The 72,089-nt window shown below is 39.0% G+C and overlaps 2 protein-coding genes and 1 pseudogene across 4 annotated transcripts; all 3 read left to right on the top strand.

Moving 5' to 3' along the window:
* Window positions 1-15,910: 15,910 nt before the first annotated feature.
* LOC101957660 (serpin B9) lies at window positions 15,911-30,678 on the top strand. 2 transcript variants are annotated; one of them, XM_078020441.1, is made up of 7 exons: window positions 15,911-16,091; window positions 23,973-24,002; window positions 25,829-25,945; window positions 26,540-26,657; window positions 28,032-28,174; window positions 29,086-29,241; window positions 29,942-30,678. In XM_078020441.1, exons 1-7 carry the CDS (start codon window positions 15,924-15,926, stop codon window positions 30,344-30,346), a joined length of 1,137 nt encoding a protein of 378 aa, XP_077876567.1. In that variant the 5' UTR covers window positions 15,911-15,923; the 3' UTR covers window positions 30,347-30,678. The 2 variants fall into 2 exon arrangements, with proteins under 2 accessions (XP_077876567.1, XP_005335224.1); XM_005335167.3 differs by lacking the exon at window positions 23,973-24,002 and having other exon boundaries at window positions 25,808-25,945.
* On the top strand, window positions 16,273-17,049 carry LOC101959554 (ubiquitin-like protein ATG12 pseudogene; annotated as a pseudogene).
* A 23,665-nt stretch (window positions 30,679-54,343) lies between the features above and the next one.
* LOC101957374 (serpin B9) lies at window positions 54,344-66,368 on the top strand. Of its 2 annotated transcripts, XM_005335166.5 has the most exons (7): window positions 54,353-54,602; window positions 56,619-56,796; window positions 60,829-60,966; window positions 61,582-61,699; window positions 63,047-63,189; window positions 64,312-64,467; window positions 65,045-66,368. In XM_005335166.5, exons 1-7 carry the CDS (start codon window positions 54,457-54,459, stop codon window positions 65,447-65,449), a joined length of 1,284 nt encoding a protein of 427 aa, XP_005335223.3. In that variant the 5' UTR covers window positions 54,353-54,456; the 3' UTR covers window positions 65,450-66,368. The 2 variants fall into 2 exon arrangements, with proteins under 2 accessions (XP_077876566.1, XP_005335223.3); XM_078020440.1 differs by lacking the exon at window positions 60,829-60,966 and having other exon boundaries at window positions 54,344-54,602.
* Window positions 66,369-72,089: the final 5,721 nt, after the last annotated feature.

Genomic DNA, 72,089 nt, shown 5'->3' with positions numbered 1-72,089 from the left:
CTTTAGGACTTATCCTTTAATGCCTAGCAATATTAACTAAAATACACCTAGAACACTGGCTACCTAATTCAGCTAATCTAAGGGGCACAAGTTGCTTTTCTATGTATGCTTTTTCCTTCCCCCACCATCAACTGGTGAATTTTCAACAAACTCTCCAAGACATCAAGTTCAACAATTCCATTCCCCTGAAAGGCACCAATTCCAATGTACTAATAAAAAATACACAAAGGCATTATTTTAACCCTTTACTTTTACCATGTGAAGAAAAGGCTAGCTGTTTCCAACAAGGACTTAAGTTTCCAAGCACACATACAGTAGCATAACAAAGGCTAGACTTTGAAGCAAAAATCTTCTGTTTTTAAAGGCTAGATGTTAAAAGTGTCTTCCAAACAAGAACATTCTGGCCTAGAACCCTTCCCCTTTTCATCTTTAATCAACCCAAGGGTCAGATACATACATCTATAATGCTTCACTTCCTCAATGGTTTTAAGAACAGTCTTTCCTATGGATTTTAACACACAGTGTACTCAATGTGTTTACTTATTCTACTTTTGTAGAGTAATGCTGGTAAACTCTTTAACATCTAGATAGTCTAGATGTAAATTAGGGCTCACTTGTCCTTATATACACAATTTACACAGTAAACAACACCCACAGACGTCAGGAACAATGGTCAATCTTGCTTCACAGAAAATACATTGGTATAGAGCCCTTTGCATTGTCTTATCCTTCTTCACCCTAAAACAGCACAAATATAATATGCAGTGCTCAGAGAAGTGTTTTGATCATTCCATTTCCAAAAGATAATTATCTCTTCATGGCTTTTAAAAATAAGATCTCTACAAAGTGTTTTATTTACAACCTCTACTTTTTTAAAGTTTATTAATATTAACTTTTTTAGTTGTATTCAGAAACAATACTCTTATTTCACTTATTTATTTTTATGTGGTACTGAGGATCGAACCCAGGGTCTTGCACGTGCGAGATAAGTGCTTTATCGCTGAATCACAACCCCAGCCCACTATTTCCACATTTAACATATTTTGTGCACATCTAAACATCTATAAAGATGAGATGTTTCAAATAAGTACTTAAGTTTGTCCACTATGTATATAGTAGTGTTGAATAAATTCTGCACTTGTAACAACGGTTATATGGGAGAATCTCTTCTAAGTAAGATTGTTCTGGCCTAGAATTCTTCATTTCTTCCTCTTCTTTCTCCTTTGTCACATGTGATATATGCACAGGGTGTAACATCACTCAGAGGTGAAGTTACAGTTTCACTTCCAATAGTTGTTTTCAGAAAATACCTTCCTATAAATGTTAACACAAAGTAAACAATGTGTTAGTTTAATGTCTCTAGTTTCGTCAAACACTGGCAACCTCTTTCCCATCTAGAGTCTCACTATTATAAAATTAGGACTCCTTTCTCCAGGGTATACACAATATACCCTAGATAAAGGGTAAAGCAAAGTTAAATGAAATGCACCTTCCAGGGCAAGGGCTGAGATGAAACTTTCTAGCACATTCTAACAAGTCAGCTTTTTCAGCTTCTTTTCTCCCACCTCCCCCAGCCCAGTGAACAAGTACAGACAGTAAACTCATCAGAGGTATTTAACAATTTAACAATTCCAAACACAGTTTATAAAAGCTGTTTTCAAAAACTTTCATTCTAATACCTCTACTTTTAAATGGATTAAGAACTTCTAAATATATAGAAAAACTAGGTACTCCTCCTAAGAACATGTCCTTGATGGACACAGCACTAGTAAATAAAATTGCACATGGAGTAATGGTTATAATCTGAGGTATCTTCTTGTATGACTATTTTGTCCTTGAACATTTCCCTTCTCACTTCCTTCTCTCTACTTTCAGCTCAGTGGACAATACAGGCATATGTAAGGCCTAAAGATGGTTGAACATTTTTTTTTGTCCAAAAGTAATTTTCAGAGGACAAGCTTCCTTGTGAATTGCAACACAAAATGTATGAACTGTGCTCATTTAACTAACAACTTGGTCATACACTGGCAATGTCTTTATACCTACAGACTAGATATTGCAAATCTGGACTCATTTGTCCACTACATAAACTATGTACACAGATAAACAAAATGCACACATCATAAAGCAAACTGATGTCTGAAAATGTCCACGTGTGAACACACTAACATATTACCTTTTGCAATTGTTCCCTCCCACATCCTCCACATCACTGAATAGGTAAAGACAGTACTATACTGCTCACAGAGGTGGTTTAAGAGTTTCATTCCCAAAGGACTATTTCATACAAAGTTTAGCAAAAAGATATTTCAAAGTGATATTTTACTACCTGTACATTTAACATACATTGCACACCTCTAAACATCTAGCAGACTAGATTTTGGAGTAGAAACTCAATTTGTCCACTTTGTCCACTATGCACAGGAAAGTCTGGAATAAACTGCATACATGTAGGAATAGTTCTAATTTGAAAATGTCTTCAAAATATGAGCCTTCTGGCCACTCACCCACCCAATGGGCTACAATGTTCAAAGTTAGAGAAGATAATCCTTCCAAGAATTTTAACACAAAGCATACAAAATTTGTTTACTAATTTGATTTTTGTCATACATTGGCAACCTTTTTAACATCTAGAAAAATGAGATGTAGATTAGGACTCATTTGTTCTTTCTGTACACAAAGTAAAACAAAATGCATAGACACAAGGAACAACTCTGGCCTCACCTTAAGCACGGTCCTCCTGAGGACAAGCACGCTACTGTGTCCTACTCAACAGGGGGTTTGGCTATTGCCCTCTCCCCAAAAAATTTTTTTTCTTAAGATTTTTAATTAAAAGATATATACCAAATCTGTTATGTTTTACCACTTCTACTTTTAACGCAATTTGGGCATCTGAGAACAGTCTAGATGTTTTTTAAAGTACTTAGCATTGTTAACTATATATGCAGTATTGAGGAATAACAGGCGCACACAATACAATGTATGCCGTACCAATGTGTTTTCCTTATAACCAGTCTGGCACAGGACCTCCTCCTCCTTCTCAGGGTTAAAGTATTCTCCACATCCTTTATCCCACTGACCCAATGTGGACACATGTGGCTCCAAGAGGTGGTCTAACAACTCCATTTCAAGTCACTCCTGAAAACATTCCGGAGTTTTTGAAACAAATGGCCATTTATGAGACGTTATTTTCTTGCTCTATCATATCTCGGCAACCTCCTGACATCTGGAATGTCCAGATGTAGCAAAGCTTTTAAAAGGTTGGGGGCAACTTGCGAGTAGCCTTTTCCCATTATATACACAGGCCTCCTACAAAGGGCCACTAACTCTTCCCAAAGGGAGTAGGCATCTCCCATTGGCCACTGTACATTTCCCTATCCTTTAGGGTAGAAGGAAGAGGCACCGCCCAAGGGTCGCTAACAGCTCCACCAACCTTCCTCAGGGTCTTCACTCACCTTCCAGGGGAGTTGATGCTTTGCCTTGTGCGACAAGTTGCAGTCCCTGGCAGCCAGCACAGACTGGTCACCAAGGGCCCTGGTCTGCCCAGCTCTCCTGCCTAGTGCGTGGCAGAGATCTCGGGGATCCACTCACCTTCTTGGCCCTCAAAACCCCAGCTACCCTCCATGAATTCAGAACCATCCACCGCACACCCCGCATGCCCCGCACTCCCCATACGCCCCGCAAGCCCCGCAAGCCCCGCAAGCCCCGCAAGCCCTGCAAGCCCCGCAAGCCCCGCCCCGCAGGCCACGCCCCTCCGGCCGCCCCCTCAGGTCCCGCCCCTCAGGCCACTCCCCCCTCAGGTCCCGCCCCTCAGGCCACGCCCCCCTCAGGCCACGCGCCTCTCAGGCCCCATCTGCCACCACCCAAAGTCTCCAGGCCCCATCTGCCACCACCCAAAGTCTCCAAGCTCTCAGAAGCTGCTTTTGCTGGGAAGGCCAGGATTGGGCCAGTAGGCCTGCAGTCCACTGGGTGCTGGGTCCCACGGGTCTTTGCCGCCATCAGGTCATCCAGAGGGGGGTGAGTCTCGAATCTCTTTCAAGGACTGAGCCAGCCAGTACAGGCCTGAGGAAACTCCTCCTGAGAGACTTTAAATAAAAATGAAATAATATAAAGGAAAGAAAAGAAAAAAATTCCATCACTTGTTGAAACTCCAATTTTACAAGGAAGGGGAGCAAATCTTAGACACCTGGGCCTCTGGGGGACTTTTCATAGCCAAACCACAGATAGAGGTATACTAGATGGCAAACTGCTCATTTTTCAATAGTTTGATTTTTATTTCATGTTTTCAGGAGACATACAATACAGATGATTCTTAAACTGAATTTAAAGTGGGCCGTGTAGACATGTGCACACCAGGTGATAGAGGTGCCCCATGTGGGGAAAAACTGAGTATGGTTACTTTGTGTCTCTGTGAAAATCCCAATGACCCATCTTGCCATTTTGAGCCCTGAGCAATAGGTCCCTGTGTGGTTTCCAGCTGAGCTCAAGTCTATCCACCTAAAAGCAATGGAAGAGGTTCCAATTTACAATTATTACATGTTGAATATTCCTTACCTGAAATTCTTAATCCCAGAAGTCTTAAGAATTACAGATATTTTCCTGATTTTAGAATATTTTCTTATACACAATGAAGGGTCTTGGGGATGGGACACAAGTCTAAAAATGAAAATCAATTCTTGCATGAATATCTTAGGCACATAGCCTAAAGATAATTTTATAGGATATTTTCTAATAATTTTGTGCAAGAAACAGGATTTATGTACCTTGAATCATCAGATTTGTGGTACCATATTGATGCTTAAGTAGTTTTGGAATTTGGAAAATCGCAAGATTTCAGAGAGAGAATGCTCAAGCTATAGTACTGGCTGAATACCATTTGTCTTCAGTGAGCCTGTGTATGTAGAGTGTCTCATTGTGGAATTGTTGGTCAGAACAAATATTGATGAGTCCTATGAGATAATTCCAAATATATCAGAACACTATCCTTTATGCTGAAGCAAAAGCCCAGTGTGGAGCCAATAATTAATGAACATGAATCTTGGAAGAGAAGGTAGGGGTTGAGCAAGTCTGTTTTCCAAACATTAATGTACATTTGAATCCCTATGGGCTTAGTTGTGTCCCCCAGCATTCATATGTTGAAGTCTAGTTTGTAGTACCTCAGGAAGTGACTGTATTTGGCCATAGGTCTTTAGAGAGGCGATTAAGTTTAAATGACGTCAGCAGGATGGATTCTCATCTAGTATAACTGCTGTCTTTTTAAGAAGAGAAAATTGGACATAGGACGATAGAAAGGGAAGACCATGTATAGACACAGCAGGATGGCTAGAAGCCTAGGAGAAAACCATGGAAACGATCCTTCCTCACAGCCTTTAGAAGGAACCCTGTGAACACCTTGATCTCAGACTTCCAGCCTCAAGAACTTTGAGATGAGAAAATTTTGTTACCTAAGCCAGCATCTAGTCTGTGCTACTTTGTTGTGGCAACCCTAGGAAACTTATCCATGATTCTCCTGGGCTTTTGTGAAAATGCATGTTCTCATTTTGTAGGTCTGGGGTATAGCCTGAGTTTTTTCACTGCACAGGATGCTAAAATAGAGGCTCTCTGATTTACCTGGTTTCTCCTATGAGATCAACAGTCTTTGCCACAAGACAAATATGAGATCTGCCATAGCTACTTAAGAGAATTAGGAGAGGCTGAGGATAGAGTTAATGTCTAGGAATCTGTCATTGTAACGCTGTATGTGTGAAGGCCCAGGTGATGAGAAGAAGGGAAGGTACAAGTGGAAGCCTTCTCTCTCTCTCTTTCTTCCTTCTGTATGAGTGGAACTAATGTAAATCTCAGAGGACTTTAAGACAGCTCCCTGGCAGGCAGTTGGCCTATTGTGTGGTGGCAAACAGAGATACTGAAGCAATGACCTCTGCTATTTCTTCTGTTCCATCCCCAGAAGCATGCCTCCATTCCTGTTCAGAGGATCGCTAATCTCTCCTCTTCAACAGGCAGGTATTTGATCTGCCTATTCAACAAGAAGATATTTGTCTCTCCTCTCCAAACTAGTTTTCCATTTGCAGTGGCATGTGCTACATCACTGCACATTGTGTATATGTGAGTATTTACATTACATGGATATAATATAAATATAACCAATGGATTTGAATTTTTTTAATTAAAAGATAAACATCTGAAACAAGTTTAGAGCAAGTAATTCTTTTTAAAAATTCACGATGCTATCAGGCATTCCTACTGCTATTTTACTATTTCCCATAAGATTATAGGAATGGGGAGGCACAAATATTTGCAGAGAATCTTGGTATGTTTATAAGAAAAAAAGTCTGTGTGAGAGCTCACCATCCACTTGTATAGGAGCCTGGAGTTGGATAATCAGTGTGTGCGGGAGGAGATGTGGTGTTGTCTGGACCTGACTTTTTCCAGATAGAAAAAAAAAAAAAAAAACACATGTGAGAATTTCAGAGTCTAGAAAAATCCAGAAAAGATGACTAAATAAAGTTTGATTTTTCCTTTGTTGGTTAAAGAGAAAATTATAAACTCAAAGTTTATCTTTACTGTTTAGGAATGACTGGCACTTTGGGGGAAACCAGGGCTGACTATGTTGGAATGTGGGCTTAGATATCACAGTGAACAGAAGGTCCAGGGGAAGCAGAACAGGACAAGATTTGGTGCTGGCCTCCTTTTCTTTTCTCCACTAGGCAAATCCTGTGGTGGGGTCTCTTCTCCATGTAGAGGTATGACTCCTATTCTTAAGTCCTTCTCCCTTCTGAATACCTTGCATTAATTTAAATTTTAGAGGTTCAAATTCATGCAGCAGGTAGTTTGTAAATATCAATACTGAGCAGTATGTAAGGCGTAAATCAAAGAAGGCTTGGCCCATTTGGAGCATTGGGGTACTTCTGAGTGGCTCTGACAACACCTACATACCACATTTCCCAGGCTATGCCCAATAATGTGGGCATTCTCAGGAGATTTTTAGGGATTCCTGGAGCAGCAGGGGCTCTGATGAGATGCTTATAAATACTTTAGGTATAATTACACTACAACTATGTTTGTTTGAAGTTGATAGGGAACAGAGAGATGTAAGCAGTGGGACATGAGGTTAAGGGAATAATTCTATTATGTCTGTCCACAGTAGCAACTTCCAAGTGCTTTATTTTTTAAAAAGCAATTTGCCTCCAGTTTTGCCTGGCCTAAGTTGTCAGAATATGTCACATTCCTCAGAATACTATCTGTTTTCTGTAGGAGAAATACAGGCAGGAAATGCCAATAAAGGTTCCCTGAAGGGGAACATTTGTGATCCTTATAAAGACCAGTTTGCAAAACTCAGGGAGATAAGGATCATTCACCATAAACATGACTTCTGGACTAAAGTGACCTAGAGTTGTCATGGACCAATGTGACCTAGAGTTGTCATGGTGGGGACTTTAAAATCTGATGTCATTGTGTTTTCAGTGAAAACTCAAGAGGTGGAACTGGGTGGGATTTTTTACAAACTTCCTTGGGATGGCAAGAGAAGAGTGCCACCCTTCTTTCCTGAGAGGAACCACCTCACAAGACAGTGTATTCTTTTCCCTTTTTCTGTCCCTTCTAATAAATTCATACCTGTTACTCTGAGAGACATGTCTGAAATCTTTCTGGCACAATTGTAAGAGTTGTGGTTTAAAGAGGGGGACTCTGAGACTGCCTCAGCTTCTCAGCAAGCCAGTGTCCTGTAACAACATCTTCCAAAAAGAGTTCCTGTTAATCCTCAAATGGTGCTGGTGATAGTTCCACATTCTGTTAGTGCATATGAACTACCTGTTATCCTAGCATAGCAGCTACTCCTTCTCAGTGCTCATTAGGAACTGTGGCCGTCTTCTCTAACTTGTACTTTTTCTTCACCATTCTTGAAAAATCTCTTTGTGGTGATTATCATGTCATTTAGTAGTTTTGCAGGAGTTCATATGAATTTGAAGTTGCCCATCCCATGATGCAAAGTGACATGGAAGCAAATGAATGAGGCCCCCCTGACCTAGAGAGCCAAGTGAAATATAGGCTGTATCATACCCAGAAAAATCCATATCCAAAGAGTGTTAATCTCCTAAAAACAGAGAAAATAACAGGCACAACATGGCCTCTTTTTCTCCAAGGCAGCCTTTTTGTTCCCCACAAAATTCTCAAATGGGCTTCAAACAAATATAACAAAAATGGGTCCCTTCCACCAAAATATTGCCTAAAGTCATCATCTGGATTCAGGACTATAAATTCAAATTCAAATGGACTATGAAAATGATTTCCACCATGTCCTTCTTTGCCACATTTGACATACATGTCTCATTTTTAGCATCTGAAAAATTCCTCATGTGTCTCAGTCACTTGTTGGAATTTGCTCTCTGGGTCTTCTTTATTCTCAGGGTTTTTATCTGGATGCCACACATTAGTGCCAGTTTCTGACATGCCTTCTGGATCCCCTTGGGTGAGTCATGTCTCAGCACACCTGGAACTTCCTACAAACACATTGTTTTAACAAATAGTTGGCGCATGTTTGAAGTCTCTGGCCCAAGCAGCAGGAAGGACAAAAGGGAGCAGTGGACCTCCTAGCTCTCTTCATGGCTCCTCCACTTTCCTCTCTGCTCCTCCTTATTTTTCATCATCTATAAATTACTTATAGACAGCTTGGATGATTACAATGATCTGTATTAGGTGCTAGACCATAATAAATATCCTAAATATTTTCTATATCCTTTTTATTTTTAAAAATATACTGATGAAAATGGTGTTGTGGAGATAAAAGTTGGGTACATTTTGAAGCTCCTCCCAAGCTGGTCTGCAAAATGTTGTGCCAATTTTCACTCCCATGGACACTACGATTGACACTACTAACAGAGGCCTGACTTATTTTTTATGAACTGAGCTGCACAGTGTCTTCTCTGGCTCTTATTTTGGACTCACAGTTCACAACCTGGTAAACAAGCCATTTATAATACAGCTTTCACTCAAAATGTACCAAGCTAGACCATGTCCCCCCTTAGACCACATTCATTTTAGGGGACACACATTCCAAGCACTTAGAGAAGACAGGCAAGTAGATCTGGCAAAAAAAAAAAAATTCCACAGAACCCCAAAGCTTGTAACAGAAAGTTTTTAATTCATTTTTTTCCTAATTTTTAAAACATGTTCTTAAAATTTTATTAAGTATAATTGACATGATAAGCATTTAAATGTATAATCTCATGAATTTCAACATTGTATTCTCCAGTAAAACCATCACCACCATCAAGATAACGAGAATTTTATTACACACAAAACATTCCTCCTTTGAAATCCCTTTGTTTAACTTTCTGTACATCACTCCACTCACATACTTTCAGAAATCATGCAACTGTCACAGGATAAGCCTCAAGAATATCCCCAGCGGGTAGGAGGGGACCTCAACTCAGCTCAGGCAGGTTCTTGACTTATACCACAGAAAGAAGTTTCAGGATCCATAGAAGACAAATGTGGGAGAACCACCTCATATGTGACTGAGTCACACTCCCTGACTGGTGCTGAGGCCTTCAGTCACAGAAATGTGGCAGAGTTTTCCCTATCCTTCTTGGGTTCAAGGGTCAGTATCTCCTGCATGGCTGTGTCTTGCTACAGTCCCATGGGTGAAGCTATGCTCACCTGTTCCTTTGTAATATAAGCCCTTGCCCTGTTTAGGATAGAATCTCCCATGGAAGTGCCTTGTGTATGTCCCTTTCTCTTACTATGCCCTTAAGTGTGGCCTACCCAGGTGTCAGTCAATCTGCTGACAGTGGACATCATGAAGATAGACTCAGTCCCCTGAAACTTGACCCCTTGCCTCATTTGAATAGCTTCTTCTCAATAAAAGGGGTCAGGGTGTGCTCTCGCTCTCTCTCTTCCTGTGGACACTTAAGGTCACAGGAGCCAGTACAGTGACCCCAATGTAAAAGGTATTTGTTTCTCTTGTGGTTATTTCATGCAGCCCAGTTAGCCCAGTTCAACTGGAGTAACCCCTGAGCCTTTTAGTCATGAGAACAGAAAGCCGGCAGACAAACAAGTAGAAAATGATTTAGGAAAGCAAGAAGATTTATTCAAAGGAAGCAAACAATAGAGCAGGATACACACCCAAAGAGAGAAGGAGTATAAGTGTTCCAAAGTGAGGCATGCATTGGATTTTCAGGTTCCTTCTTTTATAATTTTACAGAATTTTAATTATCAGGTATTTTTGTTTTTCATTGTATTTTTATCATCACATATTAGAAATATTATTATTAGACTTTGTAATTATATATATTTTGTACTTGCATATGAGGAAAACACAATTCTTTCTCCCCTGAATTGCAATTGCAACTTGGCCAAAAATGAATGAATCATTTATAATGGGGCTATTTCTCTGATATTTGCATTGCACTGGGACTCTGTCAGCAAGTAGGTCATAACCAGATAAGAACATTTGATCCCTTATCAGAAATGTGACCCAAAGTAAACTGCCCTTATTTTTTCATAGCAAACACAGTGTGTTATTGTGTTATTAGCAACAGAAGTTGGACTAAGACATAGTACACAGTACAACTGGTGCAGAGGCATCTAAATGGCTCAAACATCAGGTCATCATTAATCTCAGGGGCTACGATTAGAACATGTCATTCTCAGAAAAAGAAACAAATGAAGTTTGAACCCAGAAGAAGGGTGTTTTCAGTCTGCAGAACTGCTCAAACCTGAAAGAGTCTGTAGTTAATCTACCAAATATAGTTATTTCAAGTCCAGTTAAGGGAGCTTAAATAGGAAATGTGAAAGAAGTAGCTTCCTTAACATGTAAAGTTGGTAGAAAAAGAGACACCCACTCTAGGAAGGGCATCCCAAGTGCATGAGTCGGGAAAAGATGGGTCCATCATTCTCTGTCTTACAGAGATGGTACAGTAAGTCATCTGACATGTTACGTAGTGGATAAATATTTTAAACCTGGGAAAATTTAGAACTCACCCAGAGATGAGGAAGTAACCAGAACTCCTGTAGTTAAAAATTTGGTGTTCAAAAACTCAGTAGTAAATTAAATACTAACCCAAATTAAAACTAGGCAAAAGCATTTGAATGGGCATTTCTTTGAGAAAGATATTTAATAGACCAATAAGAACATGAGAAGAATCTAGATATCATGATGCATCAAGGAAATACAATTGTGAAAGCTTTAGTGAAACATCTCATCATGCCCATTAGAATAGCAACAAACAGACAATATCATGAAGAAACTGAAACTCTCATTCCTAGTGGGCATTTAGATTTTTGCACTAGTTTTTTAAATTAATTTGGTAGTTCAACTGGAAGTTAAATACAGAGTTATCATATGAACAAGAAATTTCATACTTAGGTCTATATTCAAGGTAAATTCAAAAAAATATGTCTACACAAAAGTTTTACACAAATATTCAAAACAACATTATTCTTAACAGACAGATGATGGAAAGGACTCACTGCCTACCAACTGATGAAATTTAAAAAGGAGCATATATGCACTCAATATTATTATGGATATTTTTCCAACACAAAAAGAGATAAATGCCCATACCTTGAACCAACGAGGATAAACCTTGAAAATATCAGGTTAGTAAAAGAAGGAAATAAACAAAATATCTCATATTGAATGATTCCTTATATGAAATGCTCTCAATAGGCAAATACATAGAGAAAAATATGGATTAGTTATTGCCAGAGCTTGGGGAAGAGGGAAGAGGGAATGAAGAATAATTATAAATGAGTATCCCATTTGTGTTTGAAGTGATGCAAATGTTCTGGACTCAGACAGTGGTGACAGTTGTACAGTTCTGTGAATATCCTGAATTGTAGGATTTAAAGGGGTGAATATTGTTAAATCATAATTTTGAGATGGAAAAATCTCTGAAATACATGGGTTTATCAAGCTGTGCATGTTCCTAGCCTGGTCCTAGGGCAAATTCCCTAAGTCACTAGCAGCATTACCATGTAGCAGCTAGAAATGTCCATTGGATCTAAGGATATTTTGTCATAAAAATCCTGGGAGCAGGAGGTGAATATTACTTTCATTAAGTCTACAATGGATACAGAGAAGAGGGATATGACCTGGGAAAGGAAGAGAGTCAGCAGAGCATGTTTCTGTAGCCTCTTGGTTGGTTGAGTCTATAAGCACAATAAAATTTTATCAGGATGGCTTATCTTAAAAACATGGGAAAGAAATACACTGCAGTTTTTTGTGGTTTTTTTTTTTTGGTTTACCTTGAAACTATCAGTTAAACTCTTATCTTTCTTTCCTCCATCCTGCTGGTAACTGTATTTAGAATGTCTCAGATTCCTTCTCTCATCAATATTATAATATGAATATTCACCTTTTAACAAGCATTATTTATCTGTTTAATTGCTTGTTTATTCATTTATTTATTTTTGTATACAGGGAATAAAGCCAGGGACACCTAACCACTGAACTACATCCCCAGAAATTTTCATTTTTTAACTGAGTCAGGGTCTTGCTAATTTTCTCAAGCTGGGTTTGAACTCTAGATCCTCCTATCTCTGTCTTCCTAGCTGCTGGGATTATAGGCATGTGCCAGAAAATATAGATGTTATTTTAAAAATGGCATGGCACCTTCAATTAAAACTTTTTTAAAGCCCTCATTCTCAGGGTCATGTAAATGGAGGGTAACCACCTAAGGATGTGTGCCTGATAAATGTTTTGCCTCACCCTAATTCAGGCACTCAGGAGAGAAAACTAATTTTCATTAAATTGAAAAAAGTCAGTTATCGGCTTATGGACACACTTGAGGTCCTGAGCCATTTTGATACAATTTCTGTTTCTGTCACATTGCCCATGAGAAGTAGGACTGCTTATAAACCAGTTCCACAGCCTAAGCACAAGAAGTTGGAAAAGAGCTCAGCTGCTCAGATTTAGGACACCTATGTTCTCTATGAGAGTACCAGACTGGTAATAATGAGTGGTGAAGAAACTGGAAAACAAAATTTTTATTTTTATTTTTGTGGTGCTGGGGATTAACCCAGGACCTTGCATATATGAGGCAAGCACACTGCCACTAAATTATATACACAGCCCATGGAAACAACATTTTTTAAAATTTGTTTTTAAATAATTATGAGTGCATAGTAATTATGCAAGAAATTATTTAATTGTAGCAATTTCATACATGCATGTAAGTACTCTAACTGAATCCACCCCACCTGTAACACATTCTTGTCCCCCTTGTACTTTTCCCTCTCTGTTACCTTCCCAATTAGTTCATCTTCAAATTTTATGTCACTTTTTATTATTCTCTAGATTTCACATATGAAAGAAAACATGAGATCCTTGTTTTTCTGAGATTTATTTTGCTTAACATGATGTTTTCAAGTTTCATCCATTTTCCTGCAAATCACATTTCCTTCCTTTTTATGGCTAAATAAAACTCTACTGTACACATATGCTTACTACATTTTTCTTTTGATGAATTTATCTACTAATAGGCACCTAGGCTGATTCCATAACTTGGCTTTTGTGAACAGTGCTGAGACAAACATGGGTATGCAGCTGTGTCTGTACTATGCTTACTTTGATTCCTTCACAGGTACACAGAGAAGAGTGGTATAACTGGATCATGTGGTAGGTAGCACTACCTTTAGTTTCTGAGGAAACTCCTTACCATTTCCCATAGTGATGGGGCTAATTGACATTCCCACCAACAGCACATAAGGGAAAGGAACATATTCTGGCACCCTCATAGAGAACACAGGTGTCCTAAATCTGAATCCTTCCTTTGCATCAGGCAGGAGGCTCAGAATACAGACATATGGGACTTTCCTTCCCTAAAATCTGAGCCTGTCATTCTGTCTTTGCTTTCTGTCAGTAGGGAAGCCCAGAGTTGTAGATTTTGTATCCTTCCCCAGTTCCCACTGTGTTTTTCCCAGGGGACTTTGCAGCCTGTCTTTGGTTGTCAGTTTCAGAGTGCTTTCACTTTCAGAATCCTCTAGAAAACATGCTTTGTCCAAGTCTACCCCAATGTCTCCCTTGATGTTCCAGTGAAAACCAGTGGGTGACAGAGGCCAGGCTAGAGGATCAAGAGCAAGAGGATTAGTGACCTATCCCTTGTCAAGGAGAAGTCCCAATCCCCTGCCATGATTCAGGTCACACTGGATTTCTTCCCTGGGGCAGTGACTTGCTGATTGGAAGGCAGGAATTCCCACAGCCAAACAGGCCTGATAAAAGGCCTCTGGAAGTGCAGAGGCCCCAGAGGCACAGCTGTGGATCCTGGTCCTGTGATTCAGAAGTCAGTACCAGGGTAGCAGCACTGAGACCTGAGGGAGAGACTGTGTGGAAGGTGGCAGGTGAGGACTTCTCTGTGCAGGGGCTGAAGTGACAGCGGACCAAGGCATGCAAGTTCTGGGAACCCCAGGCCACCACTGGGAGAAGGGATGCCAGAGGCTGAGATGAAACAAGATAATCTAAAAAGTCAGTGTCCTTGCTGTGTTTAGAAAACAGCTTCTTGGGAGATCATGGGGGTCAGTGGTGTAGAGGGCTGGTCTCAGAGAAGGGGAGAGAGATTTCAAGAAGGCAAAGATGCTGCACAGCCTCCTGGATTCTCTGCTTGCCTCTTGGCTGCCCATGGCTGGCCCTGGACCTCACCATAATGGGTGTTCATGCTCCAACACCACTCCCACCACTGGCCTTATTTTTACACCTCTCTTCTCTCCTTAGGGAGCCTTACCTTTCTCTGTGCTTTTAAAATCTCTAGTATCCAGTTCAAAACCAGAGCACCCTTTATTTATCTGAGATTTCCCCCTAATTGATGGAGCTCTTGCTGTTTCCTGGGCATGTTTGCAGGTGCTTAGAATCAAGATGCCAGGCAGCTTTCCTGCAGAGAGCAGCCAGTCTTGTGGGTCCAACAATCAATAAGACGAGGAATTACAATAAGGAGGGATGAGTCCGGTTGGGGGGAAGTGGGAGCTCTAGACTAGGACATCAGAGGCCTCCTGATGCTGAGCCTAGGAGGGAGGAGGGAGTGATTGGAGGTTGGTGACAGGGATGGTGTAGGCAATGTTTTAAGTTGGATATCACTCTTTGGCAAGGCTCAGAGGTAATATGGGGGGTCAGGGTGGATAGAGGTGGAGGCTGTGACAGAGGTGGACAGCATCAAGGGATGGGGCCAGGCTGCTTGGATGCCATTTACAAACACATTTTGAGATTCTCGCTATGGCCACTGGAGATTTAAGGGTGAGGTCATAGGATCAAGATAGCACTTCCCTTTCAGTATTCTGTGTGTCTATCCATCTGGGTTCCTGATGGAGGGAGCTTATGTTCTGAGGCTCCCCAGCCCACTTGATTTGCATTTTAGTGAGCAGGGGAGGATGGTACTGGGGATCTCCCAGGGTCATGGAGGTCAGAGGCTCTGCAAAGGAAGCATGTGGTTTGTAGTAAGCACAGGATTACAGGGGCTAGAGAAGTGGAGTGGGGTAGAATGATTTGGGAGGGGGCTGAGGCAGGCTTGGACATGGGTTTGGGGGGATCTGTAAGAAATGGGAAGGAGTCAGGGAGGTTTTCCAAGATCTAAGGCCCTCCCCTGGTGAGGGAGGGTCTCACTACATAGAGCTTCCCCATGGTGTTTACACTCCACTGTCTCTGGCTTCAAGCAGCACCTCCTTGCTCTGGCTTTGACTACTCACTCTTCTTTCTTTGACCTGTCAACTTCTGTTCTCCTCTGCATGCTTTTCTGCTCTTCCTTTCCTTGACAGTTTGATGTTCTACAGGCACCAGCCCCTTCCTCACATGTCTAATCTACTCCCATGGCTTTCGCTGGTACTCAGAAATTTTCTGAATTCACAAGAAAAATGAAAGCCAAGCAGAGACCACACACAGTGTCCTCAGCCCCATTTCATTGTGTTTCTCTGTCTTCTTTGCCCTCAGACCCTGAATCATGGATTCACTTTCAAAAGCAAATGGCACCTTTGCCATCCAGGTTTTGAAGATGCTGTGTCAAGACAGACCTTCACAAAATGTGTTTTTTTCTCCCCTGAGCATCTCCTCTGCCTTGGGCATGGTTCTCCTGGGGGCAAAGGGGAACACCAAGGTCCAGATGGCTCAGGTAAGCTTTCCTGTCACCGATAAAGAGGGACTGGTCTGCAAGGCTTGTCTCCTATGCCCTCCTTGAGTTTTTCCAGAACTTTTGAGGAAGGAGGGGTGAGCCTGGATTATTTCAGGGACAGGGTACAGGAGGAAGGGAAAGAGAGAGCTGAGGAGTTTCCTCCAGTGAGATGTTGTGGGGCATGCTTGCAGGGGTTACTATGTAATCTCTTTTTCATTTATAACTTTCTTGTATTTGTAAATTTTCTCTTACAATTGCTGACGTCTGTCTATATTGGGTAGATATGTATGCTTTTTTTGAAAGGTTCAAGTCTTGGACTCATTGAGCATTTGTGTCTTTCTCTAAACTCCTCAGGATTTTTTCTCGCCCTTTTCTAAAATTGTGCATTGGGAGTTTTGTTATATCATTATTTCTTTTGTAACATTAAGATAATTGATTGTGTTAAGCTATTTTTGATCAAATTATTTGGTGTAGTAATACAACATTCATATTATTTTCTAAATTAAATAATTGTTGAAAATCATTCTTTAGAAGAGGAGAAACATTTTTAGTGTTTACCTTGTTGATAATCGTCAAGGTCTGTGTGGAAGCTCTCTTCAACTGCTGCTTCTGGCATTGAAGGACTTACGGATGTCTCCCCAGATACAGCCACTCCAGAGCCCCCTCCTTCTGATTCAGTCTTGTCAGGGAGAAGAGCCTTCCAGTGGCACCAACATAAAAATGGACATCCTACTAAAGGCTGTGGGGCACCCCTATCATGAAAACAAAATGTGGGTTGTAGAGAGAACCTTAACCTGCAAGGACTCATTCACTTCATCAAGAATTTCCTTAAACTTGTGGCCTTGGAACAGTGTTCAATTATGGGAATCAGTCCTTTGCTCCTCCCCCAGCTGAGGGATGTTTGGGCAGTGATGGTAAACTGGTCCTACAGTACTGCAAATCTCAGGCCTGGGCATGAGCCACAGAGGAAAAACAACTTGCTACTCAAAATGGTGTTTCATAGAGGAAATGGTTCCAAGAAGATCTAATGCTTGTTGTGAAAAGAGACTTAACAGATATGAGCTACTCAGCATGTGTCCACTGTGACTCGTGTTTATGCATAAGAAAACATCTGTAGAGTGAATAGACTAACAAAAATATGAGTATGTTAATACACAAATATTACTGAAAGATTGCCATTACATTATGCCTGATGCTCCTGCCTGTTACTACTGTTGTTCCAGATCTGCCTCCAAGGTTGAAAAGACTAAAACTACATAAACCTGTATTACCACTTTTCAAAATGATTCAAATTGACATTGTGCCAATTTCTTTCATGGTAAAAATTAATTTAGTAAAAGGTTTCTCTTTCTGTTTTTAATATATTCAGGAAACTTTAGTTTGTGTGGGATATAAGATGTTTACATTTTTTCTGTTGAATAAATTTGTCAAACCAAGTCTTATTGACCTCTTAGCTGAATGCCTTATATAGTCCAGTAAAGGGCAATCCAGCTGATACAAAGATTTGGTAATTTGGTCATACATCTTTACCAGGTGATTAGCCTTTTCTTGTTATTTTCTGGCTAATATTTACCAAAGCAATCAGGTATGTTGACCAACTGGAAGACTGAGAAAATAAACGTTGTTAAATTTAATTATTTGGTAAATGAAAGTAATTTTACAAATTCTACAAAAATTAATTTTATAGCTTTTTTTTGATTGTTCAAAACATTACAGAGCTCATGATATATCATCTTTCATACATTTGACTCAATTGGGTTTTGAACTCCCATTTCTACCCCAAATACACATTGCAGAATCACATCTGTTACATACTCACATTTTTACATAATGGCATATTAGTGACTGTTGTATTCTGCTACCTTTCCTATCCCTACTATCCCCCCTCCCCTCCGCTCTCCTCCCATCTTCCCTCTCTACCTCCTCTGCTGTTGTTCAATTCTCTCCCTTTATTTCCCCTCCCCCTTGCCCCTCATAACCTCTTATAATTTTGTGTATCATTGAAGGTCTCCTACCATTTCCATATGCTTTCCCTTCTCTCTCCCTTTCTCTCCCCCTATTCATCTTTGTTTACTGTTAGTCTTTTTCTCATGCTTTTCCTTCCTGTTCTGTTCTTAGTTGCTCTCTTTATATCAAAGAAGACATTTGGCATTTGTTTTTTAGGGAGTGGCTAGTTTCACTTAGCATAATCTGCTTTAATGCCATCCATTTCCCTGCAAATTCTATGATTTTGTCATTTCTTAGTGCTGCATAATACTCCATTGTGTATAGATGCCACATTTTTTTTATCCATTCATCTATTGAAGGGCATCTAGGTTGGTTCCACAGTCTAGCTATTGTGAATTGTGCTGCTATAATCATTGATGTGGCCGTATCCCTATAGTGCGCTCTTTTAAGGTCCTCAGGGCATAGTCCGAGAAGGGCGATAGCTGGGTCAAATGGTGGTTCCATTCCCAGCTTTCCCAGGAATCTCCATACTGCTTTCCAAATTGGCCTCACGATTTTGAAGTCCCACCAGCAGTGTACAAGTGTACCCTTTTCCCCACATCCTCACCAACACTTATTGTTGTTTGACTTCATAATGGCTGCCAATCTTACTGGAGTGAGATGGTATCTTAGAGTGGTTTTGATTTGCATTTCTCTGATTGCTAGAGATGGTGAGCATTTTTTCATGTACTTGTTGATTTGATTGTATGTCCTCCTCTGAGAAGTGTCTCTTCAGGTCCTTGGCCCATTTGTTGATTGCATTATTTGTTATCTTATTGTTTAATTTTTTGAGTTCTTTGTACATTCTGGATATTAGGACTCTCTCTGAGGTGTGAGGGGTAAAAATTTGTTCCCAGGATGTAGGCTCTCTATTTACTTCTTTTATCGTTTCTCTTGCTGAGAAAAAAATTTTTAGTTTAAGTAAGTCCCATTTGTTTATTCTTGTTATTTACTCTTGGGCTATGGGCGTCCTATTAAGGAATTTGGAGCCCAACCCCACAATATGTAGATCGGAGCCAACTTTTTCTTCTATCAAACACAGTGTCTCTGATTTGATATCTAGCTCCTTGATCCATTTTGAGTTAACTTTTATGGCTGGCGAGAGAAAGTTATTCAATTTCATTTTGTTGCATATGGATTTCCAATTTTCCTAGCACCATTTGTTGAAAATGCTATCCTTCCTCCATTGCATGTTTTTAGCCCCTTTATAAAATATAAGATAGTTGTAACTTTGTGGATTAGTCTCTGTGTCCTCTATTCTGGACCATTGGTTCACCTGCTTGGTATGGTACCAGTACCATGCTGTTTTTGTTACTATTGCTTTGTAGTACAGTTTGAACTCTGGTATTGCTATACCTCCAGATTCACACTTCCTGCTTAGAATTGCTTTTGCTATTCTGGGTCTTTTGTTTTTCCATATGAATTTCATGATTGCTTTATCTATTTCTACAAGAAATGCTGTTGGTATTTTGATTGGCATCGCATTAAACCTGTAGAGAACTTTGGGTAATATCGCCATTTTGATGATGTTAGTTCTGCCTATCCATGAATGGGGTACATTTTTTCATCCTCTGAGATCTTCTTCTATCTCTCTCTTTAGGATTCTGTAGTTTTCATCATATAAATCTTTCACCTCTTTTGTTAGGTTGATTCCCAAGTATCTTATTTTCTTTGAGGATATTGTGAATGGAGTGGTTTTTCTTATTTCCATTTCAGAGGTTTTGTTGCTGATATACAGGAATGCCTTTGATTTATGCATGTTGATTTTATAACCTGCCACTTTGCTGAATTCATTTATTAACTCTAGCAGCTTCTTTGTAGACCCTTTGGGGTCTGTTAAGTATATTATTATAACATACGCAAATAGCGATAATTTAATTTCTTCTTTTCCTATTTTTATGCCTTTAATTTCTTTTGTCTGTCTAATTGCTCTGGCTAGTACTTCGAGAACTAAATTGAATAGAAGTGGTGATAGAGCGCATCCCTGTCTTGTTCCAGATTTTAGAGGAAATGCCTTCAGTTTTTCTCCATTTAGGATAATGCTAGCCTGAAGTTTAGCATATATAGCTTTTACAACGTTGAGGTAAGTTCCTGTTATCTCTAGTTTTTCTAGTGTTTTGAACATAAAGGGATGCTGTACTTTGTCAAATGCTTTTTCTGCATCTATCGAGATGATCATATGGTTCTTGTCTTTAAGTCTATTGATGTGGTGAATAGCATTTATTGATTTCCCTATATTGAACCAGCCTTGCATCCCAGGGATGAATCCTACTTGATCATGGTGCACAAGTTTTCTGATATGTTTTTGTATTCGATTCGCCAGAATTTTATTGAGAATTTTTGCATCCAAGTTCATTAGAGATATTGGTGTGTAGTTTTCTTTCTTTGAAGTGTCTTTGTCTGGTTTTGGGATCAGAGTGATGTTGGCCTCATAGAATGAATTTGGAAGAGCTCCTTCTTTTTCTATTTCTTGAAATAGCTTGAAAAGTATTGGTATTAATTCTTCTTTGAAGGTTTTGTAGAACTCCACTGTATACCCATTCGGTCCAGGGCTTTTCTTGGTTGGTAGTCTTTTGATGGCTTCTTCTATTTCTTCCTTTGTTATTGGTCTGTTAAAATTGTGTGTCTTCCTGTCTCAATCTGGGCAAATCATATGCCTTAAGAAATTTATTGATATCTTCACTATCTTCTATTTTATTGGAATATAGGGTTTCAAAATACTTTCTAATTATCTTCTGTATTTCTCTAGTGTCTGTTGTGATATTGCCTTTTTCATCCCATATGTTAGTAATTTGAGATCTCTCTCTTCTTCTTTTCATTAGCATGGCTAAGGGCTTGTCTATCTTATTTATTTTTTCAAAGAACCAACTTTTAGTTTTATCAATTTTTTCAATGGTTTTTTTTGTTTCAATTTCGTTGATTTCTGCTCTAATTTTAATTATTTCTTGTCTTCTACTACATTTGCTGTTGTTTTGCTCTTCCTTTTCTAGGTTTTTGAGGCATAGTGTGAGTTCATTTATTTGTTGGTTTTTTCTTTTTTTTTTGAGGAAAGAACTCCAAGAAATGAATTTCCCTCTTAAAACTGCTTTCATTGTGTCCCATAGATTCCCGCATATTGTGTCTGTATTATCATTTGACTCTAAGAATTTTTTTATTTCCTCCTTTATGTCTTCTGTAACCCATTGATCATTCAGTAACATATTGTTCATTTTCCATGTGGTGTAGGGTTTTTCCTTCCTTCTTTTATCATTGATTTCCAATTTCATTCCATTATGGTCAGATATGGTGCATGGTATTATCTCCACACCTTTATATTTACTAAGAGTTGCCTTATGGCATAATATATGGTCTATCTTTGAGTAGGATCCATGTGCTCCTGAGAAGAACGTGTATACACTTGATGGTGATTGATATATTCTATATATGTCGGTTAAGTCTAGATTATTGATTGTGCTGTTGAGATCTATAGTTTCTTTATTCAGTTTTTGTCTAGAGGATCTGTCTAATGGCGAGAGCGGTGTGTTGAAGTCACCCATAATTATTGTGTTGTGGTCTATTTGACTCTTGAATTTGAGGAGGGTTTGTTTTATGAATGTTGCAGCTCCATTGTTTGGTGCATATAAATTGATAATTGTTATGTCTTGTTGGTGGATGGTTCCTTTTAACAGTATATAGTGTCCTTCTTTATCCTTCTTGATTAACTTAGGTTTGAAGTTGATTTTATTTGATATGAGTATGGCCACTCCTGCTTGTTTCTGAGGGCCAAGTGAGTGGTATGATTTTTCCCAACCTTTTACCTTCAGCCTGTGTATGTCTTTTCCTATCATATGAGTCTCCTGAAGGCAGCATATTGTTGGATTTGTTTTTTTGACCCAGGTTACTAGCCTATGTCTCGTGATTGGTGAGTTTAGGCCATTAACATTTAAGGTTACAATTGAGATATGATTTGTACTTCCAGTCATGCTTCTTTATTTATTTATTTTAGTTTGGCTAGATTTACTTTTTGGTTATTTTCCTCACCCTTTACTGAGATACCTCCTGCTATTAGTTTTGGGCACTATTTTTCAATTCCTCTTCTTGTAGTATTTTGCTCAAAATGCTTTGCAGTGCTGGTTTTCTTGCTGCGAATTCTTTTAGCTTTTGTTTATTGTGAAAGATTTTAATTTCGTTGTCAAATCTGAAGCTCAGTTTTGCTGGATACAGTATTCTTGGTTGGAATCCATTATTTTTCAGCGTTTGAAATACATTGTTCCAGGATCTTCACGCTTTCAAAGTCTGTGATAAGAAATTAGTCGTTAACCTAATTGGTTTACCCCCTGAATGTAATCTGCCTCTTTTCTCTCGTAGCTTTTAATATTCTCTCCTTGTTCTGTATGTTGGCTATCTTCATAATTATGTGTCTTGGAGTTGTCTATTATGGTTTTGAATGTTTGGGGTCCTGTAGGCTTCCAGGATTTGGCAATCCATTCTATCTTTCATCTCTGGGAAGTTTTCTACAATTATTTCATTTAATATGCTGTCCATTTTTTTGGTTTGAATCTCTGTGCCTTCTTCTATCCCAATGACTCTCAAATTTGTTTTTTTTATGACATCCCATATCTCTTAAATAGATTGCTCATGGGATTTAAGCATCTTTTCTGTGTTGACTATACTCTTTTCAAGTTGATAAACCTTGTCCTCATTATCTGATGTTCTGACTTCTACTTGATCAAGTCTATTTGTAATATTCTCGTTTGAGTTTTTAATTTGGTTTATAGTTTCCTGCAATTCTAGGATTATTGTTTGATTTTTTTAAGATCTCTGTCTCCTGGTAGAGCTCGTTCTTTGCCATTTGAATTTGTTTGTTTAATTCATTTTCAAAATATACTTTTATTGCTTGGACTTGCTGTCTCATGTCTTCTCTAATATTCCTTTCCATTTGAGTTAGGTATGCCTTGAGTTCTTTCCCTATCCCTGCTTCTGATGTTTCTATGTCCTCCTGTAGAATTAAGTTGTCTTGCATTGTTTTTACTCCTTTTTTCCCTTGTTTTCTCATGTTGTCCACATTACTTACAGCTCTTTTTGATTGTCATGTTTCTGCTCTCTTCTATAGATTTGTTTTGGTTCTGTGTTACTCTGATGTCTCGCCTTTGTGTTGTTAAACTATGCCTGCTAACGTGGATTTCGCTGGGAAGGAATTCCGAAGTCCGAGCTCCAGTGAGGACACTACTCTGCTATGATTGGCCCCAGGCTCCTTGCCGGGGTGTCCTAATGGGGGGGGGGGGTGACTGGACTGTCTCTGTTTGGTTTCAGCTCCCGGTCGCAGCAGGCGGGCAATCTCCACCCGCCCAGTATCACAGGCCGCGGGCAGGTGATCAGTTGCCTGCGGGCGGGAGTTCTCCTACCTCCCAATTACGTGGGCAGTGGGTGAACTGTCGCCAGCGTGCCTGCAGTTTCCAGCCGCCCAGTGGAGAGGGCCTTGCCTCTAGTATCCTGGTTTCTCCTGCTATTCTTGGTTTCTCCTGCTAGACCAGATTTCCCCTGAGTGATGGTTCTGGGCAGTTCAAACTGTACTCTAGGCCTGCCGTTTGTTGGGTGTGGAGGGTGACTATTGGGAACCCCAGCACTCTATTGTTTTGTTTCCGTTGTGGGGGATAGAACTGTACCGCTTCCTTCCCCCTCTGAAATCCCGTACCTAGCCCAGAGGTCAGTGCAGGCTTGGCTGGCAGGATTCCACCTAATCGCAGCCACTTATCTCCCTGCTTGCTAATTAATCAGGCCTTCCGTAGCCACGGGGCAGGCTGCATGAATCAGTGGGCCTGGATCTCCAGGGTCCCACTGTTGGCTATTGGGATCCCCAGCACTCTATTGCTTTGATTTTTTCTGCTTGCCCCTCCCCTAGCACTGGCTAGACAGGTTTTGTTTTGGCTGCTGATGGGAGGGGGAGTTGAAGGTCAGGTGTCTCTAGTTTTCCCCTAGTCTTCATGCAGGCTCACTCTGATACTCCCTCCCCCAGAAAGCCTAGGAGAGATTTTATGCGAATTCCCCGATGTCTGAGGGATGAGCTGAGTGACACACACCTGTTTTGTTGTTGCAATCTGAGAGTGGCGGTGGATACTTCAGCTTTCCAAGATGGTGGCCGCTGATTGCTATAGCTTTTTTCAATACTGTCATTTTAGATTGCATCCCAAAGTTGTGCTGTTCTGTCACTTATTTATACAATGTCAAAAGCTAGTGCTGAGTAATCCTAAAGATGAAAATAGACAAGATGTTAGTTATTTGATTGCTACATAGGAGAGTTATTTCTTTAGTAATTCTTTTTAATAATTAGTTAGTAGGTTAATTTCCATGTTGTTGGTATTTTATTTGTAGTGTTGTTGATTTTTTATTTCCATCACTAATGTTATTGAATATAAATTGTGTCATTTGTGTATTTCAGAGTCAAATGAAACTGTTCTTTTGATGTAATATGACACCTTTATTGAAATATAAAGTATCATATGATATACACATATTATCTTTCTCTAGGGTACTGGGTATTTTATTTTTAATTAATTTTTAATTTGTTTTAATTATACATGACAGTAGAATGCATTTATTCACTTTGATATAGCATACATAGATGGGATGTAATTTCTCATTTTTCTGAATGTACATGTTGTAGAATCATATTGGTTTTGCAGTCACATATATACATAAAGTAATAATGTCTGTTTTATTCTAATATCTTTCCTAATCCCAAATCCAATTCCCTCCCTCCCATCACTTCCCTCTACATAACCTAAGGTAACACTATTCTTCTCTAGTGCCTCCTGTCTTATTGTGAATTGGCATCTTCATATTAGAAAAAACATTCAAACTTTGATTTGTTGGGGAATGGATTGTTTTGCCTATCATGATATTCTCCAACCCCATTCATTTACTGAAAAATGCCACAATTATCTGAAATGAGAATGGAAACCCTACTTTTCTATGCAATCCATGAGTGATAAGTTTTTTTTCCCATCCTTTCACCTTCAGCCTGTGGATCTTTGTCCATAAGGTGAATCTCTTGAGGACAGTGTATTGTTGGATTTTGCTTTTCATTGATGAGTTTAGTCCATTAACATTCAGGATTATTATTGATATATGATTTGTGTTCTCTGTCATTTTTATGTATTTCTGAGTTTTGATTTGTTTTAATTTCTCCTTTGGTTGAATGTTCCTTTAGTGCAGGGTACTGTTCAAGAACTGATTTATTCTTATTAATCATATTGCTCATTTTTTACTCTTATTTCCTTTTAAATATTATGATGATGATTGCATTCCTATCCAAATTTTTGTTTGGATTTTTAGTTTTTGAACTGCATCTTCTTTATAAATAAATAGAGGCAAGTTATTTTAATGTATGAACTGCATTACTTTGTACATAAATAGAGGCAAGTTATTCTCTATTTCTGACAAATTTAGGGTGTCCGTGGGATGCAGGACTTAACAATATTCCCTTTTCTGAACCTATCTTGCCCCTTTCATTTTTTTCTATTGTTCATCTATAAACTATGCAGAGAGCTCTGTGTCATGCAAAACCCATATCTTTTTTACTCAGGAGTTTCCTGGCCCCTCTCTCCACCTATCTCACCAGTGTCACTTCTCAATGACAATCAACTTCCTCTCAAAGGATAAATTTATGCAGTATTTGAGGAAAAAAAACTTGAAAATTCTTGTGGAGATCAAGATCAAAACTGAAAGAAATTTGTTGATTTCCTTCATAGGCACTGTCTTTAAACACAGAGGAAGACATACATAAGGGCTTCCAGATACTTCTGACCCAAGTGAACAACCCTGGGTCAAAGTACTTGCTTACAACAGCCAACAGGCTCTTTGGAGAGAAGACTTGTGATTTCCTCTCAGTAAGTTGAATCAACAGAACAATAAAAGTTGTATTTAAAACACCTGGAAATATACAACCCAGAAGAGAGACCCTAGAGACCAGGCAGGATAACACATTTGGGAGGCTATAGCAAGAGGATGAAGAGTTAGAGGCCATCTTGGGCAACCTAGTGACACTGTTGTCTAAAGAACAAAATGAAAAACTGCCTTGGGACATAGCCCAGTGGTACAGCATTTGCCTAGCATGCTCAAGGCCCAGGGCTCAATCCCCAGTACTGAATAAAATGAGCAAAAACAACAACAACAAAAAAGAACAACAATATTCTAGAGAACTTGAGAAACTCACAGTAAAAAATTTTTAGTAAAGACCCCAATTCTACAATCAAAACATATTATTTCAATTTAGGCAATATCTCAAATTTCCTTTATTATCTCTGGTTTTTCAGGGCTCAGAAAATATCTATTTACAAACTAAAATTTTTCACCATCAAGTAGCTTAAGATTTGATCGTGTTTTTAATTTTAAGAAGAGCCTAAAGGTAGCCTTCAGAATGATTTGAAGCTCACTGTCATTTTATTTAGCAACCTGGTCACCTGAACTATTTCTCTCCAAAGACATTTAAGGAGTCTTGTCTTCAGTTATATCATGGGGAGCTGGAGCTGCTGTCTTTTGCTGAAGATACAGAGAAGTCCAGGGAGCATATAAATACTTGGGTCTCAAAAGAGACAAAAGGTCAGAATTATGTTATTTCACTTTCCTCCCACCACGCCTCTGTTCTCTTCACTTCTCTCCTCTACCTCTTCTCCTCATTGCTAATGTCACTGGCGTTGCAGAACCATCAGAGAAAGGTTGCCTGGCTGAGCCTCTTGGTGCGTGTGAACCTAGTGTCTCACAGAAGATCTGATCAATGCTCAGGTTTTCAAAACCAGAGGATTAATGCTGTCTGTTTTCTCAGGCCCAGAGTGGCTGATGCAAGTGTTAACAGAAACTTGTGAGTCAGATTTCCCATATAATATTTTACATGTCACTGGCCTGTATTGTACAAACAGCAGGTGACTCTCATCTATGGGAACAGATCAATGGCCAGATCTTCCAAGTCATGCCCTTGGCCCTCCTCTTCCTGGAGGTCAGTTTGGACTTTATTTCTCCCACTTTTACATGTTAAGATGACTTCTCCTTCTTTTCTATCTCTCATTTAAGTGCCCTTCATCAGACTTGAGAAGACTAGACTTAGTCAACTATAGAGCCTCTATCGGGGCTGATCCATTCCATGATTGAAAACACCCTGCTTATAAGGTTAAAACATACTCATTTCTGTTTTAGAGTGTGACAAGTTCTAACTTTAGTCCTCAAGATTAATAATGGCTTGATGTTTGAACCAACCAGGCACTTACACACCATTAGGAACATCCCTATTTCTGCTAACAAATGAGATACTAAAAATAGAGGTAGTACATTCCACTATTTCTTGTTGGAATCTTTTCTTCTTGTCCCCTCTAGAGGCAGCAAATTAGCAGGGATGCTCTTAGTTCCTTGGAACTATACCACTTGATATACAGGGGAAAGAAGGATGTACTTTCACCTACCCAAATCATCATCTGTTCCAGGGATTCCAGATGCCAGGAGAATGAAATCATAATATCTCTTCTGTAGTTTCCAGAAACACCTTCTGTCCCTGCTCTGGAGCTATTCAATTCTATCTGCCCCAGGAATATTGTCAGGTAGCTGTACAATGTTAGAACTGGGTCTGACCACAGGGCCTTAGACCTGACACTGCTCTTACCTACAACAGGTAATATCAGCTCCTACCCAGCCCTTCTCTCCTTTGCTGCTTGTCTTCTTCTCCAACCTGGTGTCAAGTTTCTGCTTTTTACTAACCTACTTTCCTCCAGTGACATAGAAGTATTTCACTATCTTCAACTTGGTGACTTTTCCAGGGTCTGTCATCATGAATACCAGTCATGCTAAGATTTTTAACTTTTACACATATCATCCAAACTCAGCACATTTGAAAACAGAATGTTTGGATCTCCAAGACATCGTATCATGATTATTCACAAAGGATTCAGAAAACGCAACTGATAGATTTTGTGCTTGTCTTGAAAGGTAAAATTCCAGAGTTGTTACCAATGAATTCGATTGATGAGCAGGTCAGGCTGCTTCTTGTCAATGCCATCTACTTCCAAGGAACATGGGACAAGCCATTTGACAAATCATGCACAGCAGTAAGGCCTTTCAAAATAAACCAGGTAGGGAGAGACTTTCAAAAATTATGCTAGTCTGATGAAGAAATTAAATTAAAAAATTAACTTTGTAAATGTATAAGTGATTAATTAATAATTTCAAACTTATCTCATTTAATGAATTTTAAACTCATTGAAAAAAAGGCTACAAATAAGTAATACTTCCTGTGTATTATGGTTTACATCCTATTAGCACTCTAACTGCTTCTGATGAAGTCTCATACATGTATTGGTTTCATCTCATTCTGGACACAAACATCTTCCTATAGACACAAGTTGCTTACATAGAAAGCAAAAAGAAGATATATATATATATATATATATATATATATATATATATATATATATATATATATATATCAGACACAAAACAGAGTACAAACAGGAAGTGTGACAACACACTTTCTAAATTAGAATTTAGGAACTGATTCAAACATCAAACCACTGTGGCTCAGTACTAGAGTGATCTTGTAGTATGTGCAAGTTGCTGGGTTTGATTCACAGGACCACATAAAATAAATAAAATAAAATAAAGGTATTGTGTCCAACTACAACTAAAAAATATATTTTTAAAAAAAATCTTGCATTTGAATTATTGTTAATCATAACTTATTATAGATTCAGCATTTACCGTATTGTATCATTAAATGTGAGTATCAAAGACCTTAGTCAACTGTGAGCCAAAACTTTAATTAAAATAGATATTAGAATACTTTGCTAAATTCTCTAATCCCTTAAAATACAGTGTGATGCAATAAGGAAGCTTGTATGCATTAAGCTCCTCCCCTTATTTATAAGGCATGTTTCAGATAACTATTTATTGATTTATAGTAGTGCTGGACCACAGAAGAGTTGAGAGGTTTTTGTCCCTTTTCATACTGTTTTAAATGCTGTGCTCATGTGGTCATTCCTCTCAGAGAGATAAAAGGCCAGTGCAGATGATGTGTCAGAAAGCCAATTTTAACTTCATCTACATCAGTGAGGCCCAGGCACAGTTGTTGGAGCTGCCCTACGCTGGCAAGACACTGAGCATGATCATCCTGCTCCCAGATGAGAACGTGGACCTCAGTGTGGTGAGTCGGGAGGGGCTGCACTTCTTTGAACTCAGAATTTCCATGAGAAGAATTGGGTACACCCTGTGTCTTCTTTCCCAGTATTTCAAACCAGACAGCCCAAATGGCCCAGCCCTGTCCTCCTTGCTTCCTTATGGTATAATCCCTATTGCAAGAGATCAACCATTCTCTCAAGGGTAGCAGTGCACTGTGATGATCTAAAGGGTCTCTGTGAGCAGAGCAGCTCCCATGGGCTTTCCCTCTGTCCAGGTCCCTACCTGTGAGGATGAGTTTCCACAAACAGTGCCACATTCCACCTTAGACAGATGTCCCTATCCTGGAGAGGCTCACACTGAGAGATCTTCCTTTTCCCAGTCTCTTTTGCTTGCCAGCAATGGTTCATTGTGTTAAAACTAAGCCTCCTTCAAACCAATAAATACCATTAGAAAAGCACCACTGACTCATCTAGAGGCTTTTCACAAATAAACATGTTTTGCTAGTGGATGGATAAGGAGGGGCAGCCACAGTCTTCCTGCAGAGAAATCACATATGGGATTGCATGTGGGGTGGTAGACAAGTCAGAGCTCTCATAAGCTTCTGGGCAGCTGAAGGAGCTACCCATCCTGTGTGGGCAGCCAACATGGAATGTTCAAGGAAATGTCTATGTGTCCATAGATATGTGCCATAGTCTGAATATGAACTTGTGATTCTGGTCTTTCAGGTGGAAAATAATCTTACTTTTGAGAAATTCACAGCTTGGACCAAGGCAGCCTCTTTGCAGAATATTGAAGTAAAAGGTCTCTTTCCAAGATTTAAACTGCAGGGGGATTACAACATGGAGTCTGTGCTTCAGCGTTTGGGAATGGTCGATGCCTTCCAACAAGGCCAGGCTAACTTGTCTGCAATGTCAACTGAGACAGACCTGTGTCTGTCCAAAGTTGTGCACAAGAGTGTCGTGGAGGTGAATGAAGAAGGCACTGAGGATGCAGCAGCTATAGATATTGACACAATCTTTGACTGTATATCATGTGCACCAACATTTCATGCTGACCACCCCTTCCTTTTCTTCATCAGGCATAACAGAACCAACACTCTTCTGTTCTGTGGCAGGTTCTCATCTCCCTAAGTGTTGTAATTCACCTCCATGGAGAATTTCCATCTTTCCATGTCCCCCAATTCCCTTTACAGTTCACAAAGATGGGCCTTTAGGTGAACACCAAGTAGAAAAATGAGGGCAGGGTCCTAAGCCTTCTGAACAACTTGCCAGTGTGATCTGATGATGCACCACACTGAGCTGTCCAAATACTGCCCACTCATTTGTACCAAGAACTAGGTCAAGGCCAATAGACTGTCCTGATTCCCTGTTGTACTTAGGATGCGTGCAGTACAGAGGCGATATGGTAGCTAGCAAACTTTCTTTTAGATGGGCCCAAACACATTTCCCACTCATTCCACATGCAATTCCTGCTTTCCTGGAACTTCAAACTTGTCACACAGCTGACTTAGCCTGAATGCCTCAATAATAATAAATGCTGGTATATACTGTTACTACCATTCTAGTTAAAGAGAAACAACAAATTTTAGTCTGGAGGTGTGTCTCAGTGGTAGAGTGCTTGTCTAGCATGTGTGAGACACTGGGTTAAACCCTCAACACCACATAAAAATTAGTATAAATAAAATAAAGATGTTGTGTCCATCTACAACTAAAAAATAAATTCTGTTCAAATGTCATCTTCTTCAAGATGTTTTCCCATTCTCCATAATCAGATGTACATCTTTGAACTTTCACAATAACTGCCCATGATAGTTGCATTGCTTATTTATTAATCATTTTTATTATTAGTCTTTTGACTAGGCCTTAAAGTCTTTAAGATTTGTGATTATATTCTACATGCTTTAGTGCAGTAATAAATAATTTGATCATATATGATCTCTGTAGTATGGATACAACTAAATACAGAATAGCAACTTTGCCCATTGCTAATAAAACAAAGAGATAGCATAGGCAGAAACAGGTCAGTTATTAGCTTCACAATTTGCCTAGAAATAATCCATAAATGCATTTTCCACTGGCTACTTACCATAAAGTGTAAAGAGAGCATTAAAGGAAAATTTCTTTGTTGGTTCCTATCATATGAAAAATGCTATATTCTATTTTAGTAGGGTCAGCATATGGAAAATAAGGAAATTAAATGTTATTACAAAAATGAAGGAGTTATGAGATTCTGGTTAAAGAAGATACCAAATGAGAATAACATATATGTAAAGAATCCAAAACAAAAAAGCAGTTGTTATTAAAGCGTTCTAGGTGCATGTATGCATATAGGGTTTTATCCCATGTTTATTTTTAAACAATGAAAGTGTCAAAAATTAGGGTCAACTGTGTTAGGCTAAATTACATTATTGTATAGACTCTATGGAATACAACTGTGTTATACTTATCATAGAGAAGCATAGTTTGCATCATATTATGGCAGTTTATACTCTATGAAAACTTTCCAGGGTCCCTTTATATTGAAATATCCTATAAACGACTAGACCACCACATGATGATTGTACAATAGTAAGTGTTTTATTGAATAAAACTAAAGATATATTTTGAATAATAATTTTAAAAAGGAAAAGAAAATGTAGAATGGTACTTGAGCTCTTGCTTTCTAAGTACAAAATCCCCTACCCAATTCAAGGCATCTCAATCTCCACCAAGAACAACAACAATAAAATAAGTTTTGTAGTGCTGTTAAATCTATCATTATGAATACAAATGGTGCAAATTGGTCAAACAGAGTCAACAAACACATGAGTATTTGGGGAACATTCCATATTCAAATGACAATAGTCATATAAACAAATGACCTAATTTTTATTCAACTCTCATTTTAAAAATCAAAAAGCATATATTACCATATTATTCTGTCTCATAAGTAGAATTTACTGTAAGTAAAGAGGGGCACTCACCTCTCACAAATGATTTAATTTAAATTTGTTTGTAAGATAAAATTCTTACCTAAAATTAGCCAGGAGCAGTGGCTCACACCTGTAATCCCAGTGGCTCCAGAGAATGAGGCAGGAGGATTTTGTGTTCAATGTCAGACATAGTAAAAGCAAGGTACTAAATGCATCTCAGTGAGATCCTGTCTCAAATAAAAAAGTAGGGCTGGGGATATGGCTCAGTGGCCAAGTGCCACTGAGTTCACTCCCAGGTAACCCCACACAAAAAAAATAAATTAATAAGTTAATAAAATGTCTAAAATTGTTAGTATTTTTCCCCAAGTTTCTGGCCATTCAGGATTATATTTATCTCTGTTAGGTGTTTAAGATGGAATGTCCATTGCTTTCTGTTTTAAATACAATTTCAACTTTTATGTTTGACAAAGAAATAAGGTGTTAACTATGCTGGTCTGATATCTTGGTTTTCATGAGTAATCAAAAAATGGGTAAATTAGGTAAATATAAGAAGGTAAAAGTTTATAAATGGAGATAAAACATGTGAATCATTTATATATTACAACAATAACAAATCAATTGCTAAATATTAATTCAAGTAGTCTTAGCTTCCTGATGAAAATATCTATTAAGTGTATTTTTATAAATGATTGGTATGTAGGAAAACAACTTACTTTTGCTCTTCCCTGGATATTTAGTTAAAAATAAAGCTTTAACGAGTACAGTGGCACCTACCTGTAATCCAAGTGGCTAGGGAAGCTGAGGCAGGAGGATTGCAAGTTCAAAGCTAGCCTCAGCAATTTAGCAAGGACCTAAGCAACTTCCTGAGATCTTGTCTCTAAATAAAATATAAAAAGTACTGGGATGTATGGCTGAGTGGTTGAGTGTCCTTGGGTTCAATTAAAAAGGGCTTTTAAGAGTTAATGTTCAAATTAACATGTGCAGTGCTATACAGAAAGAAAGAAAAAGGGAGAAAGACCCTGACATGTATTTTGATGAAAAATTGAAAAATGTAGTATTGTATCTTATTAAAAAGAAGTAATTTGTCTAAATTTTAAAGATTTATATGGTTTGTTTCAACCTGTAAATTTAAATTTAAGAAAGAAAAATGCAGAACAAACTTTTTATCTTATTTCAAATAAAAAGTTGAGGGGAAAAAGAGACAAAGAAAGTTAAAAGGATGAGGATATGTCTTTTAGAGAATGTTTTTGAATGAGGAAAAATTTTGTATGTAAATTATGATGTTTGTCCTAAAGTAAAATAACTGAGTTGTTTCAAAATGGGAAGAAAGACAGGCCAAAAGCTCAAAAGCTAAAGACTTAAACAAGTTGCAGAGAGTCTAAGCAGGTTGCAGGTTTGTGAAGGACCGATGTCCTAAAAGGAAATGTATGTGTAATTATGTTGTCTATAATTAAGAGGAATTATTTTCAGGGTTTTCAAAAATAAAAATTTAATCCACTGGATGCAAAACCAGGACATAGGTTTCTATGTTTTTTTTTAATTTGTTTTGTTCTGTTAACAGGATTTTTGTTTGACCTGAGGTGCACTTAACCCCTGAGCCACATGCCCAGCCAACATTAGCCATCAGGCTATAGAGAGAACTCAAAAAACTTAACAACAAGAAAAAAATAACCCCATCAATAAATGGTCTAAGGAACTGAACAGAAATTTCACAGAAGAAATACAATCAATCAGCAACTGTATGCAAAAATATTCAACATCTCTAGCAATTAGAGTAATCAAATCAAAACTACTCTAAGATTTCATCTCACTCTAGTTAGAATGTCAATTATGAAGAACATAAGCAACAATAAATATTGGCAAGGATGTGGGAGAAAAGGTACACTCATACATTGCTGATGGGACTGCAAATTGGTGCATCCATTATGAAAAGCAAAGTAGATATTCCTCAGAAAACCATTAATTGATCCAGCTATAATACTCCTGGGTCTATACCTAAAAGTCTTAAAATCAGCATACTACAGTGATGCAGCCACATCAATGTTTATAACAGCTCAATTCATAGTAGTAACTAAATTATGGAATGAACCTAGGTACCCTTCAATAGATGACTGGACGAAGAAAGTATGGTATATATACTCAATGGAATATTAGTCTTAAAGAAGAAGAAAATTATTCCATCTGTGGGTAAATGGATGAAACAGGAGAATATACTAAATAAATAAGCCAATACCCCAAAACCAAAGGTTGAATGTTTTCTCTGATATGTGAATGCTAATTCACAATGGGGTGAGGGGGCTGGGGAAGAATAGAGGTACTTCAGATTAGGCAGATGGCAGTGAATGGAGGGGGAGGGGTATGGGGGAAGGAAGGATAGCAGAATTAATCAGACACTAAAATCCTATGTGCATATATGAGTACACAACCAGTGTGAGCCTACATCATGTACAACCAGAAGAATGAGAAGTTATACTCAATTTATGTATGATGTGTCAAAACGAATTCTACTGTCAAGTATAATCAATTAGAAAAAATTTTTAAAAAGAGAGAGCAATCTAATCAGATTAAAATTCTAAAATGAACTATGACCAAAATGTGGGGTTGAATAGGATGTTATCATATGCCCAACAGAGAAGATGGGATCTTTCGTGATGGGGTGAGGATGGGTGGTGGTTGAGACCCCTGGGAATCTGCAGGCATGGGAGTCAAAGGGTCAGACAGGTGTCTAGCTTGAGGGTAAAGTGTCATTTCTGCAACAGTAATTGAGAAGAGGCAAGTCATGGTTAGGAGGTTTCTGACTAGAGACTTAACCTATCACTCTCTCCCCTTAGTCCCTGCTAAGAAAGAATTTGGAGTTTTTGAAAGAAGAAAACTCACAGTGTGATGAGAATAATTCTGGGACTGTAAGAAATTATAGAGGCCACAATTATGTGAATGTAGGCTGCCAACTGTCCTAGGTGTTAGCTTTTCTTAATCCATAAGAGGGTGACACTTTCAGATACAGAGACTATTTCACAATCATCATAATGTACTTGATGGACCTCTACAATCTCTGTCTGTTTATTATCAACAGATGCAAGCTTAAGATGCAGGCTCAAGCAATCATTAGGGCACATTGTTATGCTCTGTAATTTAGTTGTGGTCCCTAATCTTTTACAATTTAGAGTCTTAGAAAAGCCATCATGACAATAAATACAGATAATTTAAAGATCTCTAAATATCTGCACAGATTGAGAGGCTAAATGAAAACACTCTTGAATTGGGTATCCTAAAACCATGTAGTCCCAGCTATGTAGGGGAGCTGAGGCAAGAAGATCACGTGAGCATAGGAGTTGGAGAGCAAATTACATCCTGTCTCAAAAAAAAATTTTTTTGTTCGTTGGTTTTTATTGGTTGCTCAAAACATTACAATGACCTTGACATATCACATTTCATACATTTGATTCAATTGGGGTATGAATTCTTAATTTTACCACGTGTTCAGATTGCAGGATCACATTGGTTATACATCCACATTTATACATATTGCCACACTAGTATCTGTTATATTCTGCTGCCTTTCCTATCCCCTTCTTATCCCTCTCCCCTCCCATCCTCCCATCTTCTCTCTCTACCCCATCTACTGTAATTCATTTCTCTCTCTCTTTTTCCCCCTTTCCCCTCACATTCTCTTCTATGTAATTTTGTATAACAATGAGGGTCTCCTTCCATTTTCCATGCAATTAGCCTTCTCTTTCCCATTCCCTCCCACCTCTTGTCCCTGCTTAATGGTAATCTTCTTCTCATGCTCTTCCTCCCTACTCTGTTTTGAGTCGCTGTCCTTATATCAGAGAAGACATTTGTCATTTGTTTTTTAGGGATTGGCTAACATTACTTAGCATAATCTGCTTTAATGCCATCCATTTCCCTGCAAATGCCATGATTTTGTTATTTTTTAGTGCTGAGTAATATTCCATTGTGTATAAATGCCACATTTTTTTATCCGTTCATCTATTGATGGGCATCTAGGTTGGTTCCACATTCTAGCTATTGTGAATTGTGCTGCTATGAACATTGATGTAGCTGTATCCCTATAGTATGCTCTATTTAGGTCCTTGGGGAAAAGTCCAAAAAGGGGAATAAGTGGGTCGAATGGTGGTTCCATCCCCAGCTTTTCAAGGAATCTCCATACTGATTTCCAAATTGGCTGCACCAATTTGCAGTCCCACCAGCAATGTACAAGTGTACCCTTTTCCCCACATCCTCGCCAGCACTTGTTGTTGTTTGACTTCATAATGGCTGCCATTCTTATTGGAGTGAGATGGTATATTAGAGTGGTTTTAATTTGCATTTCTCTGATTACTAGAGAAGGACATACCATCAATCAACAAGTACATGAAAAAAAAATGCTCACCATCTCTAGCAATCAAAAAAAATTTAACACTTATACATTGTAATTGAAAGGTTGATACTTTATTTCAGAGAGAAAATTCACTAATAACAGCCATGCTCAATACTATCTCCTTGGAGAACTCCCCTGATCAGAATGAACCAACCAACAAGGGTTATTTTAGCACTTTTCATGGTATGCTTCATATTTTCAGCAAATTACCAGGATCCAAAAAAGACACAAGATGAATAAGAAGTGGGTCTGTCCTTAAGGAGCTTATGGTCAGTCTTTGCAACTTTCAGACAGGAACACCAAAGGTAACTCAAAGAAGTATGTTATAAGTGTTAAAGGAGGTGCCAGATAAAGCAACTAAGGGTCAAGAATGTGAATGAGGATAACTCTCAATAAGATCAAGATGCAAATGAAACAGGCCTTTGATAGGGAACTTAGGGCGTCAGCAGGTGTCAGGAGGTACACATGGTAGAAACAAGCATTCTAGGGAAGAGGTTTCAACAGTTGTGCTTCACTAGAAAAGGGTTTCTAAGTCACAGCATCATTTTTGATATTTTGGGTGAAATCATCTTTTGTTATAGGCAAAGTTGAACATGCTGAGGATTTGGAGCAAAATCCTGACCTCCACCCAATAGATGCTGGTGGCACATCTGCCCCCAATCATGACAACCAAGAACATGTCCAGAAACTGCCAAGACTCTCCTAGGGTGTGGGGGCAAAATCACCTTGGACAAGAACTACTGATACAGAATATATACAAGCACATAGACATATACATACAAGGATACACCCATATACACATGCATGCATATATGTGTGCTTCAGGAAAACCCAGTCCCAGTGTATGACAACAGGCTACCAAAGGTGGAAGATGCCATGAGAACAAAGAGGTAGACAGATCCTGGGTTGCATTAAAGGCAATTTATTAAGGATTCATGGACAGGAGCACATTTGGGGAAGCAGAGGTGCAGGAGAATCCCTGCACCCCAAGGCAGGAGGAAGGGGGAATGCTAAGCTAGATAAAGAGGGGCCATGACCACTGGATTGTACCTGACTTTTCTCAAAAACTATTAAAATACCCAATCTCATTTAAGAAATAATCCAGGCATCAGAGGCCAGCACCATATGCTCAGCTATCTTAATGATGTGGTTTTTCCTGTAGGGTCTGGGATGCATGCCAGTGTCACCGATAACAAAATGGTAGTTATATTAAGGTGAATATAGTCAAGTGAAGCTAGATCCCTATAACACATATGCATATATATAAACATAAAATGAAAAAATGTATAGCAGCAGAGAGATATAGTGAGGGGGCCTCAATTGATAGTGTCAGTGGAATAGCAAAGAAAAAGTGATGCAGAGAGATTTTAAGAGCAGCTTTGTTGAGGTGTATTAGCACATACACATATTTAATGTATAAAATTGGCTGATTTTTGACACATTTTTACACATTGTTTCATTTTACACCTGAGAAATCAATGTTACAGTCAAAATAGTGAATATACACACAAGCCCCAAAATTTCTTCATTTCCCTTTAAAATCCCTTCATCCTTCTCTCCAGACCCGTCCTCAAGCAGTCATTGATCTTTCTGTCACTGATTTGAAATTATTGGAATTTTATATGATTAAATCATACAATGTTATTCTTTTGGGGGTGGGGGGAACTGGCTTCTTTAACTCAGCCATATGCTATCATTTGAATGTCTACTCCAACATTCATACTAATTTTTTTCTATTTTTGATATGGGATTGAACCCAAGGGTACTTTGTCACTGAGCCATATCTCAGCCCTTTTTAATTTTTTTTTTTGAAACAGGATTTCACTAAGTTGCTTAGAGCCTCATCAAATTGCTTAAGGCCTTGCTAAATTGGTGAAGCTGTCTTGAATTGGTGATCCACTTGCCTCAGCCTTTGAAGCTGCTGGGATTAGAAACCTGTGGCAAAACCCTGCTGTCATATTGAAATTGAACTACATCTGTAACTGTGTTAAGAGGTGAGGTCTTTAAGAGGCCATGGCTGTGCTCTCATGAATGGATAAATGCTATCAGTGTGGGAGCAGGCTTCTGATAAAAGGGTAAATTCAGGATCCTTCCTGTCTGCTGTGCTCACTTGCCCTTAATCCTATTAGGATGCAGCAGGAAGGCCCTCACCAGAAGCCAGCACCATGCTCTTGAACCTCCCACTCCCAGAACTGTGAGCCAAGTAGACTTGTATTGTTTACCAATTACCCAATGTGTGTTGCCATGATATAGTGACAGGAAATGGACTAAGATACTTTATTTTGTGATGCATCCTTCTTACTGAGTATATCAATAATCAACTATTTATTTTTTGTTGAGTATTATTGTGCCACATGGATATATCAGTTTGTTTATTCCTTTGTCTGCTGATTGACCTTCACTCACCTATTAATCAATTCTGTTCAATTTTTTGCTATTACAGGTAAAACTTATGAACTATCCTCTACAAATCTTTGGTTAGGAATATGCGTTTCTTTCTAGTAGATAGCTAAAAGGTGTATTTTTCAACATTTTAGGGAATTGTTTTCAAAGTAGTTAGTGTACTAGTTTACATTTCCACCAGCTGTGTGGACAATCATTTTCATTTTAATCATTGGATTAAATGACTAATGATGTTGAACATTTTGTAGTGTCTTTGTCTTTTTCTCCTTGTAGGGCCTGTTCACATCTTTCTTCCCACTTCACAAATTTGGGGTGTTTGTCTTCCTACTATGTAATATGTTTTATATACTAGGAAAAAAATGTCCTTTTTCAAATATATAACATACAAATATTTTGCCCTGGCCTATGGCTTGGTTTTGAAAAGTAAAGAGTGTTTGTTTTGTTTTAATAAAACCCAATGTATTGTGCTTTATGCCATGGTAAAAATATATTTAACAAATTGAATGTTACTCAATTTTCTTTCTTTTATTTGTATTGATGCTTTACTTTTTTTTGGTCCTGGGGATTAAAAAAAAAGGGCCTTTTACATGGAGGCAAGCACTCTACCAACTGAACAATATTCCCAGTTCCCTGGATCTATGCTTTCTTTTGTAGTAAATTCACAAACGGAATAAACATTGAGATTCACATTTTTGCATATTCATGTCCAGTTGACTGATGGCTAATTGTTGAAGAGAATATATTTCTCCATAGAATGGTCTTAGCACATTTGTTTTAAAGTAATGCATTGTACATGTGTGGTTCTGTATCTGGACTCTCTATTATTTTCCACATGTCTATATGATATAGACACATTTGTAAATATCTATATATCTCCTTAATTTCAGTACCACATGATCTTGATTACTGGAGCTTTAAAATGTCTTAAAATAATGTAGTTTAAAGATTTCAACTTTTTCCTTATTTTCTAAGTTGCTTAAATAGATTTATACGCGGTCCTATGCATTTCCATGTAAATTTTAGAATGAGCCTCTAGATTTCTATTAAAAGGCTGCTGAGATTTTGATTGGAATTGCATTCATCAATAGATTAATTTAGGGAGAATTAACATGTTAACAATATTGAACCTTCCAATCCATGAGTACATTCTCATCTTTTCTTTTGTTTTATGTCCTTTCTCTGAGCTGTGATTGTACTTTTCAGTGTACAGGTCTTATATATATTTCACCAAATTTATTTCTAAGTATTTCACACTAATTCTAGTGAAAGTGATTTTTTAAAAATATTTTCAGTTTCTGATTATTCATTGTGCATACATGGATATATAGTTGATGTTTTTGCATACTGTACACTTTACTGAAATTTTGTTAAATATTAGTTTCAGTAGCTTCTTACATATTTCTTAGAATTTTCTACATAGATGGTCATGTTGTCCATGAAAAGAGACAATTTTAGTTGTTGCACAATTGAATGTCTTTGATTTCTTTTTTCTTGCTTCATTGCATTGGTTGAAAGTTCCAGTACAATACTGAATAGAAGTTATGAGAACAGAAATCCCTGCTTTGGTCTTATTTATAGATTTGAAACTATTCGACCTTTCACCATTAAATATGTTAGCTGTAGGGTTTTTGTTGTCTTTTGCTTTGCTTTTTGTAGATGTCCTTTTGTAGATGTCCTTGAGGAAGTAGTTTTCTGAGGGTTGTGCATTAATACAAATCGATGTTCAATTTTTTAATGTTTTTCTGTATCTATTGAGATATCATATTGAGATGACCATGAACATAGTATTTTCATGTTAGAATTAAATTGATTGTTTTTTAAATTGGGCTCAGCATGATGGCATATGCCTATGAGCCCAGTTCCTCAGGAGACTGAGGCAGGAGGATCACAAGTTGGAGGCCAGTTTGAGCAGCTTAGCAAGAATGTATCTGAATATAAAATAAAAACTGCTCAGAAAATACTTTTCTAACATTCATAAGGCCCTAGGATTAATTTTTAATATCACAGCATATAAGGAGAAAAAACACATTCCAACTCACTGAATCCCTCCTTTGTGTAAAGCAGGGACTCAGAATACAGACTTATATGACTTTCCTCCCCTAAAATCCCAGCCTGTCGTTCTGCTTTTACTTTCTGAAAGTAGGAAAGCCCAGAGTTCTAGCTTCTGTGCTCTGCCCCAGCCCCCATAGTGTTTTCCCAGCCAATGCCCCAAGGGACCTTGCCATCTGCCTTTGGTTGTCAGTTTCAGAGCACTTTTCAGTTTACAAATCTTCGTACACAGCATGTGGTGCCCAACAAGAGTGGTCTCCCAATGAGCAGAATACATGGTGTTCCAGTGTATTCTGCTCACTGGAAAAGGCAAAAAAGTGGAGTGAGCAGGTGATAGTGACCCATCCCTGGGCAGAGAGGAGACCCTTTCCCTGCCTTGACCCAGGTCACACTGAATGTCCTCCCTGAAGCAGTGCCCTGCAAACTGGAAATCCCACAGCCAAACAGGGCTCATAAAAGGTCTCTGGGAGTGTAGAGACTCCAGAGTGGACCTGAGAGAGGCACAGCTGCAGGCTCCTGTTCCTGTGATTCAGAGGTCAGCCCCAGGCTAACAGCACTGAGACCTGAGGTAGGGGCTGTGTGGAAGGTGGCAGGTAAGGGCTTCTCTGCACAGGGCCAGGAGTGGTAGGGCACCAAGAGAGGCAAGTTTTGGAAATCCCAGACTGCCACTGGCAAGTGGGATACTAGGACCAGAAACTGCACAAGGAATGGCACAGAAAGGCACCAGTCTCTATATTCCCTTAGGAGTTTGCATAGAAGTGTGAGATTGGGCAGGTAGAAGGGGAGGAGAAGTGATTGAAAAGTTTGGTTGATTAAGAAAGGGTGCCCACAGAGTTGCTCAAAGGGACTAAGGCCTGAAGGAGCTCTCGGGGCTGTCCAAATTTGGGTAAGGGCCAAGAGCAGGAGATTGGGTAAGGAGAGACTGAGTTCAATAGCAAGTTTAGTGAGATGATCCTTGAGAATGCCATTAGGCCTCTCAACCTTACCTGAGGATTGGGGTTGGTAGGTGATAGCACCGAAGATAGGGAAACAGTTTTATTTGGTTGCAGCCAGATTCAGAGGGCACACTTCTGCTGTAATCAACTACCCCAAGTTCAGGTAGTTTCAGAATTTTATATCCAGCATGTAAGGGGAGGGGCTCAGAAGTTCTCCATCTACAGAAGTTCACATAAAAGCAGTTGTTCTTTTCCTCTGTTCTGGGCAAGTTAACTCCTTAAGGACACTTGAGAAGGGAAGAGTTTCTTTTCCCTTTCTTTTCTACCACCACCAGCTGTTACCATGGAGCCCAGTTAGTAACTCTTCTTATCTTTGAAATGTAGACATCTCTGTGAAGCCCCAGCTCAAGGCCAGAGACCTTGTTTACATATTTTTTGTGAAAAACTAGTAAAGGGTTATCTAGCATATAGAGAGCTGATTTTTTTTCCAGCCAGTGGCCAAGTAAAACAGGACAACATGAAAACAGGAAGTTTATCTACATTAAACTTTTTTTAGAGACTTTTTTGCCGACAGTCCTAAAATCAGCCATGGTGAATATTGCTGGAGAAGTTTAGTTAAGACTTTTCTGTGGGCCTGGGTAGGGAGGGGGAAGACGGGAAGGTGGGGATGAGAGCAGCTAGGATGGACCTGAGAATGAGAAAGGAGTGATGTAAAGGAATATTGGGAAAGGGGTTTGGGATTTTCCTTAGCAAAGAGAACTTGAGCAGTAGACCAGGTAGAGCAGGGGCGGGGGGGGGGGGAGTGAATATCCCAAAAAGCCTGTAAAGGACTTTAAATTTTTAGTAATCTTGTTTTCAGTGATGACAAAGCAACTTTAAATTTCACCAGATCTTGGATAGGGGTCTGAGGGCTCTCCTCAGGTCATTTGAGCTTTGGGTTAGCTGGTAAGAGGGCCTGGTGGGTCCAGGTGTGGGCACTGACAGGAAAAGAGAGGAGTGAGTGGGTGGAGGGATACCTTCAGTACCTGCTACCTCACGCAAGGGGGCAACGGTCTGAGGAAGGGCTGTGGTTTGGGTTTTTGATCTAGTAATTGGAGGGGAGAAAGCAGGTTGTTGAGGCAGAAATGACAGTGCAGAGGCTGGGGCAGAAGATTGAGGGTGAGGACCTATTCCAGCCAGGTGATCAGGTGGAGGTTCATCAGCAAGGTCAAAAGTAGTGGATGAGTCCAGAGGAAGAGAAGGTTTTACAATATTGAAAAATAACAGTTGTTGTTTAACCACAGTTGTAAACCCTCCTATTCACTTAATCATATAGACTAAAAGGCATTGTATCAGAGAGCCGACTGGCAGAGAGGACGCAATACCCATGTTGCAAACATAGTACGGGGGGAGGGAAGGAGACAAAAAGGTAATATAGGGGAGATGGAAGGAGACACAAAGATAGTATAAGGGAGAAGGAAGGAGATGAAAATGTGGTACAAGAGAGGGGGAAGGAACTGATTTATTGGCAAAAGGGGTGTCCCTGCTAGAGCCAAAAATCAGGAGTGCCTAGTGGCAGGTACGAGCTGCAGAGATTGATCATCACCGAATCCTGACAGTCAAGGCTCCCATTCTGGATGAGGGCAGAACCATGGGAGACCTTGGCCAAGGCTTTTCGGGACCCCTCCTGGAGAGGCCAGAGAGGAAAGAGGAGTGGGAAAGGAGAGGGTAAGCATATCTCTAGTGGCTGAGTCTTAAAGGTGATGAGAGGACTTTATGAGGGCCACTGTGACCATGAAGATCTAGATGGGGTGTGATTTTTAGTTCTCTATTATGTGTCCCTGGAGGTTACACAGTCCCTTGAAGATAATGTATAAAGCCTATGCTGGGGAAGGGGAAGGGACATAATTTTGAACCCAAGAGTCAAATCTGTAGGAGGAGGGAGTCCTTAAGGACCACCGTGGCCTTGAAGGCTGTGGTGGGGTACTTTCCTCCCCACAGGTGGGCAAAGAGGTTTGCCAGGGGCAGGGAGGTCAGAGTCTCTGGAGGGGAGCCAGGTGGTTTGGATTAGGCACAGGGTCTCTGGGGCTGGAGATGTGTAAAGGGATAGAATTATTTGGAATGGGACTGAAGGTAGGACTGGACAATATGTCTGAGAGACTTGGGAGAAATAGGAAGGAGTCAGGGAGGTTGCCTAGTGTCCAAGGCCAGCCACTGGTGAGGGAGGGTCTCACTGCATAAATCTGCCCACTGGTGTTTTCACTCTACCTCCTCTGGCTTTACCTACCACCTCCCTGCTCTTGCTTTGACCTGTCACCTTCCGTTCCTACCTGCATGCTTTTCTGCTCTTCCTTGCCTTGCCAGTGTGCTCTTCTACATGGACCAACCCTTCCCCTATATGCAGAATCTACTCCCATGGTTTTTGAAGGCACTAATAAAGTTTCTCAGTTTGCAAGATAAATGAAAGCACAATCTTCTGAGAAGTGCCTTTTCAGGTCCTTGACCCATTTATTGATTGGGTTATTTGTTTGGTAGACCAAAGGTGCAGAATAGAGGACACAGAGACTAACCTACAAAACTACAATTATCTTATATTAGACAAAGGTGCCAAGAACATGCATTGGAGAAAAGATAGCCTCTTCAACAAATGGTGCTGGGAAAACTGGAAATCCGTATGCAACAAAATGAAATTAAAACCCTATCTCTCACCATGCTCAAAACTCAACTCAAAATGGATCAAGGACAATCAGAGACCCTGCATCTAATAGAAGAAAAAGTAGGCCCTAATCTCCATCATGTGGAATTAGGCCCCAATTTCCTTAATAAGACTTCTAAAGCACAAGAAATAAAATCAAGAATCAGTAAATGGAATGCACTCAAACTAAAAAGTTTCTTCTCAGCAAAAGAAATAGTCTGGGAGGTGAATAGACAGCCTACACCTTGGGAGCAAATCTTTACCCCTCACACATCAGATAGAGCACTAATATTTAGGGTATATAAAGAACTCAAAAAGCTAAACATCAAAAACACAAATACCCAAGTGTTGTTGATTTTTATTTTTCTAAACTGAGGTTGTTAAATAAAAATTGTGTTATTTGTGTATTTCAAAGTTAATTCAAACTCTTCTTATTTTTTGAAACATAAAATATCATTTAATATACATATATTATCTCTCTAGCATATTGTTTAAGAACTGATTTATTCTTATTAACCATGCTGCTCATTTTATACTCTCAAAGATTATCATTATGATTGCATTCCTGTCCATTCTTGAATTTTTAGTGGTTTTAACTGCATATTTTTTGAAAGATAAATTTTAGAGTCAAGTTTTTCTCTATTTCTGACACATTTATGGTGTCTCTGGGATGCAGGACTTAAGAATAGTCTCTTTTCTGAAATTCTATTGCCCATTTTATTTTTTCTATGGCTCATCTATAAACTATGTCTCAATTAGAAATTACTTCAGTTGCAGGAACAGAGGAGGCAAGACACCAAAGGCATCAGGAAGCATATTTATTGTTTATTTATGGTTGCAACCAGGTTCAGAGGGAATAGCTCTCCCTGTAAACAATTACTCCCCCTGAACCCCAAGTTCAGACAGTTTCAGAACTTTATACCAAGTGTGTAGGGGGATAGGCTCAGAAGTTCACAATCTGAGCAGTTCACACAAAAGTCATCCTTTCACTGTTCTGGGCAAGTTAACCTTTCAATGACAGCCCCTGAGAAGGGGAGAGCTTCTCCTCTTTCTTCCTTCCCCCCTGCCAGCTGTTACCATGGAGCCTAATTAGTAACATCTTCTTTTACCTTTGAAATATAGATGTCTCCATGAAGCTCTGGCCCAAGGCCAGAGGCCTTATTAAGGTATCTGTCTTTTTTATCATACTTTGCATTTACAAACACACTTCCTCCTTGAAAACTTTTATAAACTATTATATATATATATATATGTGTGTGTGTGTGTGTGTGTGTGTGTGTGTGTGTGTGTTATTGTTACTATACTAGGTAGTCCATAAATGTTTGTGAAAAATTAGTAAAGGGATGTTCAGCACCTAAAGTGCTGATCTCTTTCAGGTGTGGCCAAATTTAATGATTGTAAGGTAGAGCAACAGGAAATACGAAGCTTAACTACATTGAACTCTTTTGCAGAGATCCTTTTGCTGATAGGCCTAAGATCAATTATAGTGAAGATATCTGGAGATGCTTAGTTAAGATTTTCTGTGGGGAAGGAGGTGCTACTACACTTCCTACCAAAGGATAATTTAATGGAGTATTTGAGAAAAAAAAATTGCTTGCAAATTCTTTTTGAGACCAAGATAAAAAATTCAGAGAGTTTCGCTGCTTTCCTTCACAGACAATGTCTTTAAACACAGTGCAAGACTCCACAAGGGCTTCCAGATGCTTCTCCCCAAGTGAACAAACCTGGCTCAAAGTACTTGCTTACAACAGCCAATAGGTTCTTTGGAGAGAAGACTTGTGATTTCCTCTCAGTAAGTTGAATCAGTAGAGCAATACGTCATAGTTAAAATACCTGTTGATTTATTGCTGAAGACCCTGAAGCCCAGGCAGGATGGCATACTTGGGAGGCTGAGATGGGAGGATGGAGAGTTAGAGGCCAGCCTGGGCAATCTAGTGACACCTTTGTCTCAAAAACAAAATAAAAAACTCCCTTGGGAGATAGCTTAGTGATACAACATTTGCCTAGCATGCTCAAGGCCCTGGGCTCAATCCCCAATACTGCAAAAACAAACAATAAATGAACAAAATCCTAGAGATCTTAAAAATCTTACAGTAAAATTTTTTATAAAGACCTCAATTCTTTATTCATACCTTGATTATTTCAAATCTGGCCATGTCTAAAATTTCATTTCCTTTTTAATCTCCAGTTATTCAGGACAGATCTCCTTAGAAACTTAGATGTTTCAACATCTAGTAGTTTAAGATCTGATTATGTTTTTAATGTTAAGAAAAGCATACAGCTAGCATTCAGAATGTTTTGAAGCTCACTGTCATTTTATTGAGCAACCTGGCCATCTGTACTTTTTCTTTCCAAAGACATTTAAGGAGTCCTCTCTTCAGTTCCACCATGCGGAGCTGGAGATGCTGTCCTTTGCCAAAGCTATGGAGAAGTCCAGGAAGCATATAAACACTTGGGTCTCAAAAGAGATAAAAGGTCAGAATCAAGAGCCACTCCTCTCTCCCCCTCCTCCTCACTGCTAATGTCACTGTGTTGCAGGAGGTCAGAGCAAGGTTGCCTGGCTGATCTTCATGGTGTGTGTGAACCTTAATGGGCTCACATAAGATCAATGCTCAGGTTCTCAAAAACCAGAGGATTAATGCTGTCTATTCTCCTAGGACACAAGTGTCCTATTGATACAAGTGTCAACAAAAACTCATAGGCCAGACTTCCCATGTAATACTATTCATTAGAAGATCCAGAGAATGGCAAAGCTTTTAACTGAAAGGTTTATTTATTTCATCCCCTCCTCTAATATTTAAAACATATTGTTACATTTTTATTAAGGTATAATACTTAAATGTACAATTCGATGAATTTTGACATTATATGCTCCAGTAAATCATCACCTCCATCAAGATAATGAACATATTCATTACACTCAAAACATTCATCTTTTCAAGCCCATTTTCCCTCCCCTCCTTGCATCACTCCACCCACTTACAGAATTCATGCAATTGTCACAGGATGAGCCCCGAGGATGACCCCAGAAGGGAGGAGACTTCAACTCAGCTCAGGCAGGCTCTGGACTTACACCACAGAAGGAAATTTCAGGATGCATCAGAAGATGAACAAGTTGAGAATTACTTAGGAAAGCAAGACGATTTATTCAAAGAAAGCAAACGTAGAGCAGGATATGCACCCAGAGGGAGGAGTGTGGGTGCTCCAAAGTGAGGCATGCTTTGGGGTCTCAGTCTCCTTCTTTTATAATTTTACTGAATTCCAAATTATTAGATCTTTTTGTTCATGAATTGTGCTCAAAAGTAGATTGAATTACAGGCAGTGCTGCCACATTTGGATCCCTCTGAAGCTATTATTGTCAAAGTTGTTTAGGCTGTTTTTGGTCCTTTCAATTTCCCTGTGAATTTGAGATTCAGCTTGTCCATAGGTAAAAATGCCTGATGGGGTTGTTGTTGCTGTTGTGTTGAATCTAAACATGAAAGTGGACAGAGCAGCTGCTTAACAATATTTAAACTTCAAACTCATGAACCAGACATTTTTCTCCATTTTGTAGCATATTCTTTAATTTTTCATAGTCATTTTGTAGTTTTCAATGTATAGATGCATATTCCACATCGTTTCTCAGGTTTCTTTCCAAGGATGTCTTGCTTTTTTGATGCTGTTATAATTGGTGTTATTTTTTATTTCAATTTCTGATGGTTAGTTGCTGGTAATATGATTTTTTGTTGTATTTCAACCTTGTTGACTTGCTAATGTCACTTAGCAGTAGCTTTTCAAAATAGATTTCACTGGATTTCTTATATAAACAATTTTATCTCCAGATAATAAAGAGCATTTTCTTCTTTATTTCCAATTTGAATGACTTTATGCCCCCCTCCTTTTTTTCCTCTCTTTATTTCACAGAGTGGCACCTATAGCACAGCACAACTTTCATCATTATTTATGATATTAGCTATTTTGTTTTCATAGATGCTCTTTACCAGGTTGATGAAGTTTCCTTCTATTTCCAGTTTGATGAGGGCTTTTTTAAATAACTTTATTTTCTTTATTTATCTATAATGTGCTGCTGAGGATCAAACCCCATGTCTCACATGTTCAAGGCAAGAACTCTTCCCTGGAGCTACAACCCCAAACTGATGATGAAGGTTTTTAAGAGCAGGAATGATATACAATTTTATCAAGTGCTGTTTCTGTACCTTCAAGATGATCATATTTTCTTTCAGATTGTTAATACTATGAATTATATTGCTTGATTTTCTAACATTGAACCAGTCTTGCATTACTGAATCACTTTGGACCTTTGGTTTTGAACAATTGAATTATGATATGCCTTGGAGTATATCTCTTTGTGTCTTTTGTGTTTGGGGGTTGTTGAGATTTGTGGACCAATAGCATTATAGTTTTTAACCAAATATCATTTTTAGTGATAATTTCTTAAAATATTTCTTTTATCTCCTTTCTCCCTAGGGGGTACCTATTTCATACATTTCAAGCTGCTTAAAGTAGACCCATATTGCCTTCCCCTCTGGATATCAAGTGGTACCTGTCAATGATGTAAGAGCATCCTACCTAATAATATACTGCCTTAAGAGGGCATAAGTGGTAAATATTCCAGGAGGAAATGGGGGAAATCATTGCTCAGTCCCAAGGGAAACCCTACCTTTTTTTTTTTTTTTACTGTCTCCTATGTGAATAGAAAAATGAATATTCCTCTAGGGCTTGAGTGGGGTTTATCCATGCCCTTGAAATTAATGTTGAATGTAATTTCATTTTAAGATATTAAGAAATGGGCCCTGGTGAGACTTTTACTAGGTTCATTAGGTTCCAACCTAATGAACAAAATCATTATTCCATTCAAACCAAGACAATTCTGGGTCCATGGATTCTCTTGAGAGTGGGTCTGATATAAAAGCTGGTTTGGCCACGTGTCTAGTGTGCTCCTTGTTTCCTCTTATGTTTCTGCCAATGGAAAGTCATTAAATACTTTATTCTGTGAATTTTATAAGAGAGCACAGAAAGGTATTATTAACTATAAGAACACTTGCTGAAATTTACTGAGAATTTACTAAGTGCCAGACACTATTCTTAGTTTTTCACAAGATTTTTTAAAATAAATTCTTTATTAGCAATATGTTAAGATGATCACTACTACCTCTATTCATAGTATATATGCATATATGATCACTACTACCTCTGTTCATAGTATCTTGAATTTGTATATTTTTCATAATTTGCTTTACATAACATTACCTGTTACTGACAAAATGGAAACTTAACAAAGAAAAATTCAGTGGGTTACTAAAGTCACTTACCAAAGCAATGTTGGCATCTGTTTCTGAGTTCAAGGATTCTCAACTACACCAGTATTTCTTAAACTTTAATCATTCTCCACTAAAGAAGAAATAGAAGAAGACCTTAGAATATGGAAAGATCTCCCATGCTCTTGGATAAGTAGAATTAATATTGTCAAAATGGCCACTACTCAAAGCCCTATACAGATTCAATATGATTCCAATTAAAATCCCAACGTTATTCCTTATAAAAATAGGAAAAGCAAGCATGAATTCATTTGGAAAAAAAAGAAATGCAGGATGGCCAAAGCAATCCTTAGCAAGAAGAGTGAAGCAGGAGGCATCACAATACCCGACTTGAAACTATACTACAGAGAAAACAGCATTGTATTGGCACCAAAATAGACATGTAGACCAATGGTACAGAATAGAAGACAAGACAAACCCACATAAATACATTTATATGATACTAGACAAAGGCACCAAAAACATACATTGCAGAAAAGATAGCCTCCTCAACAAATGGTGCTGGGAAATCCATATACATCAAAATGAAACTAAACCACTATCTCTCACCATGCACAAAACTCAACTCAAAATGGATCAAGAACCTAGGAATTAGACCAGAGACCCTGTGCCTAACAGAGGAAAAAGTAGGCCCAAATTTTTATCTTGTTAGATTAGGCCTTGACTTCCTTAACAAGACTCCTAAAGCACAAGAAATAAAATCAAGAATCAATAAATGGGATGGATTCAAACCAAAAAGCTTCTTCTCAGCAAAAGAAACAATTAGGTGAATTTGGGAGCAAATTTTTACCACTTACACATCAGATAGAGCACTAATCTCTAGGGTATATAAAGAACTCAAAAAGCTAAACACACACACACCAAAAAAAAAAACACAAATAGTCCAATTAATAATTGGCCAAGTATCTGAATAGACATCTCTCAGAAGAAGATACACAATTGATCAACAAATAAATTTAAAAAATTCAATATCTCTAGTAATTGAGAAATGCAAGTTAAAACTACTCCAAGATTTCATCTTACTCCAGTCAGAATGGCAGTTATCAAGAATACAAACAACAATAAGTGTTGGAGAGGATGTGAGTGAAAAGGTACACTCATACATTGCTGGTGGGACTGCAAATTGGTGCAGCCAATCTGGAAAGCAATATGGAGATTCCTCAGAAAACTTAGAATGGAACCGCTATTTGACCCAGCTATCCCACTCCTCAGTTTATACCCAAAGGACTTTAAAACAGCATACTCCAGTGACACAGCCATGTCAATGTTTACAGCAGCTCAATTCATAATAGCTAAACTATGGAAACAACTTAGATGCCCTTCATTAGATGAATGGATAAGGAAATGTGGTATATATACAAAATTGAATATTGCTCAGCATTAAAAGACAATAAAATTATGGCTTTTGCAGGTAAATGGATGAAGTTGGAGAATATCATGCTAAGTGAAGTAAGCCAGTCCCAACAAAACAAAGGCCAAATATTCTCTCTGATAAGTGGATGCTGATCCATAATGGAGGGTGGGGTGGGGGGAGAATGAAGGAATTTGGATATGCATATATGATCACTACTACCTCTGATTGGGCCAAGGAAAGGGAGGAAGCGGAGGAGGCATAGGGGGTAGGAAAGAAGGTGGAATGAGAGAAACATCATTACCCTAGGTAATGTATGACTGAACATGTGGTGTGACTCTACATTATGTAGTCTACACGATGAGAATCTACTCTACATCGTGTAGAGAGAAATGAAAAGTTGTGCTCCATTTGTGTACAATGAATTGAAAAGCTTTCTGCTGTCATGTATAACTGATTAGAACTAATAAAAAATAAATTTAAAAAAAGGAACAAAAAAACCTTTAATGGTTCTCATATTACTGTCATAATTACTGCTATATTTTCACTTTTATGTACTGAATACATTTCAATTAATTTTTCCTTTTTAAAATTAAATTTAGTTTTAAAGGAAATACAGTATTATCAAATAGACTGGACACCAAAATCATTTGCCATAAATACACAGTAAGTGGAAAAATACATTCAATAAAACAAAGTGATCTCGAGTTAGATACTGTTGTCTACTGATATGCCTGAGTATGAGATCCTAGCTGCTTCTCCTAACAGAGTAAATCAGCACACATTACTAATATATGCAAATTAGCATCATCAGCTTTAAACAGAAAGATTGATGAGATGACTAAAAGAGAACTCAGCAAATTTCTCACTGGGCTTTTCCAGTGACATTTAACATTGGGCTAGGTTTTTCATCTAAAATAATTTCCTAGGACCAATAATTATTTTGAACTTCATTACAATACAAATCCCAACATATTTTGCAAAATATTGCAAAATGATTTGGAAACTTCCTGAAGGATCTCTTTTACGTCTATTTTAGTCACAGAATCTCAAAAGGAATCTTGTTTCTCTCAAGACATACTCCAATATGCCTATTAACTAGTAGCAGGCAATAGTAAGCTGGCAGACATGAACTTATTATCTAAAAAAATTGTCTTCAGAAGGCAAATATTGGGTAGATGAATTAGTACTGATCTAGAAAACATAATCAAATTCAATTATATACTATCTTCTTTGACCTTAAATACATCAGTAAAGCACTCAGATATGTTTTTAATCCACAGAAAGATGGTGGCAGATGCTTCCTCCCCATGGGGTGGGTGGAAGGATAAAATGAGAGACACTGGCATAACACTCAGTACATGACAGTTGGCTCAAAAGTTACAGGTAACCTTTACTTTATTACAACTGATAAAACATCCAGGTGTTTTTATCTTGATAAAAAGAATTAAAAGTTGTTTCCTTTTACTAATCCAGGAGAACTATTATTCATTTTTCAATAAACCTTGGAAACTAAAACTAAACCAGTGGTTGTGCTTATGAAGATCTGAACCCCATAAAAAGTTTAAAAACCTGGGTGACTGGTTAATTAGTTGGTCCAAAACAAAGTCCCTAAACTGCAGAACAAAAATTATCAAGGCAAATATTATTGGTACATAAATTATTTCTCACATGAATAATATCTGAATATACTTTATAATGGCTTGAAATAAATTTAGCGATCCTTTCTTCATGCACGGGCTGAAGTATTTACTAAATAAATAAATGTCTAAGATTACAGTGCCATCTAGAGGCAAAGAAAATTAAGAGCAAATTTCATTCCTTTCATTTTTTCTAATAGCTACTCATCATTACAAGAAAACTAGGATTTTAGTAATTTATATAACTCATTTTCTAATTACATTTTATAGGATATAACTTATGTTATAAAGTAAAGTTTAAACATTTTTTCTAATAAAAAATTTTACTACCTGAAAACTATTATTTAATTCTCAATAAACACTGAAAGTGTTGTTGGCATTCTATAATTTGTCAATAAATAAATCTCAAAACAAAAAATTGGATATTATGTTATCATTATTTCTTTGCTTTATTTATAAGATTATCCATGTCTTCTTGTTTAAGAAATAATTTTATGGTCTTCTACACTGTAATCTTATTTCACTCTTCATCAGAGCCAATCCAATTTGGACTGTATGAACATTCCTTCCCTTTCCACATCTCTGTGGTCCATAGGAAGTCACAAAATTTTGATTATTAACATTTTCTATTGCCTTCAAAATTCTCTTTTTCAGATTTCCAGAATCATTTATGTGATTTTGTAAATTTCTGATGACAATATCAAAGTGATTCCGTTTGAGCTGTCCAAGTCTAAGGGACATTCATTCTTTTCAATTTTTTTTCCAATATTTGTCAACCTCCCTGAAGTCAGTTTTCTACAACCACTGCTCAACAGGTGACAGTTTTCTTGTCTTTAAGGCCTGCATAACTAAAATCCGAAGGAATCACTCCAAGTTTAATAGCTGAAAAATCTACCACTTCAAACATCTCCAGATTTTCCTTTCATAGGGTAAAAGCTGTATGTATAACTTTGTTTTCCTGCTTTTATTCAAGAAGATACCTTTTCCTGTACCATGTGTGTGTTTTGTTTTTGTTTGTTTGTTTGTTTTGTTTTGTTTTTCAAAAACACATCTCACGACATTTAGATACCCAGCACTGTAATTCTGTTCAGGAAAAGATTTGGTTTCTACAAGCTTTCCAAACTTCTGTTGACAAAATGATAGCTTTTCTGTGGTCTTTGTATCAGGCTTACAGGTAATTTGGGAATTTTCTTTCTTTGCATCCAAATATTTTAAAAAGTCAAGTGATTCTTCTTCTTCGGATATCAAAGATTTATACTCAAGATTTGGTTTATAACAATTTCACTGTTTTCTCCTACACGGAGAAGAGCGGTGTAACTGAATCATAAGGGTCGTCCTGCTCTTAGTTTCTGAGGACCCTCCCTACCATTCCCATCACCAACCACCTATAAGGGGAACAGACACACTCCATCCAGGGGAATCCCTCCTTCGTGTCAAGGAGGCGGCTCACGATACACTTATCGGACTTTCCTCCCCTAAAAACCCAGCCTGCCATTCTGCCTTTGCTTTCTGAAGCAGGAAAGCCCAGAGTTCTAAGTTCTCTGCCCTGGCCCAGCCCCAGTTGTGTTTTCCCAGCCAATGCCCCTTGCAGTCAGCCTTGCTGACAGTCAGCCTTTTGTCGTCGGGCTCAGAGCACTTTCGGTTTCAGAATCTTGTAAAGAGCATGAAGTGCGCAACTCCAGCCCCAACTCCTGGCGTCTGGCGTGGTGTTCCAGTGCGTACCGGTGAGTGACAGAAGGGCCAGGGGCGTTAGAGACCCATCCCTGGGCAAGGAGAAGATCCTAGCCTGGCCTTCACCCAGGTCATCCGGGGCGCCTTCTCTGAAGCTGCAGATTGAAAGTCAGAAACTCCCGCAGGAAAACCGGAAGGATAAATGGTCTCTCCTCCTGCTGAGTTCCCAACTGAACCTGAGAGACACACAGCTGCAGGCGCCTGGTCCTGCCTTTGGAAGTCTGCACCAGGCTAGCAGCACTGAGACCTGAGGCAGCTGCAGTGCTGAGGCTGGTAGTGAGGACAGGGGACCAGGGGAGACAAGTTTTGGAAACCTGAGGCCACCCCTGGAAGGTGGGATCTCAGGACAGGGGATTGAGCAGAGTAAACAAGAGAACCCCAGAAGGCAGTACCATCTCTGGGTTTACAGAAATAGCTTATTGGGCAATCACAGCTGTCACCTTGCTTAGAGCAGGTCCCAGAGAAGGGCAGCAGGACTGCAACAAGACAAAGTCACTGCACAGACTCCTGGCTTCTCTGCTTGCCTCTTGCCTGACCCTGCTGGCCCTGGACCTCACCATGGTGGGTGTTCATGCCTCAGCACAGCTCCCACCTACTGGCCTTATTTTCTCACCTCTCCTCTCTCCTCAGGGAGTCACAGCCTGACTTCTGCCTTACCTCTTCTCTGTGCTTTTTTTTTTCCTCAAATTATTGGGAAATCAATTTATTGTCATCTTGATTTGGAGATGTGTAGCTTTCATTTTTAGAAAATTACAAAAATAAGTGAAACAGCAATTCCTTTTCCAGATTCATATAATACTTTTTTTTTTGCATTTCATGTACTAAAATATCTGTTTCTCTGTACTTTTAAAATCCCCAGTCTCCAGTTCAAAATCCTAGCACCCTTTATTTATCTGAGATTTTCCCCCTAATCGATGGAGCTCTTGCTGTTTCCTGAGCATACTTCCAGGTGCTTAGACTCAGGATGCCAGGCGCCTTTCCTGCAGAGAGCAGCCAGTCTTGGGGGTCCAACAATGGATGAGGCAAGGAACTACAATAAGGAGTGATGAGTCAGAGTCAGGGAGGAGGGAGATCTAGAATAGACATCAGAGGTCTCCTGGTGCTGAGCCTAGGAAGGAAAGGTGAGTGATTTGAGCCTGGTGACAGGGATGGTGTAGGGAGCCTTTTAAGTTGGTTATCAATGTTTGCCAAGGCTCAGAGGTGATGGGGGGATCAGAGAGGGTAGAGGTGGAGGCTGGGAGAGGTAGGAGGCTGGAGCAGGGGATGGGGCCAGGCAGATGGGAAGCCATTTAGAAAAGGCATTTTTGAGCTTATCCCTAGGGTCACTGGAGTTTTAATGGAGAGCTCATAGGATCAAGAGAGCACTTCTCTCTCAGGATGCTGTGTGTCCATCTGGGGTCCTGACATTCTGAGCCCATGTTCTGAGGCTCCCCAGCCCACTTGAATTGCATTTTAGTGAACAGGGGCTATTGCAATGGAGAGAGAGCTCAGGGGCAGGGAGGTCAGAGGCTCTGGAGAGGAGCCAGGTGGTCTGGACTAGGCACAGGGTCACAGGGGCTGGAGATGTGTAAAGGGGTAGAAAGATTTGGGAGGGGTCTGAAGGCAGGCCTGGACAATAGGTTTGGGGGGTCCTTGAAGAAATGGGAAGGAGTCAGGGAGGTTTCCCAAGGTTTAAGGCCAGCCCCTGGTGAGGGAGGGTCTTACTGCTTAGAGCTGCCCACTGGTGTTTTCACTCCACCTCCTCTGGCTTCACACCTACCACTCCCTGCTCTTGCTTTGACCTGTCACCTGCTGTTCTTCCTGCATGCTTTTCTGCTCTCCCTTGCTTGCCAGTGTGCTGTTCTACAGAGACCAGCTCCTTCCTCACGTGCATAATCTACTCCCATGTCTGTTGCTGGCACTAATAATCGAAGTTTCTGAATTCATAAGATAAATGAAAGCCAAGCAGAGAGCACACACAGTGTCCTCAGCCCCATTTCATTGTGTTTCTCTGTCTTCTTTGCCCCCAGACCCTGGATCATGGATTCTCTTTCAAAAGCAAATGGCACCTTTGCCATCCAGGTTTTGAAGACGCTGTGTCAAGACAGACCTTCACAAAATGTGTTTTTTTCTCCCCTGAGCATCTCCTCTGCCCTGGCCATGGTCCTCCTGGGGGCAAAGGGCAACACCAAGGTCCAGATGGCTCAGGTAAGCTTTCCTGTCACCCAGCAGGAGGAACTAGTCTGCAAGGGTTGTCTCCTGTCTCTTCCTTCAGTTTTTCCAGAACTGGTGAGGAAGGAGGGGTGAGCCTGGTCCATTTCAGGGAGGGGGTGCAGAGGAAGGAGGGGAGAGAGACGAGAAGTCTCCTCCAGTGACATTTTTATTTTTGTCGGCAGGCATGAATAATTTCCCCAATTAATAATCTGAAGAATTTCTCAGAACTTTCTCAGAACTTTGCCTGGCAGTTTATTTAGAAAATGAAGCTCAGAGCTGGGGGAGTAGCTCTGTGGTAAAGCATGCGCCTAGCATGCACTGAATCACATGCACAGACCATGAAAACAGGAGTAGTTTAGTTGAAGGAAGCATTCAGTGAACATCTGGAAATGATTAAGAACCAGTTCCTGCCTCTGAAGGTTTTGCCTGGTGGGGTTGGGGGGATGGGGGGTTGGGATGGGGGTAGTAAGACACAGGTGCCTGAGAAAAAGTCTAAAAGCTTGTGTCATTGTTGAGCTCTACCCTTGCTCACACTTTTGGGCGCTGATGACGCAGTGTGACTTTCTGTTTCCTGGAGGGCCCTTTTCAGTAATGACTGCTCATTTTAATAATTCCGCTGTTCTGATGAAGGAGTGAAGGTTTATGCATAGAGGAAGTTCTCTCTGCTTATGTCTTGGGATCTTTTTCTAGGTTTTACACGCACTGAGAGACGCTTCCCAACAAAGTGTGAATTAGGAATTGCCAAATGAAAGGGAAGAAATAAGAACCGATGGTCAATGGGTATTAAGTCACAGTAGGATAGGAGCAGGATGTTCTGGTGGCCACTGCACAGGAGGGTGACTATAGAAAACCATGATGTAGTGTTTATTACAAAAAGGAGATCCACATGCCTCCAGGGTTCAACTGAATAATAACCAAGTGCTCGTGACACGAAGCTGCTTATAACCAGCAGGGCCACTGTAAGGCTGCAGAAATCTTCTTAAAGGTTCTTGGTTTTCCTTTGTATTATAAGTGGTAAACAGCCATTATAAAAATCTTTTTTTCTTTTTATTATTTGTTCTTTGTGGACATACAAGACTGTAGAGTGTATTTTGACATAATATACGTACATGGAGTATAACTTATTGTAACGGGGATCCCATTCTTGTGGTTGTAAATGATTTGAGGTTTCACTGGTAGTGTATTCGTATATGAACATAGGATATTTATATCCAATTTATCCTCCTGTCATTCCTATTCCCATCCCTTCTCCCTTCCCTTCATTCCTCTTTGTCTACTCCACTGAACTTCTATTCTTCCCTCCACCCCATCATTGTGTGTGAGCATCCACATATCAGAGAGAACATTTAGCCTTTATTTTTTGGTGATTGGTTTATTTCACTTAGCATGGTAATCTCCAGATCCATCCATTTACTGGCAATAATCATAAAATCATTCTTTTCTATGGCTGAGTAATATTCCATTGTGTATATATACCACCTTTTCTTTATCCATTCATCTGTCGAATGCCATCTAGGTTGGTTTCATAGCTCAACTATGGTGAATTGGACTGTTTTAAACATTGATGTGGCTGCATCACTGTAGTATGCTGACTTTAAGTGCTTTGGGTATAGACCATGGAGTGGAATGACTGGGTAGAGACCAAGGAGTGGGATAACTGGATCAAATGGTGGTTCCATTCCAAGTTTTCTGAGGAATCTACATACTGCTTTCCAGAGTGGTTGCACCAATTTGCAGTCCCGCCAGTAATATATGAGTGTACCTTCCCCCACACACACATCCTTGCCACCATTATGAAAGTCTTAAAAAAGAAAACTAGAAAAGAAAAAGTCCCTGAGGACCCACTCTGAGGAGACAGCCATCTGAGAATGTGAAGTATTTTCTTCTAGTTTCATGTCCTCTTTTTGGCTTTAAATTTTACACTTGATGATCAATGGTATCTTCATGTTCACAAATATTCTTCAATTAATGGGAGGATTCATTGAGATGATTCATCTAAAGCAAATGTTCAACATGAATTAGCTGTTACTATAATAGTGATATCACAGTCTCAGGTCAAATCGCTTTCAGTTTTCAGTTTTCAATTGTGATAAAATACACACATAATTTGCCACCTAAATAATTTTTAAACCTACAATTCAGTGGCATTTGTTCTGTTTCTTGACAGATTTTCTTCTCAATAATCTATAAACTTTATTAAATGAATTTAATTGCTTTTTATCTTTTTCTATAAGGCAGTGTGTAGGTCGTATATGAGAAATATAGCTGTTGAATATTAGAAAAAAAAATATTTCCAAAGATCATCTAAGCCATTTAAAAATTTTATCTTTCATTGTTTCTTCTTTGTATGTTTACACTTTTGGGGAGGGCGGATTTTTAAAATTAAAATGTATTTTTAAATGATACACAGAAACATGAAAATTTTACACATTTGTGGGGTAACTATGTGATGTTTTAACATTGTGTAATGTTCAAACCAAGGTAAGCAGATCTATTACCTCAAATGCTTATCATTTCTTTGAGGTGAAAGCATAGAACATTCTTTCTTTTAATTTCATAACACATTCTTCTCACTTATAGTCACCTACTGTACTTCAGCTACCAGAACCTCTTGTTCCTAGTGGTAACTCAATGCCCATTGACCAAGCTTTCTCCATGTTCGTATCTCTGGGCTTTTATGTGGTGATTCATAATTTACACTTTGATGATCTAGTTTTCATTATTTTAACATTTCCTCTGTATCCATTTCTGTGTAATTTCTTTTTCATTTATAACTTTCCTTGTGGGTAATTTTTAAAATTTTTTTCTTTATCTTTTTCAATAGCTGATGTCTATTTTATGTGGATACGTGTGCTTTCTTTGAAAGAACCAGTTCTTAGGCTCATTATCTATTTTATATTTTCCCCTAAATTACTTAGGGGAAATTTTTCAGCACCTTTTCTAACATCATGAGTTGGAAGTTTTGTTATTTCATTATTTCCTTAGTAATATGAAAACAATGCTGTTTTTACTATCTTTGGTCTGGTAATATAATATTTATTTTGATTATTTTCTAAATCATCTGTCATATATTTAGAATAGTAACTTAAATAACTCTTTAGAATCATTTATTTAGAAGAGAATTACTTATTTAGAATAAACAACTTGTTATTTGGCTGTTACATAGAGAAGTTATTTCTTTAGAAAGTGTTTTCAATAATTACTTAGTAGGTTGAAATTCCACATTGTTGGTATTTTATTTGTAGTGCTATTAACTTTAAGTTTACTACATTGAGCTCCTTGAATATAAACTGTGTCAACTGTGTAATTTGTAATTTTAGAGTCAATTGAAACTTTTCATGGCCTAGTATGTGACAATTGTTTTGAAGTATTAAAGAATCTTATATCATCTCTCAAGAGTACTGTTGAAGAACTCATGTATTCTAGCTGGGGATTGGTTCAGTGGTAGAGCAATTGCCTGGCATGGGTAAGGTCCTGGATTCAATTCCCAGCACAGCAATAAATAAATAAATCTTTTAAAATACAAATAAATAAATAAATAAAACTGTAAAAAAAGGAATTCTGTTCTTATTAATCATAACAATTATTTTACACTTTCATTTCTTTTCAAAGATTATTGTTATAACCTGTCCAATTTTTTTTTTTTTTGGATTTTTGTGTTTTTAACCGCATATTTTTTTGTACAATAAATTATAGAGGCTAGTTTTTCTCTATTTCTGACACATTTATGCTCTCCCTGGGATGAAAGACTTAAGAATAGTCCCTTTTCTGAACCTCTCTTGCCCCCTTTTAATTTTTTCCTAATGCTCATCTATAAACTATGCAGCGAGCTCCATGCAGGTGCAAAACCCGTATCTTTTACTCACCATTTTCCTGGCCCTTATCTCCACACACCCCACCAGTGTCACTTCTCAATGTGAACAACTTCCCATCAAAGGATGAATTTTATGGAATATTTGAGGAAAAAAATTGCTTGCAAATTCTTATTGAGACCAAAATTCAGAGTTTTCTTGCTTTCCTTCACAGGCAATGTCTTTAAACACAGAGGAAGACATCCATAAGGGCTTCCAGATGCTTCTCACCCAAGTGATTAAGCCTAACTCAAAGTACTTTCTTAGAATAGCCAACAGGCTCTTTGGAGAGAAGACCTGTGATTTCCTCTCAGTAAGTTGAGTCAGCAGAACAATAAAAGTTGTATTTAAAATACCTGGTGATATACAACCCAAAAGAGAGACCCTAGAGACCAGGCAGGATGGCACACTGGGGAGCCTGAGGCAGGAGGCTGGTGAGATTGAGAACAGCTTGGCCTCAATAGGACCCTTGTCTTAAAAATAAAATGGAAAAAGGTCTTGGGACATAGCTGCTTGATGGAGCATTTGCCTAGCATGCTGAAGGCCCTGGGCTCAATCCCCAGGACTCCAAAAAAAAAAAAAAAAAGGAACAGAACCCTAGATAACTTGAGAAATACATGGCAAACTTTATTTTTTATAAAGACCCAAATTCTATAATCATACCTTGTATTATTTCAAATTATGCCACATCTAAAATTTTATTGCATTTCATTATTCATCTGTGGTTACTCAGGGAACAGGACATACCTCCTTACAAACCTCAATATTTTATCAACTAGTAGCTTAAAATTTCATTAGGTTTAAGAGATATTCCTGTTCTTTTTAATTAAAAAAATACATATATATATCCAGCATTCAGAATGTTTTGAAGCTCACTGACATTTTTTATTTAGCAACATGGCCTCACTGAACACTTTTCTCTCCAAAGACATTTAAGGAGTCCTGTCTTCAGTTCTACCATTCGAAGCTGGAGCGGCTGTCCTTTGCCAAAGCTACAGAGAAGTCCAGGAAGCATATAAACACCTGGGTCTCAAAAGAGACAAAAGGTCAGAATTATGAGTTAATTTACCCCCCTCCCACCCCAGCTCTCTCCTCCTCTCCTCTCTCCTCTCCCTCTCCTCCTGACTGCTAATGTCACTGGTGTTGCAGGAGGTCAGAGCAAGGTTGCCTGGCTGAGCCTCATGGTGTGTGTGAACCTTAATGGCTCACAGAAGACCTGATCAATGCTCAGGTTTTCAAAACCAGAGGATCAATGCTGTCTGTTCTCCTAGGATGAAAGTGACTGATAAAAGTGTCAAAAAAAAAAAAAAAAACTCCTCATAGGCCAGACTTTACATTAGAACATACTGTCACTGGCCTGTAATGTTCACATGGCAGCTGACTGTCCTCTCTGGGGGAAGATCAGTGGCCAGCTCTTCTCCAAGTCATGCCCTTGGCCCTCCTCTTCCTGGCGTCAGTTTGGACTGCATTCCTCCCACTTTTACATGTGAACCTGACTTCTACTGCTTCTTTCCTATCTCTCACTTAAGTGCCCTTCATTAGACTGAGAAGCCTCAACTTGATTAGTCAACCACGGAGCCTCTCCCAGCATAGATCAACTCCACACACTGAAAACACTCTCCGAGTGGAGTAAAAACTACACATTCTAACCTTGGTGCTCAAGATCAATGATGGTTTGATGTTTGAACCATTCACACACTTATGTACTACTAGGAACATCCCTATTTCTGCTAACAAATGAGATAGTAAAAAATACAGGTAATTATTTCCACTATTTCTTTTTGGAATCTTTATGTCTTGTGCCCTTTTGAGGCAGCAAATTAGCAGGTAATACTCTTATTTCTTGGAAACATACCTTTTGATATCCAGGGTAAGAAGGAAGTACCTTCACCTACCCAAATCATTGTCTGTTCCAGGGATACCAGGAGGATGCAATCATAATATCTCTTCCAATAGTTTCCAGAAACTCCTCCTGTGCCCCTTATGTGGAGCCATCCATTCCGGCTGCCTCTGGAATGTTGCCAGGTAGCTGTACAGTGTTAGAACCAGGCCTGACCACAGGACCTTAGACCTGACACTGCTCTTACCCACAGCAGGTAACATCAGCTCCTACCCAGCCCCTCTCTCCTTTCCTACTTGTCTTCTCCAACCTGGTGTCAAGTTTCTGCTTTGTCCCAACCTGCTTTCCCTCCAGTGACTTAGAAGTCTTTCACCATCTTCAACTTGGTGGCTCTTCTAGTGTCTGTCATAACTGAGATTTTTGACTTTTATACATATCATCCAAACTCAGCACAATTGAAAACAATGTTTGGATCTCCAAGACATCGTTCTCATGCTTAATTCACCACGGATTCAGAAAAAGCAACTGACAGAGTTTGTACTTGTTTTGAAAGGTAAAATTCCAGACTTGCTACCAATGAACTCTATTGATAAGCAGGCCAGGCTGGTTCTTGTCAATGCCATCTACTTCAAAGGAACATGGAATGAGCCATTTGTCAAATCATGCACTTGTGAAATGCCTTTTAAAATAAACCAGGTAAGGAAAAACTTTAAAAAAAAAATCATGCTTGTCTGATGAAAAAATTCAATAGAAAAGGTTAACTTCATAAGGTATAAGTGGTTAAAAATAATTTCAAACTTAACATCTATCTGAATGAATTTTTAATTTATTAGAAAAATTCATATGAATAAATAATTTTCTATCTATCATGATTTGCATCTTATTACCTTTAACTGCTTCTGATTAAGTCTCATGCATATATTGGTTTAACCTCATTCTGGAAACAAAAAAAATTTCTGTAGACACAAGTTACCTAGATGGAAAGCAGAACAATGTGAGATATATATATATATAAATATATATATATATATATATATATATATATATAATACTATATACACATATATATCTCACACATAAGGCAAGGTACAAAGAGGGAATATGATGTCACATTTCTATAGTCGTGGTTTTGTTTTTGTGATATTCGCAGTGCTGTTGATCAACCCCAGGACTTGTGCATGTTAAGCAAACCCTGAATCACCATGCTACAACCCAGCCTTTTATTTATTTTTATTTTTAATTTTTTTGGTACCAGGGATTGAACTCAGGGACACTCAATCCTTGAGCCACATCCCCAACCCTATTTTGTGCTTTATTTAAAGACAGAGTCTCACTGAGTTGCTTAGTGCCTCACCATTGCTGAGACTGGCTTTGAACTCATGATCCTCCTGCCTCAGCATCTCGAGCCTCTGGGATTACAGGCATGCACCACCATACCCAGTCATTCCAGCTTTTTAATCAATTATTTTAAAAATTAAAATAAACTTTCATTTGAATTGTTGTTAGTACTAACTTATCATTATTAATTCAGCATCTGTTGCTTTCTACTATTAAAAATGAGTGGCAAAGGCCTTTGTTGACTGTGAAGTATAACTTCAATTAAAGTAGAACTGAGAGTAGTTTGCCAAATCCAATAATACCTTAAAATATAATTTAATGCAATGAGGAAACTTGTATGCATTAAGCCTTCCCCTTTATAAGGCATGTTTCAGATAACTATTTATGACTTTCTAGCAGCACTGGACCACAGCAGGGTTGAATTTTCTTGTCTCTTTTTGTACTGTTTTAAATTTGTGCTCATCTGTTCATTCCTCTCAGAAGGAGGAAAGACCCGTGCAGATGATGTGTCAGGAAGCCTATTTTAACATCGGCTACGTGAATGAGGTGCAGATACAGGTGTTGGAGCTGCCCTACGCCGGCAAGGAGCTGAGCATGATCATTCTGCTCCCGGACGATGGTGTGGATCTCAGCTCGGTGAGTCAGGAGGGGCTGCAGTCCTTTGCACTCAGAATTTCTGTGGGAGGATTCCAGTTATATCCTGTGCGCCTTTTCACCGGATCTCCAATCCATCAGCTTAAAATGGCCCATCCCTCTTCTTGCTTCCTTGTGGTATGATCCCTATATTGAGAAAGTCACCATCCTCTCAATGGGGGGGGGTAGTGCACTGTGATACCCTAAGAGATCTCTGTGCACACAGTGGCCTCCATGGGCTCTCCCTCTCTCCAGCTCCCTAACTATGATGAAGAACTAAGCCTCGTTCTAACCAACAAATACCACTAGATGAGCACCATCCACTGGGCGTGGACACCTGTCAGAATGACACATCCACAGTGGATGGATAAGGAGGGGCAGCCACAGTCTTCCTGCAGGGAAGTCACATAGGGGATAGCACGTGGGGGGTGGACAGGTCAGAGCCCTCACAAGCTTCCGAGCAGCTGAAGGAGCCACCCATCCTGTGTGGACAGTCAACATGGAATGTTCATGCAAATGTCTGTGTGTCCGTTGATACCCACCATAGTCTGACTATGAACCTGTGATTCTGGTCTTTCAGGTGGAAAATAACCTGACTTTTGAGAAATTCATAGCCTGGACTGAGGCAGCTTCTTTGCAGAATACTGAAGTGGAAGTTCTCCTTCCAAGATTTAAACTGCAGGAGGATTATGAAATGAAGTCTGTGCTTCAGCGTTTGGGAATGGTTGATGCCTTTCAACGAGGCCAGGCTGACTTGTCTGCCATGTCAACTGAGACAGACCTGTGTCTGTCCAAGGTTGTGCACAAGAGTGTCGTGGAGGTGAATGAAGAAGGCACTGAGGCTGTGGCAGCCACGGGCATAGTCATTGTGGCAGACTGCTCAGCATGTATACCAACATTCCATGCTGACCACCCCTTCCTTTTCTTCATCAGGCATAACCAAACCAACACTGTTCTGTTCTGTGGCAGGTTCTCATCTCCCTAAGAGTTATACTTCCTCTGCGTGGAGAGTTGTTCTCTTTCTGTGTCCCCAAGTTTCCTCTAAAATTTATAAAGATGGGCCTTTAGCTGAACAGGGTCCTAAGCCTTCTGAACAACTTTACCAGTGTGATCTCATGATGCAGCACACTCAGCTGTCCCCATACTGCCCACTGGTTTGAACCATAGAACTAGGTCATGGCCAATAGGCTGTCCTGATTCCCTCTTGTATTAGGATGAGTGCAGTACAGATGCCATAGCATAGCTTGCAAACTTTCTCCTGATGGCTCCCGAACACATTTCCCAGTCATTTCACATGGAATGCAATTCCACCTGCTTTAGCCTGAATGCCACAGTAGTAATAAATGCTGGTCTACTATTACTACTATTCTAGTTTAAAAAAAAAAAACTTTAATGCACACTTTAATTTTATCTTTCTTTGGCTTTCACCATTCACCTGGTATATGCTAAGCACTGAATTAGACACTGGGAATACAAGGGGATAGAGTCATGGTCCTTTGACCCCTGCTTTTTTTATGTGGGTTCCCAATTCATATAGTGTTTATGACAACCAGATTGGATGGTTGTATAACTTTGAACTACTCTGTGATCCACTTGCAGCCAGGACACCTTGCCTCATGGCATTGCATTGCTCTACCTCCTACCCCAATAGTCAAATGACATTCAGCCCTCAAAGTTAAAAAACAGTTCAAACGTCACCGTCTTCAAGACATTTTCCTATTCTCCATAATCAGATATACATCTTTGAACTTTCACAATAACTGCCCATGGTAGTTGCATTATTTATTTATTAACTGTCTGTATTCTTAGTTATGACTAGGCCTTAAACTCGCCAAGGCTTATGATTATGTCCTGCATGTGTTCATGCTACTTATAGTGCAATAATAAATAATTTGAGCATATAAGACCTCTGTAATGTGTGTTTTTTAAGTGGCTGAATAGCAACAACTCTATTATTCCTTTTAGATATTTTTATCCCAATGACACTTGCATTTACACCAGTCCAATGCCATCAAAATACGTTGTGCAAAAGTATTGTGCAGACATGAGTTTTACTGTCACCCAAATTTTCATTGCCTCAAAGAAAAATCCATATCCACTAAGAAGTAAATCTTCATCCTCACCTCCCTCCGGCCACTGACAACCATGAATCTGCTTTTTGTGTCCATGGATTTACCTGTTCTGCATATTTCATGTAAATTGAATCATGAAATATATTACCTTTTGTGTCTGGCTTCTTCATTTAGTGTGATATGTTCTAGGTTGAGTCATTTTATAGCATGTATCTGTATTTTAATCCTTTTTATTCCAGTACCTGAATATGACACAATTGTTTTATTCACTCATCCAGTGGTGGGAATTTGGAATTTTGCCCCCTTGTGGTTGCTTTTAATAGTGCTGCTATGAAAGTGCATGTATGTGAATTTGCTTGAATACCTATATACACTGTTTTGTGCATATACAGATTTAGGAATGAAATTGTTGGTCATAAGGTAATTCTATTTAACATTTTTTGTGGGGGTCACTGGGGATTGAACTCAGCGGCACTCAAACAATGAACCACATCCTCAGCCCTATTTTGTATTTTATTTAGAGACAGGGTCTCATGGAGTTGCTTAGAGCTTCCATTTGCTGAGGCTGGCTTTGAACTCTCAGTCCTCCTGCCTCAGCCTCCTGAGCTGGTGGGACTACAGGCACGGTTTAACTTTTTGAAGAACCACCAACCATGTAACATTCCTACCAGCACTGTATGAGATTCCAATTTCTCTGCATATCTTTATTTCAAAATCATGAACACACTTATGGTGATTCTTTTCATGGTGTTGGATACTCTGCCTCATCCCTGGTCCAGAGCTCTGGAGCTGGCCAACCATGGACGGAGACTCTGCAACTGTGAGCCAAAAGGAAATCTCCTTCTCCTGGTCATTCTGGTCAGATATTTGGCCACAAGCAATGAAGAACTAACACAAATGTCACAGGTGATTGCAAAAAAGCCTAGGATAAGTGGCCCAGCTACATTCCTGCTCGGGGATGGGGTTGGGGGGACCCCCCTCTGGTGAGCAGAATCAATAGTTTTCCATTGCTTTTAGGATAAAGATTAAGCTCCTTTTGAAAAGCTAAACAGGTAGTTCCTGATTTAACCTTTTCTCCTGTCCCCCTTTGCCATTTCTCAATGTCAATCCTTCACTCCAGCCTTATAGAATTTTTTGCAGTTTCTGACTATTTCATACTCTGCCTTTTCTCTGGGGCTGTACAGTTGTGACCAATGATAGTTAGCTTCCCATTAGTGTGACAAAGTACTTGTGATAATCAACATAAAAGAGGAACCGCTTATCGTGGGTCACAGTTTCAGAGGTTTCAGGCATGGTTGGCCTCTTTGGTTGCTCTTGGGCCTGTGTCAGGACAGTTCATCATGGTGCCAGTAAGTGATGGAGCAAAGATGCTCACTCACTGTGGCCTGGAAAGCAAAGGAGGAGGTAGCTGGTGTCCTGAATATTCCCTTCCAAGACACACCACCAATGGCTTAACTTCCTCCACTAGGCCCCACCTCCAAAGGTTCCCCCACCTCTCAGGATGTGGACGGCAGAGTGTCAAATCAAGGGGACCACACAGGTTGCAGGCTCCTGAAGCAAGCTTCCCCTAGAAATTTCTATGAGTGTGGGGCAGGAGGGTTCTGAGACTGCCTCCTCTGTTAGCAAGCCACTGGCCTGTAATATAGTCTTAAGAACAAGTTCCTGTTAGTCCTCAAAAGGTGCTTGTGATAGTTTAACATTTCTATTAAATGCATGCATTGGATTATTTGTTAACTAAGCACAGCGGCTACTTCTTACCATCCATCATTAAGAACTTTGACAGTCTTTTCTAACTTCGACCCTTGCTTCACCATTCTGGAAAATTTTCTTTGGGGGTGATTTTTCTGTTGTTTCTATCTTAGAAGAAAAGTTGAAGTCAAGAAAATCCATGTCCAAATGATGTTAATTCTCCAAAAGCAAAAAAAAAAAAAAAAAAAGAAAGAAAGAAAGAAAAAAGAAAAAACAGCCAAACTTTGCTCCTGGTTTGGAGCCCCCCAAATCCTCAAATGGTCTTCAAACAATTATGATGACAATGGGTCCTTTCCACCAAAATATTGCTGAAACCATCATCTTGATTCTGGATTGTGAAGTCAAATTCAAATAGACTGCAAAAATGACTTCTACCACCTCCTTCTTTGCCATATTTGACATATGTGTCCCATTTTTAGCATCTGAAAAATTCATCATATGCCTCATCCACTTGTTTGAATTTTCTCTCTGCATCTTCTTTATTCTCAGGATTTTTTTTTCCTGGATGCCACATTAGTGCCAGTTTCTGCTATGCCTTTTTGATACCCATGGGTGAGGCATGTGTCTGTACACCTAGAACTTCATAGCAACACATTCTGTTTTAATCCAATTGTTGGAATGAGTTTGAGGTCACCGCTGCAGGAAGTAAGAAGGACAACAGGAAGCAGTGGGCCCCCTTGGTCTCCTCAAAGCTCCTCCCACTTTCCTGTCCCTTCCTCCTCACTTGCCATCATCTATTTAATGAACTTGTGGACAACTTGGATAATTACAATTATTTGTATTATATACTAGAGTATTATGAACGTCCTAAATATTTTCTCATATCCTTTGTATTTTTAAAAAAAAAAATCCCTGAAAATGGTGCTGTTGAGATTAAAGTTGGGCATATTCTGAAGCTTCTTTCCAAGCTGGTCTCCAAAATGTTGTACTGATTTTCGCTCCCACATACACTACCATTTACGCTACTAACTGCTGCCTGCTTTTTTTATGAACTGAGCTGCACAGTGTCCGCTCCTGGTCCTTATCTTGGACTCACAGTTCGTGACCTGTTAAAGAAACCATTCACAAAATGCTCTTACTCAAAATTTACCAAGCTGGATCATGTTCCCCCCAGGACCACATTCATTTCAAAGAACATGCTTTACAAAGTGGATTTGGCAAAAAATAAATCTACAGAACTTCGCAGCTTGTACCTAAAAGTTTTTTTTAAATTTCATTTACACCTCTAATTTTAAAAATATATTGTTTCATTTTTATTGAGGTATAATTGATGTGATAAACTTCATATTATTTAATATATACTGTCCCAAGCTGTCATGGGCTGTGTGTGGACTGTTGCACACACCAACCTCCTGAGGGGATAGGTCTGGCATTGCAAACTTCCTGTAGCACCCCCTCAGGGACTGATCACCTGAGGCAGGTGAACCTCCCCCTCCAGCTCTGCCTAAGATCTCACTCAGCCAAGATGTCCACAAGACATCACGAAGCAAGACTCTGCCCTTGAAACCTTACCCCTACATTTAATATACCCCCTTAAAGAAAATGCCGGAGCCATTTGGTCTTTGTCTAGTTTAAGAAAGTCATGTGGACTAGATCTATCAGAGGCTTTGCTTTTGTAAATCTATTTCTGAGTGTTTGTGTTTTCTTATTTGTTAATTATTGGACATATTAATATTTAGGGTGGCTTAATTATTTAAGATATTAAGATTTGGAGTGGCTATTTAGGGTGGCTTGGATTCCTCTGGGCAGAAGAATCCTCCAATGAGACACTGGCCATCTTCCCCATGAACATATACAACTTAATGAATTGTGAACGTTGTATGCTCCAGTAAAACCATCACCACCATCAAGAAAATGAGCACAATCACTACACTCAAAACAGTCCTATTTTGCAATTCCTTTTTCCATTTCTCCTTATCTCACTCCACTGCAGACATGTTTTTCCATTTTTTAGAATGTTTTTACTTTATCAGAGTGTCATTTTGTAGTTTTTAATGTATAAATATATGTGTGTGTGTGTGTGTGTGTGTGTGTGTGTGTGTGTGTGTGTTGTACATTGTTAGTCAGGTTTATTCCTAAGGATATCCTGCTTTTTGATGCTGTTATGAATGGTGTTATTTTTTATTTCAATTTCTGAGTATTTGTTGCTAGCATATAGAAATATGGTGTTTTTTGTATTTCAACCTTGTAAACTTGTTAAAGTCACTTAGTAATAGCTTTTCAAAAGAGATTACATTGGATTTCCTATATAATTTTATCTCCAGCTAATAAAGATATATTTTCATCTTTATTTCCAATTTAAAAGTCTCCCCCTATACCCTCCATCACTTTTCTCTTTCTTTTTTTTTTGCTTGATTGCACGGGGTAGAGCCTATAGCACAGCACTCAGTCTTATAAATTATTTATGATGTTAGCTATTGTTTTTTAGTAGATGCTCTTTATCAGGTTGATGAAATTTCCCTCTATTTCTAGTTTGATGAGGGTTTTAAAATAAGAATGGATGTACAATTTTGTCAAATGCTATTTCTGTATCTTCAAGATGATCATATTTTCTTCCAGATTGGTAATATGATGAATAACATTGCTTAACCTTCTAAAATTAAACCAGTCATGCATTATTAGGTCACTTTTTAATTTTGGTTTTGAGTAATTGTATTATGACATGCCTTGGAATATATTTCATCCTGTTTTCTGTGCTTGGGGATTATTGAGTTTTGTGGATCAATAGGATTATAGTTTTATCAATTTTGGACATTGATCATTTTTCAAAATATTCCTTCTGTCTCCCTTCTCCCTAGGGGATACCTATTACATACATATCAAGCTGCTTAAAATAGTCCCATACTCCTTTCCCCTCTGGATAGTGGTACATTGTCAACAATTTAAGATTTAATTTGCTAATATACTGTCTTAAGAGGGCATAAGTAGTAAAAATTCCATGAAGAAATGGGGGAAATCATTGCTCAGTCCCAAGGGAAACACTACCTATGTTAACAGAAATACAAATATTCCTAATAGTTCTCTAGGGTTTGAGTAGGGCTTATCTGTGCCCTCTGAGATTCATGTTGAAATGTAATCCTCATTGTACAATATTAAGCAATGGGACGAGGTGGGACATTTAATAGGTGATTAGGCTCCAACCTAATAAACAAAGTTATTAATCCATTAAACCAAGTTGCCGCAGTCTGGCTGGGCACAGAATCATAAGCCACTCACAGCTTTGTAGATTCAAACAGCAATTCTTTATTCCCAAACTCACACCGGCCCTCTACAAACACGTTCTGGGGAAATTCACGTTCTGCTGCAAAATACACTACTCCCCCAGGCTTTTTATCCCAAATACCTTCTGAATTCCATGAGAACTCAACGGGAACTCAGGCAGCAGGATACGCCCTATTCCCAGCAGGAATAACCTTAAACCTGGAACTGCCCTAAACCCAGATTGTCCTAAATCGGGAATGCCCTAAACCCAAGGAGTGGGATACTTCCTAAAACCTGCAGGATACACCCTAAACCTGGATCTACCCTGGTCCTTGAGCAGGGTCACCTTTCTCAAACATACATGCAATGTCACAGCGAATGTCCAAGGCAAGTCCATTTCTACGAGTCCTTCCTCTAAGCAACATGGAGTACGTTGGCAAGGAAATTTTGATGCGTCATTCCTACTTGGCAATGGCCCTCAGCACCAAGTTAACTAAGGGTTAATGGGTTGAGAGTGGGTCCAATATAAAAGCTGGTTTGGCCATGTGTCTAGTGTGCTCCTCGATTCTTGCCATGGATACTTTGCATTGCACTGGGACTCTG

Source organism: Ictidomys tridecemlineatus, chromosome 8 (genome assembly GCF_052094955.1).
Source record: "Ictidomys tridecemlineatus isolate mIctTri1 chromosome 8, mIctTri1.hap1, whole genome shotgun sequence".
Classification (NCBI taxonomy): Eukaryota; Metazoa; Chordata; class Mammalia; order Rodentia; family Sciuridae; genus Ictidomys; species Ictidomys tridecemlineatus.
The sequence above is the reverse complement of the archived record's forward strand: the minus strand, read 5'-3'. Positions and strand labels throughout refer to the sequence as shown.

Excerpts from the sequence above, each read along its gene's own strand:
- LOC101957660 (XM_078020441.1), top strand. The coding sequence starts at position 15,924 with ATGGATTCACTTTCAAAAGCAAATGGCACCTTTGCCATCCAGGTTTTG. Across the intron at positions 24,003-25,828 it reads GGCTGCTGATGGGAGGGGGA|GAAGACATACATAAGGGCTT; the intron begins GTTGAAGGTCAG and ends TTAAACACAGAG. Across the intron at positions 29,242-29,941 it reads AGAACGTGGACCTCAGTGTG|GTGGAAAATAATCTTACTTT; the intron begins GTGAGTCGGGAG and ends CTGGTCTTTCAG.
- LOC101957374 (XM_005335166.5), top strand. The coding sequence starts at position 54,457 with ATGCCCCTTGCAGTCAGCCTTGCTGACAGTCAGCCTTTTGTCGTCGGG. Across the intron at positions 61,700-63,046 it reads GGTCTCAAAAGAGACAAAAG|GTAAAATTCCAGACTTGCTA; the intron begins GTCAGAATTATG and ends TTGTTTTGAAAG. Across the intron at positions 64,468-65,044 it reads ATGGTGTGGATCTCAGCTCG|GTGGAAAATAACCTGACTTT; the intron begins GTGAGTCAGGAG and ends CTGGTCTTTCAG.